Genomic DNA, 69,402 nt, shown 5'->3' with positions numbered 1-69,402 from the left:
TTGGACTATAGAATTATAAATTTAATAAAGCAAAATAGGTTATAAATATACATTGGAAAATAGAGATTTTTTATAAAAAAATATTTTTTAAAAAAATCGAAACTCGCACACCGTGAGATATAGTTAAGTTAAGATTTCTAAGACAAAGAATTTCAAACTAATACTAAATTATTACTCCATCTATTCCTTAATGATAAACTTTTTAGAAAAAAATGTTTGTTTCAGAAAGATGTATTTTTTGTGTTTTTTATGAAAAAATTGTAAACTTAAGGAAAATTAATTGACTTTATTGAATTACTATTGGTTTAAAGTTATTAAAAATTGAAAATTACAGAAAACGATACATTTATTATGATAATTTAATGTGTTTTCTTAATATATGTGAAAATACTAAAAAGTCTATCTTTTATGAACGGATGGAATATATCTTAAACACTGTAAAAACTTAACAAACTAATTTCATCTAATATTTTAAATTCAATCGATATTTTAAACCGGATTACTTCTTGGATTCACATTTTATTGGATCAATTGAAAATGATCCATAAACAAAAATAATAATAAAATTTAATATATACATATAAATAAAACAGAAATTCTACTAAAAATAATATAAAGTATAAATACATAATAATTTATAAAATACAATTAAATGTGAAATTTATGCTTTCACATTCAGTTTTTAATTAAGTAACTATTATAAAAAAAATTAGTAATCATGATGCCAAGATAAGATAATAAATAATTAAAATTATTATTTTAAAGTTAATGTTGAAATTACATCCAACTAATTTTAGTTCTTTATATCACAAATTTTTTTGGTGGCATAGTATCAGATCCTGGGTTGATAACGGTTTTTTGATATTCTAACAAAATTTTAATTATTAGTTTTTTTTTTAATTATATCTAAACATGTTTATATACGAGTCACTTCATCGGTGAAACTGCATGTTTAAAATAGATATGAAAATATTTATTTCAGTAATTTAAATAATTCAGTTAAAATAATGAAAACGTTAAGTGCTGGTTGAAAGATAAATAGAGATTACAATATAAATTAAAACAATAATCAAAATATTTAAAATAAAGTTACATAAATATAATATTTCTATTTATGAGTTCATAGAAATATAAATTATGCATATTGAAAGATAAAAATATATAAAACAGGTATATTTTATATGTCTACTTAATATATTTTTGCCAAATAAAAATTCTTGCGTTTTTAAAGTGCAGATCAAAATATAGTTTATTCTATTAAAACTGAAGTGTAAAATAATAATTGTCTAATTTTAAGTGATTTCTTACATATTTTCATTCATTTTTAAACTAATTCTAACCACTTCATTTAGTATCTCTCTAATTAATTTGTTTTCATTCAGAATTACAAAACATAACTATTACATCTTATACATTCTTTTTTTACTTTTCGAAACTACTTCATTAATTGCATTTACCTTAATAATTTGACATAATTTATTTTACATAATTTCATAGGTTTGAATGAAGTTAATCCATTTCATGACAAGAATTGAAACATAATTTGTTAGACAAGGATATTCAGAGTACATATCGGTTTTCGGGTATTGATTTTTTGGATTTAAAATTAAACTTCGTTCGTATATAATAAAATTTTCTGACAGGGTTCGAATCGGATTCTTAAAGGTCCATGTAGATTCATAGAAAACTAATATTAGACAAATAACTCATATGTCTAAAAAGTCACTAAACAATTTATAAAAAAAATAAAAATCAACACCTGTGCGCCTGCGCGGATCAAGTTCTTAAGATTTTTTTTAAGCACTTTTAATATTAAGAGCTTTCTAACCAATCTAAAATATATGAACAAACTTACATAGGTAAAGATAACTTCATCTTTCCTAATATTTTTGAACTATATGTATGTATCTTATTAATAAAACGTGGAATAAAAGACAAAGCAAAAAGTGAGAATATACCCAATACAGCGAATCTTGGTTCGAACCCCGCTGACCATACAGATATAGACTATTGCTTTCGGCTCATTTGAATGCCCAGGAAAAAGTCTATCCGTGGACTGTACTTCCATACAGGGGTTAGGTATTTGTTTTTAATAGACTCGGATTTAACTCTTTTTTTTGTAAAAAAAAAAGAGAATATATAAGTCCCTAACCAAAAAAAATTCTTCAAGCACTGTCAACGGCAGCCAATATTTATAGGCTTCGCTGAAAATTTGAGGTCATTCTCAGGAAAAACGTTCTTCATGCGATGTTATCATAAGATGAAAGACTTTTGACTCTTTGAAATACGTTTTCTGAAATTAAAGATGTTTGACTGGTCTCATGTGAATAATTTAGAATTTTACTTAACTCGTTAAAAATGAATTTTACTTAACTTATTAGGTTAATGTAACAGATTAAGAAAACATGTAATTTTGCATATTTTCAAAATAAAAGCATCATTACCGATACACCTAACCATATTTTAACCAATAGAAAAATAAAAAACGAATTATATTAATAAATTTTGCATTGAAAACATAAAACGACACCTAAAATAAAACACAATTTTAACTATAAAATGACAACTAATATGAAACGAAGGGAATATGTGATTATTTGTGAGTTATTTGTAAATATTTTTAAACTATTTATTAAATAATATTCTACTATAGATAAGATATGCGTCTTGTGCAGGGTGTAACTCCTCTAAAAAATAAAACGTTACAAGATGACACATAAAATTTCTTACGTTACATAATTCATAATATTAAAAATTTAAATGTACATAAAGTTTTGTTTTTCACGGTAATAGAAAAAAACATAAGAATTATTCTAAACAATATTTTTTATATTATAAACAAGAAGATTGAGCAAAATGATGAATCTTTCGATATATTATTCTTCACAACAATAAAAATATTATTTTAGGCTCTACAGACAATGAATAGTTTTCTTGTTATTTGTTTTGTATCGGAAAGTATTTATATTCTACTATTTGATATTTGACTTGATAACGATGAGTACTTAAAGATTAAATCCGGTACATGATGAGTAACGAGTATTTGTGGTCGACCCTATTAATGAACATGCTAAACGAAAGTACGCTGATGAGCAGCTAGGTGCGTCAAATCGTTGCATGCCTAATATTCCCTTCTCGAGTTCTCGTTAATTGTCTTTCTCAAAACCATCCATTATGGCCCTCATGCCAAAACCCTCACATCTTCTTTGAAAGCGTCTCAACTTTTAAAATCATCTATGAATGTGAGACACAAGCATAGAGGTACACAATCAAGATATGGAAGTGCCTTGCCCAAAACGTTTCCAAGAGCTTCCACATAATACAAGACTTTCCTGCTTCACTGAATCAGAACATCACTATAACTAGTTTCCAAGAAAACTAAGTTATCTCTTGCCAGAAGTTTCTGCGAAGTGACAATTTCAGCATAAGTGCATAACTATATGTGAGGCAGTGGCATTTGAGTTTGTTGTTTTACATGTGGTGAAAGGTCCATTCACATTTCACAGTTATAGATATAACGAATAGAAACATACATATCATGTTTCTCGAAAACACAACTGACTCAAATTGAATATTGATTGAGCATCTATCAAGATCGCGGTTTTTCAAAAGAATATTATAGTATTAACATTATATCAGAATTTTAAGTAAAAATAAATTTGATGTGTGTCAAAACATGATTATCAAACTTAATATATCTCGTGATCATTCTAATATATTAGTTTAACATGATAACATCATTTGGATACTTGCGCAAAATTGGCCTTCAAAGTAAAACATCAAATGTTGATACCTAAAGAGTAGAAACTCAGGGCTCATTGGCCATTAGTTTATATGGATAAAAACGCTAAGTTTCTAAACTGAATTTTCAACTATCATAGTTAAGAATATATTTTTTCATCTTAGTCATGACTTTATGATAATCAATGTTTCCACGCATGAATTTATAAAATCAAAAGTTTCACCTTTTGTCTTTCTTTTTATTTTTCCACATTTGTTTTTGAAAAAAAAAAAATTGAACTAAAAGGTCTTGCTCAGGGGATTTGTATTCCTTTTGTTTCTTTACAAAACAAAATGGTCATCTCCTCTTGTCTCTTTCTCCTATCTAAGAGAGTAATAATTTACATCCCACACAGCTTTATCATCTTCACCACAGATCATATGAACCATCCACATTCTATTGACTGATTTGCATACCCCACTGCACGTCCAATCAAATGACGCCACACACACTTCTCCAGCATCCGCCTTCATTTCACAATCTTTTGGAAAGAGATAAAGAAACAAACAAAAGAAAAAGAGAAACTACATGAGAAAAACATTATTTACTAACTTCTGAAGCATACAAAAATATATATAGCTGATTACCTGGAGTACTACAACAGAAATTACCATCATCGATATGCTCAACCTCAAGCCCGATGAACCATGACCCCAGCGTCACATCTTCATTTGCATACTTGTGCAAAATTGGCCTGCAAAGTAAAACATCAAATCAAATGTAATATATATGTGCTTGGATAGTAACCATTTCCCTTGGTAAAACATATTTTCTCATTTCTTGATAATTCAAGAACACATACTTAGTCACTTACTGATTGTTAGATATGTATGTAGCAAGATCCTTTGAGATGGCATAGATTTGTCCTGTAGCATGTCGAAAATATCTGTTACCTTCCTCTCCAAATTTCCAAAACTCGGGTTCACGATACTTGGCTGTCCTGCATGTTTTAAAAAGAGAAAAAAAATCTGCTTTAACATCCAAAAAGATGATATATAAAATTATAAGAGAAAAACGAGATTATTACTTTTTAGTAAGAACAGGTCCGGACTTCATACATCCAATGTAAACCCTCGGCTTATGACGGTGAAGAGCTAATGTGGAACCAAGCATACCTAAAACCTCAAAGAAAGATTTAATTCAAAGAGAGGAGAAATATAAAAAAACATGGTAGAAACATAGTTTGTTACCAAGGTTGACATGAACATCATCATCAATCTTAACGTAAAACTCAGCATCCCACGTTGCAACCGCACTGGAAAAGAAGGTTTTGGTTTTGGCAGACAAATTATAATATCCTTCAACATGATCCTGCAACGAGCAAAGAAACCAAAACAATATCAAGAAACACTGTACGTAAACCAATCCTAGAAAAAAATAAAGATGTCTAATGAATCTCACCAGCCTAAAAAAATCTTTGTACTGAGCATCTTCTGAATCAATTTCCTTATCCAATATACTATGTGGTGTCGCACTGCCAACAAGTTTTGTACATACACTCAAGTAAGAGTTTCACTCTAATAATAAAAAAAAGCATTAGACTACATTGCCTTCTCTTACTATTCCATGAATTAACCTGTGTCCGATCATGAACTTGACGACAATTCCCTTCTCTTTTTCCAGTTTTTCAAGCTTTTCCCCTGTGATAGATATATACATTAAAAAGGTAACTAAGTTTAGAGACAATGAAGCATGAAAAGAACAAGAGATTTGAAAGAGGGACATCACAAAATGTAACCCTGAGGTATCCAAGTCTCTCTAAGCGAATCACGACGTTGTCTACTGCTAAATGCAGTATTGACACCAATCACCATAAAAACTTTCGACATTTGGTTCCCTCCTGTTGAAGTATTTGTTGTTGAGACACCCACAATCTTTTGATAGCTGTGTCTAACAGAGAGCTGCTTCTGAAGCATAGCAACTGACTTACCCAGTGCTCTGTGGGCACAAGATATACGGTCATCAAACTATTTTTAACATGCAAGTGCAAGATTTACACACACGTACAAAAAAACATTTTATTATAATAATAATAATTATTATTATTATTATTATTATTATTATTATTATTAATATTATTAATATTAATATTACAACACTCACTCTATTGCTTTATGGATTTTCAGAACCTCTTCAGTTACATCTTTTTCATGTGATTTTTCCTGCATTTTGGCGAAATTCAAAGATTATAAATACGAGCTTTTAAAAAACAATAATAACATTCGAAACTATTCATATTATGAATACAGATTCAGACAATCAGATCAAAGTTTCAAAGGAATACTTTCTCACGACCGTAATCGTCTGACACACGAAATCTGAAAATACAAACAAAATGAAAACTGAATAACAATTGAATATCTAAATGCAAGAAGACGTGATTTTATAATGGTAAAGATTAATGGAGAAGAAAACTAAAAAAATCTCAATAAAAGCCAAGAAACCTGGACGTGAAGGTTACTCCGAGGAAAAAGCAGGAAATGCAGAGAAGTGAAACCCATGTCAATGATAGTCTCTTCGAGGCTTTGTGCTTCATTGGTGTGAATAAACAAGAGAATGGGATACGAACGAGAGAAGACCTGAACAAAACTTCAAGTCGTGTATTATTAACGGAAAGGTCAGTAAATTTTAAGTAACAATCCTTTTTATTACATGCATGTTTGACTATTTGTTCTTACAAAGTATCTAAGATGTCAGGTGATTTACTTCCAGTTTTAAAATATCAACAAGATGTTAAGAGAAGGAAATTTTGACCACGAGTAGAGACGGCTTCAACTGGTGACCATTTAGGGCCTGACTGGTTCAAACGCAGCGGTTGCGGTTGCGCTTGCAGGAGTTTGTGGATGCGGGCGGTTGCGGTTTCTAACGGTTTTAAGAGATTTGTACGACTGGTACTGCGGTTAAAAATTGGTGCGTTTGCGGGTGACTTATACTGGTTAACTACCTAATGCGGTAACATTCAAATAATAAATTAACAATATTTACATTTAATATAATTATAAAAATATCAAAAATCATAAAATTATAATAAATATAAATTCATATTTAGAAAGTTATAATTTTAATTTTTGAAAATTTATTGAAATTGTTTTTATTATAAAATTTGATAATATTAATTAAAATATAATAGATATATTTTAATATTTTCTTAATTTCAATTTTAAAATTTTTATTAAATATTTTTACTTTTGTATATATATTATTTTTTTTAAAAAAGAAAAAAATTTTACCCTCCCGCAACCACCCGCAACCGCAAACGCTAGCTGGAGCCAGCTTTTGAATTTATGAGACTCGGAGCGGTTTGAAGCGGTTTGAAGCGGTTTGAAGCGGTTTAGAGCGATTTGAGTGATTGTTGCAAACCACCGACAACCGCTACCAACCGCAAAAGCTGCGTTTGCGGGTGGTAGCGGAAAAACCAGTCGCCCCCTTAATTGAGCAGAAAAATGAACTATTTAATTGAACAGAAAAATGAATAAAATAATGAACAAAAATTCAGTCGAAGAAATGAAAAAAATATGAATATAAGAATTTATATTCAATTCATTCCCCATCCAAATTGGAGAAGGAATTTTTTTCATAATTTTTTTCATCCTAAAGGAAATAAGAATAATAGAGTGGGACCCTATATCTAATCAAAAAATTCAACATGATTGGTATAAAAATTGAGGAATAAGAATTTCACCATTATTTTGTTCATAAAATGTGGTCACCAATTGAAGCCAAAGTGAAATAAGTCGATAACTACAAATGGTTTGTTGAATAGGAAATTTGACCCTATAACAAAAAAACTATAATTTATCAAATAACCATATTAATCTATATACTATAATGCACTATCTATAATGTGTATTTATTATCATTTTGCCTCCTATTATATACATATTCACCTAATTTGATGTTTTTCTATTTACTACAAAAAGATTTTTTTCCTATAACTTAATCAACTTTACAGTTATGTAATTTCATAGTTTACATGGAAAATATATAGATTTTTTATACATAATATATGTTTTGAAAACTTAAATCAGACATATATTACATAAAGAGTTTAAAATCTATATTATATTATACATTTATATGATAGAATTTAGTTTCATTTTCAAATGAGATTCTAATTCCTTATCTTCTATTCCATTTAGAAAATATAATATAAATTTAACTTTACAAATCTCTTTTTTGATTTATTGTACTCTGTAGAGAATAGAATTCTATTTGTTTCATATTACATGATGTTTTTGTTTCAATGCACATATGTAAAAAAACAATTATCAAAGTATTACTAAAATATAATTTAAAACTAGTTTATCTAATTACAAATAGATATAATAAAAAGATAATTGGCTACCTATGTAGTTTTTGATAAATTTAAAATTATTTAGATTTGTGCATATATCTTATATTATGAAACAATTTTTTTTCCCAAAACATCATCTATATTGAAATTACATAACAAAATAGAGCTCAGTAACTTATCTTTCATACGTCCACTTGAAGTGAAAATAAAATATCATTTATCTGCATATTTGTCACATCTTATGATTATGGTTATTTCTGTAATTTTGTTTATTCCAATGACTTATACACAAATTCACCCAGTTAAAAAAGTTCTTTCAAAAAATAAAATATTTTTGTGTTTAAATTTTAACTTTTTTGTCAACTTCTTGTGTTTAAATGTAGTATCAAATTTGTTGACAAAAAATGAAATATCAAATTTTATTTATTTTTGTTGATAAACACGATATTATATCAAACTTTCAGAATTATTTGTTAAAATGAATATATCATAGTTATATGAGTAGCTTTGAAGTTGTTTACATCCGGTAGTGAAAGTCAAATATGTAAACCATGTGATGGTGGTTTAGTGGTAGTCGGCCTTTGGATTGCTAAGTAATTTGGATTTGAATGGACTCAATTACATTCTATTGTATAGTCATTCGAAGGCACTTCAATACATTCTATTATGTAATCATGCGGATATGGGTCCATTACTTATAACTTATATTTCTATTTGTGGACTGCATCTCTCCAAGAGAATTAGTCTGAATCCTTCTACAAGTTCGGTATCAAGTTTGAGATACCGCTAGTTAATAAAAAAAATCAATGTGTAAAAATAATGCGGAATTATGACTAGCTTTATTAATATGACTAAACTACTCGTAACATTTTTGATACTAATAACTTAACAAATTAATATTGTTATAGCTAGGGTTTGGGAACAAATCCAAATCCGATCTAAAAAGTAATATCGAATCCATCCGAATGGATTCAAAACTTTGATATCTAGAGAATCGAAACCAAATCTGATCCGAACCGGAAAATTTCGAGTATCCGAATCAAATTTATATATTTAAATATATTAATTATTTTAGATTTAATATCCATATAATATCCAAAATATATAAGATATTTTAAAGTTGTCCAAAACATTTGAAATCTATACAAATAGTCAAAAGTAAACGTATAAAATAGCTAAACAATATTCGAAACATCCAAAATACTTGAAATATATATATCGATTTCCTATCCAAATATTTAAACCAAACTAATGTTTATGTTAAGTTTAAGTATTTTGACATACATTATTCAAATATGTATATATGAATTTGATTTTTAGATTTTGATAAATTTAAAGCATATATAAATTTTGAATTTTTAAAAATAATTTAAATGGTTTATCCGAACCCACAAAAATACGAACCGAATCCAAACCCAAAATTTGTAAATACTGAAATAGAAATGAAATCTTTAATTCAAAAATCGAAAACTCGATTAGATTCGAACTGTATCCGAAGGGGTACCCTAATGCCCATCCTACAAGGATTTGTTTGGTTTAGCTACAGAAACCGAAAGAAATCACTGCGTACTACCGGTTTTTAATCATTAAGGTCCTGACTCGTTCAAATGCAGCGGTTGCGGTTGCGGGTAGTTGCGGTTTCTAGCGATTTTAAAAGATTTTTACGACTGGTTTTGCGGTTATAAATTGGTGCGTTTGCGGTTTACTTATGATTGGTTAACTACCAAATGCATCAGCGGTTAAATAATAAATTAACAATATTTATATTTTATATAATTATAAAAATATCAAAAATCATAATATTATAATAAATATAAAAATTATATTTAGAAAGTTATAGTTTTAAAATTTTTAAAATTATAGAAATTTTTTTTTATTTTAAAATTTTAACATATTAGTTAAAATATAATAGATATATTTATAATTCCAATTAAAAAAATTATTGAATATTTTTATTTTTGTATTTATATTGTTTAAAGAAAAGAAAAAAAATTATCCTCACACAACCGCGTGCAATTGCAAATGCTAGTTGAAATCAGCTTTTGAATAGATGAAATTTAGAACGGTTTGAAACGATTTAAAACATGATTGTTGGAAAACGTCAATAACTACTACCAATTGCAAAATTTACGTGTTTACAAGTAGTAGCTGAGAAACTAGTCGTACCTGACCCTGGTTTAGAACGGCAGGCGCCGCCTATTCAGCCGGTAGCCCTTCCAAAAAACCATTTTCATTATTAAATTTTCTTAATTTCCCTCAAATTCTCTTCTTCCGGCCCCCATCATCCATAAGCTTAAGCTCCCGTCCATCCGAATTCGATTCCTCAGGGCTTTGCTTTGATCTGTTTAGGGTTTCTCTCAAATTTGTATGGAAACTTCAGTTTATAATAATAACCCTAAAAGAAGCTTCCTTTGCCTCCTCCGCCACATAAGTTTCTCTCTTGATTGATTCCATCCAAAGGAACAACCTTTCCTCCCTCTAGCTTTCGATCATGGACCGTGCTGCTCAATCGGATCTCTCCTTGGGATTCACCAGCCCCCACGCCTTGCCGCGAATCCCTATCGCCGATGACTCCATCACCCTTCAAATCGACTCCAGCTTCCGCCCTCCTTCCTCTAACCCGATGCCCCCTGTTCCCCTCCAGCTCCTCGAGCAGAGATTCGATGGTAGCCGAGCCCTCGTCGATAAAGACCAAGACTTTGATGATGATGATGATCAGAGGGAAGAGTTCATCCTCTTGGGACAACCGTTGAAGCTAAAACGCTCTAGAGGCAGCAGCTCAATGCGATCGCCAAGCCCTTGTAAGCGATTCGCAGCCGATCCAGAAACTAGACGAGCCGCCGTCAAAGCGTGGGGCGACCAGTCACTCTCGGAAGCAGACCCCGAGATTCACGACTTCATGGAGAAGGAGAAGCAGAGACAGTTCCGAGGAATCGAGCTCATTGCCTCCGAGAATTTCGTTTGTAGAGCAGTGATGGAAGCTTTGGGAAGTCATCTGACTAACAAGTACTCCGAAGGCATCCCTGGAGCTAGATACTACACAGGGAACCAGTACATCGATCAGATCGAGATCCTTTGCCAAGAACGTGCCCTGCAAGCTTTCGGTCTACATCCCGAGCATTGGGGTGTTAACGTGCAGCCGTACTCTTGCACGTCCGCCAACTTCGCTGTCTTCTCTGGTCTTTTGTTGCCAGGGGAGCGGATCATGGGGCTGGATTCGCCTTCGGGTGGTCATATGAGTCATGGGTACTACACGCCTGGTGGGAAGAAAGTCTCTGGTGCGTCTATATTCTTTGAGAGCTTTCCCTATAAGGTGGATCCTCGTACAGGGTACATTGATTACGACAAGCTTGAGGAGAAGGCGCTTGACTATCGTCCTAAGATACTTATCTGTGGAGGGAGTTCGTATCCTAGAGACTGGGACTTTCCTAGGTTTAGGTATGTTGCTGACAAATGTGGAGCTGTTCTCATGTTTGACATGGCACAGATTAGCGGTCTTGTTGCTGCCAAGGTATATGTTCATTCTCACTCCTTGGCATCCATCAGTCATTGAACTTGAGGCTTAAGTATCATTATCAATGTTCTTAAAATCCGTCTACGCTGAAACTATATTTTAAATTAGTTTAAATCTATTAAACTAAGCAGTAATGTTAGTACAAATCCATTAATTTGTCTAGTTTTTTTTTTTTGTTTTGTTTATCTAATTTTTATAATTCATCAAAATAATTTTATAGTTAAATTCAAAAACTAAAATATCTTACATAAATGTAAATATATATATATATGAATAAATCAATAATTCGTTATCCACTATGTTACAAATAATCCGTCTAGTGGCTTGTCTAGTTACCACTTGGCGATTTCTTTGGACATTGATCATTTTCATGAATGTTTTTGTTTCTGTAAATGTTGTAGGAAAGTCCAAATCCATTTGATTATTGCGATATAGTTACCTCAACGACACACAAGTCTCTCCGGGGACCTAGGGGCGGTATCATATTCTACAGGAGAGGCTTGAAGGGCAAGAAGCAAAGCATAAATCTTAATCACTGTGAGACCAATATCCAATATGATTTTGAGGAGAAAATAAACTTTTCTGTCTTCCCATCGCTGCAAGGAGGTCCTCACAATAACCATATAGCTGCTCTAGCCATTGCCCTCAAGCAGGCTGCTTCACCTGAGTACAAGGCTTACATGCGACAGGTCAAGAAAAATGCCAAGGCTTTAGCATCTGCTTTGATAAGCAAAAATTGCAAGTTGGTCACAAATGGCACTGATAATCATTTGATGCTCTGGGATCTAACTCCTTTGGGCTTGACAGGTATCTGATTAGTTCCTCTTATTATTAACACTGGAATAAGCTGCTCTATGTGACTTAAGTATGTCTAGTTATGTGTCCAAAGGCGACTCAAATCCTTAAGCTTGTGATTTTCAGGCAAAGTGTATGAGAAAGTATGCGAGATGTGCCATATCACGGTCAACAAAGTCGCCATTTTCAGTGAAAACGGTGTTATTTCCCCTGGAGGAGTGAGAATAGGTAAAGCAAATCAACTGATTGAGGAAACTTCAATACTATGGATTGTGTCTTTTCTTCCTGTCTGATTCTGGACATGGGCTTCATGTAATCTGTGTTTCAGGTAGTCCGGCTATGACTTCGAGAGGTTGTCTAGAATCAGATTTTGAGACAATGGCTGAGTTTCTGTATAGAGCTGCTCTGATAGCAAGTGCTGCACAGAGGGAGCAGGGGAAGTCACTCAAAAGCATCTATCACTGTAAGGACATTGCAGATCTTAGGAACCAAGTCGAGGCTTTTGCTTCTCAGTTTGCAATGCCTGCGTTTGACATGTGAGTCAGCCTGCAAAGAATGTGATAGCACAAACCTCCCTCATTTTTGTTGCCATGGTAATCTAAATCCACGCACCCATTTCTCTATTTTACAATGTCATCTATTTACATCTAAACTTAGATCAACATTTGTGGGGGAAATAAACAAACTTCCCTGTCTTGCTATGGTTGTAATTCTTCAAGGCTTGTGTACATAGTCATTGGAGGTGTGTTTAGTATATCCTTTTATGATCTTTTCATATGGTAATAAATAATAATAATAATAGAAAATGGAAGAAAACAAACAAATTCTGGAAAATTAGCTGTAATTTCAGGATGTTTATGTGTTGGGGAACAGAAATAATGTCTGTAAGCAGAGGAAAACTTGCTTCTGACCTCAATCATTGCTTTTTACCAAGGGAAAATCATTACATTCTGAGGTCGAAAGAAAAAAGAAACTGTGACAAAAGGAATAATACAGAGTTTTGTTATGAATATGTTTTGCTGTTATCATTGCATTTGGTAAATTGTAATGTTTATTTGGTAAATCAGCTGAGAAAGTTGGTGTCCTACTTGGGAGGCAAAGCATGGAATTCTGGTGAGAGTCTCTAAAAGCATTTAGATTCTGCATGTTTTTGGTTTTGGATAGTGACTTATGTCCTCATCTATAATATTATATTAATAATATATATATATATATATTTCTGTCTTCCATATTGTCTACTTATTAGATTAATGGTTTTTGCAACCAAATTATTTTTCAAAATAAAAAAATTTTGAAGGCCAAAGACGCATCTCTTCTTAATTGTTGCCAATAATCTTGATGATGTTCTTACAGCTAGTAAGCCTACAGATGAAAATTTGCATTTTATATTTAGTAAATAAGTTTTCTAGACTGAAAACAGAAAGCTTTCTTGACTAAAACGGATTTACAAACATCATGTGAATTCTATTGTTGTATGCACTTAGTGAAGTTAGGTTTTGGGATGATTATTATTATGGCTTATAGAGATGGTTGAACAATTTTGTAGCCATATATTAAATGAATTGTTTTTGGGCTCGTTTTTGATATTTCAATAAAATAGGTTTGACATTATTGGTGTTTGCAATAATATTTCTAGTGGGTTCAACTGTTTTTTGTTAATCCTGGACACCCAAGGAATACCAAGTGAATTGACGCTTTTGGTACTTGATTGATACACATATACCAAGTGATTCTCAAGGGTTGAGATTTACTCATAGATACAAATAATGAATATTTTGTCAAAGATGTTCTTTTGTGTAGAAAAAGGAGAAAGCAAAGATGAGTGAATTGTGTGTAAAGCAAATATTAAAATAAGTATTAGAAACTTAAAGAAGTAAAGATGGAGTGTCTTAAAACAGTGGGTGGGGAAGGATTTAGGGTGTGAAATTGGTAATAGTCATAATTAATTGACACAAAAGCCACCAAAGGTGTGCCCAAAGCATATAAACTTAGATGAGAGTGCCAAAGAATCAAAAGACAAATCTGCTTTAGAAAGGATCCATTTTCATCATTATTATTGATTAACACCACAAAATCACCATTCAAATTAATCTCTCTCTACTTCCTCCTCTATGTGAATCAAATCAAATCAAATTCTAGTTTTGATCATTGGCTTTGTTCACCTTTCTTCTCCAACTATCTCAAAGAGACAACAAGCACTCCCTTTTGACTACCTCTTTTTCAACCCATTGTTTTTAATTAAGTTGTGATAGGACAATGATATATGGTCCTCTTAGTGAAGGTGCATGATAAAAAATAACTCACTGAACTATCACTTTTGAGACATGACTGTTGTAATCCAGCCATATAATTAAATCTAACCACAATATGGTATTTACTAATTAACGATTCTAAATTGTGTGTTTAATATATGGTAGTGTAAGATCTTATATGTATTTGTAAACCATGTTAATAATATTTTTACATTTTGTGTACGTTAAAATTTCATATACTTTATGAATATCGAGTCATTTGAAATGATTCTAATGGAGTTTCATGAGTGAAATATACAATAAGTCTAAAGTATACCATATGAATTCCATAAATCTATGAGAAGTCTAATAATATTACAGCTTAAAATGTCTTGACGTTGTATGATAAAAACATCAGATAACCCTCACCATTCGGTTATCTTCTTATGAACCCGTATATAGACTTGAAGGCTTTTGATATCCATTCAAAACACATATTTGAGCTCCGTATTTGAGTATATGTTTCTGAAAAAGAGCTAACATTTGTTTTTTTTTTTTTTTTAATGTGTTCAAATATGATTGAACAACAAACATCTTCAACGGGCTGGAACCAAAACTGAAAAGGAGACATTTACTTTAGATATGATTCAGAGAATAAACTCCATTTCTAGAATTATAGAAATAAACATCAAAATACTAAAGTAGAGCAGATTGACGAATTAACATTTTCTTTTCATAACAAAAAAAAAGAAGTTACAACTTACAACAACTCCTACCGAATGATTCGTCTAAGCCTAGAGTCTACCCAAATTTTTTCATTTTTTTTTTCATCTTTATGAAACTGAAAAAATTGTCAGCTTTTGATATTCTCATCTATGGCTGCAGAAATCCAAAAGCTTTTTTCTTCCTTCAACAATTTCATCAAAGAAATCATCGATTTGCGACACTATACTCTCTGTCCCATTCCTCAAATTACCAAAATACCCTTTCAGATTCTCCACTCTCTCTCTCAACTCCCTCTCTCCCTCCTCCTCCTCCTCGCTTCCCCCTCCTCCTCCTCCTCTCCGCTCAAGCTCCGCCTTAAGCTCTTCCAACGCCGCCTTGCTCCTCCTATACTCATGCATCAGTATCCCCTTCCTCATCCCCGTTCTCCCCACCTCAGCCGCAACCCTCTGCTGCAACCTCCCCATCGCTCCAGCGAAGCCGCTGACCTGATTCTGCGTCTGCGTTTGCGTTTGCGACAACGTTGCGTCGCTGGGAACACAGTAGACGAGACCGTTCATCAACACCATGAGTAGAAGCGAGCTCATGTTCCTCGTCGCGTACAGTACGCCGCGGAAACCACTGAACCCGTTCTGTAACTTCGTCGACGACTCCATCACCGTCGCCGCCGCCTGCTCCGACCAAAACGGAAACCTTTGAACTCGATTCTCCATCAACGCTCTGTTCTCTGCCTCTATCCCAATCGCCTCTCTCCTACACCCTGTGATCGCTCTTATCACCTGAACCACCATTCAAACCACAACAAAAACAGAGTACTTTAAAAACAGAGTAACTGAAAAAAACAGAGTAGTTGAAGATTTTGAATTTTGATCGTAAAGATTCAGTTTTTACGAGTACCCACCTGACGAGAAAGCTGAGGGGAGAGACGGCGGTGGTGATAGTGGCCGTCGAGGGTGGAGGCGATTGAAATTCCGGCGGAGGAGAAGTTTTCGATGGAGGAAACGGCGGACTTGATGACGAGGCAAGCTTCCCAAAGCTTGGAGCTTTCGTCCATATACTCATCGAGCCATTTGTCGCCGACAGGGAGGTTAAGTTTCTGAACGAGGAGAGTGAGATGCGAGTGGGAGGTGCGGAGGAGACAGAGAGCTCTCTGTAAAAAGTGTACGGACATGAAGTTGTTTGAGAGGTAAACCCTCTCGAGATCATCCATTGATCTGTTTAGAAACGAGTAGTATCCGTTCACTGAGCTTGCAGAGGACGGATCCATGTTAAAAAGATCTGATTTTTTTTAAGTTGTTTCTTCTTTGGTCGGTCGATGATCTAATTGAAAAGATGTTATAAGACTTAAGAGAGAGAGAGGTGAGGAAATTGGAGGAGAGGGAAAAGGGAAAGGGGAGAATCAAAAGGTTATATAGAGAGTGGAAGGTGAATGTATGTATGTATGTATGTATGTATACGTGTCGTATGTATATATATATATATATGTATGAGTGTAAATGTAAATGTGTAGATGGAAGAAGAGTGAAAGGTAGAAGAAGGAAGGAAGCTGAAGTTTTTGATTCTAAAGGATGAAAGTGATTGTTGGGTACAATGATGAATGTTTCCTACTGAGGAGGAAAGATGATTGGTAATTTTGTCTGATTTTTTTTTCTCTTAAAAAATGGGGAATATACATGAAGAAGAAAAATTGAAAATGAAAGGAAAAAGGGTATGGAGAAGAAATGTTTTTGAAGAAAACAAGAAAGTAAGACATACTGGACAACATTTGTTTTCATGAGATCTATCTAATTTTGTGGGTCTATTGTTTCCTACACTTGAGAAATATATTGAAAATTGTAATATGTTTGTTCCTCTGCGTAGAAGCTGCTCCATCAGTTCTCTTTTCTCTGGTCTTTGGAGAAATTGATTCTTTCTCTGAATAAAATTTATAATGGTTGGATATAAACATACAAGAAAATAATGGAGAAAGATTAGAAACAAAAAAAATCTTGAGCCCAAATACCTAGTATTTGGATGTATATATGATTATAGGACTTCAGAGTTTTCATTTTTAGTTTCCATCTTCAACATTTAGTATTTAGGTTTAGTTACAAAACTCTTGATGTCAGGCAACTTTAAAAGTGTGGCATTTTTGTATCTAACGTTTTTGATTTATATATCGGGTTGTGATATTTAACCAATTCTTGGATGATTTTAAGTAATATTATGGCATACTATATTACAAATTATATCGACTACAAGGCTGCTTGTTTGGCATCTGTCGAGTTTATGCACTGGAAGTACTTATATATTAAACTAACTGACTCAAAAAAAAAAAGGATAAGGGAGCCATAAGAAGATTCTTTCTGTCTATTTTGGTGGTAAAATTCTTGAGGTCTTTTCAAAAGGTATTTTACATTTGACATTGAAATTTCATGGTGAAGTCTCTATACTGAGATTCCAACGATGAACATTCAAACATTTTTGGTCTAAATGTTAAGATATGAACATTAAAACATACTAATCACTAACGTATATTTGGTCCCTTTCTTTGCTAAAGATTAATAAAAGGAAGGAGCCATTGAATGTTTAGGGGTCTGAGTGGGGTTTCAATAATTTTATATATTTTACAATGGGTTTGGTGTTCACCTTTGATGGTGCTTCTTCCCTCTTTTCCTCCCTCGAGCTACTGATTTTGTGGGTTTTTCTCCAAGAATATAGAAATAAGGAAAACGATTTATACTTAATATTATATTTTTTATTCACCCAATTCATTTTATTTTTCGTTGATAACTCCTTTTTATACAGTTTGCAACATTTGCCAAAAAAGAATAAATAGGAATGATGAGATTCTTTGTATGTATCCTTTTAGTTTCATGCACATACTCAAAATTCTTTTTAGGACATAGGTCTCTGTGATGTTTGCAAGCCATCATCAGTCTAGAAAAACTTATCTCAACCATTTATTTTTTTCCCTTAACAAATAGCTTCTTCGGCATAAGACTATGTTCTAGCACAACAATTAGATATATTAACCGAGTAAACCTTGCTTGGTATATTAAAATAGTCAATACCTTAGATTGTATTGTAAAAATTAATAAAAAAAGATGCCGCACTAGTGACTTAGTTGATCGAGATTGATTATGTAGTAGTACGACGATAGATTCGTTGGGAACTATTTTAATGAAATCGTAATTGATTTATAGAATAAATCATAAATTTTGAAAGTGGCATTTCGGACCCATTTAACGGCGGATATATCAAAAGGAATGTTTATCTAATAAATTAGTTGGTGTGCAAATTGTATATATAATAAATGCAAAAGGGAGAATACATAAATTTAATACATCTTGTAAGCTAAGAGTATACGGGGATTGAACTATAACTTAGAAACTTCACTGTAGATTTTAGAACGTAGGACTTTTTGATTTAGCTGTAAATGATGTAGCTTTAAAATTGATTGATACATCAATATATTTTCTACAGCAAAAAGATGAAACTTTAAAAAATAAAGTTTTTACAGTCATTTTTTTTATTTTTTACTGTAACTTTAAAAAACAAAATAAATCATTATTGGTGATTTAAATGTTGTAAATTAGTATTAAAGTTAAAGTCAGTTTCTACGACTCAATCAGCACATTTTTAAATGTGAAAAAGTAAACTAAGATTATGTATTTCTTTATTTATTTTACTTACGAACTGTTTAAAATCTAACTTTCAGGAAATATGGCTTAAAAATTGGCTCTTTACCTAAGTAGTAGCCTAATAACAGTTGTTGCTAGAGAACCAATGATCAAGTCTTAAAGATGGCGCTTTACAAACCAGTGTGACAAATTTCCAAGAGAAAAAACCTCATCGAGAGGAGCTTCACTGGATGAACCCCATCCGCATGAAGACTAAAACATGCTCAGTAATTAGTTTATATAAAATATAATGATATGATTAAAAATGTATGATTAGTGTATATAATACAAAGGATGGTGCGAGAGAAATGAGTGGTGGCAGTGGAGGAAGGGGACCATGAAATCTATGGGAAGCGTCGGACAACTCAAAACCTCGGTTTTATAAAGAGACTTTCCCTTCTTTCAGTTTTATTAATCTTTCCCTTTACATAGTTTTCTTAATTGTCTACCCTTTTCATACTCTTACAGAAGGATTTGATAAAAAGTTTATTTAAATGTCACCAAAATTTGCATAGAAATTTACAAATTAACGTATGAAATATAAAATAAAGCTAAATGGAAGGAGAAGTATATTATCTATGTTAATTACTTTTGGCTATGAATGTTTTAATTTATACGTAAGATTCATCACAATGAGAAACTTATGTGGAAACTATCCGAAAAGGCTGATGATGTAACACTTGTAAAACATTCCGGTAGAAAATCATTGAATTTGTAACGCTTCTAACCGTCCATGGCTGGTAAGCTGTTACATCCGCTTATTCGGCATGTTGATCTCAATTTTTGCAATCGATCGCCAATGTGTCAGTTTCGGTATTTTAGTTAATTTTGGCTATGAATGATTTAATTTATATGTAAGATATATTGCAATAAGAAACTGAAGTGGAAACTATCCGAGACTGATTACACTTATAAAATATTTTTATTAAAACTTACGTTTGTAACGTCTTCAACCACCTAAAGTTAGAGGATTATTACATATGTTTGCTCGATTTGTGAATTCTCTTTTTAGAGTTATAGTTGGTGCGTTACAGCGTTAGTTTTGGTAAGTTTGGTAAATTTATCTACTGATCATACAAATATCAACATGATTTTTTAATGTTTTGGTTTTGTTCATACGATATCGTGAATTATTTCTTTTAAATCATTGATATTTGAATAGATGTGATTATGTTTATGTATTGTGCTAGAAATATTTAAAATTAATTAAGATGAAAGCATATTGGAAATCCGAGTTGTAGACATAAAAACATAATTTTGAAATTTTGAAAACACTTTTCGTTTTTTTTTAGCATTTCCCTAATCGTTATTATAGTATAAATTGAATGTAGCCGACTACGACTAGTGATATTTTTTACCTGTCTACCCAGGAGGAGAACTTATGATTGTTAATTAATTAAGGTGGCAAGCAACTGATAAGTACTGATTAATCTTTGAATCAGTGATTTCTAATCGGACGGTGGAAAGCGAGATGTGGAATAATTTGATTCTTTTAAGAGGGTCAACCAGCCCCCACTTGAGATCTTGAGATATGCTATTTTCTAAAAAATCCTTGTTTCCACAAAATAAGTTCGTGATAAGACAATATCGTTTTCGGTAGAAGAACAAGTTACGGAAGTGATGATTTATAGTTTACAAATCATCATAAGCAATATGTTTCTGTTAATTGTAAACATAAAACAACAAAGGTATAGATATGCTGTCACACAACACTAGTAATCTTTGTTCATCATAAGCAAAATATGTTTCACCAGTTTGGTTAGCAAAACCGTTTTAGTTTCAGTAATTAAATATTGTTGGTAAAGAACTGTCAAACAAATATTTGTTAAAAAGATATCAATGTAAAATTACTTGTGAAACAACCAATGCTTTACGTAATCATAAGGAAAATTGGAAAAATGTTGAATTAAAAGTATGAAAGCCAATCATAACTGTTTTGATGTAGCCAAATATATACATACACCTAAATATTGATCAAATGATAAATGCCAGTTTTGTATACTTCTGGAGACAGATATGTATCTAGGTATGTGGTTATGATATATTCGTACACATAACAAACTGGTTTTCTTTTATGTGGTCCTACTTCATATAAAAACGATTAGAAGTGATGATTTGAGAGTGCTTTATCCATGTACATGAAAATTGTTCAAGTGTTTATGTATAATAATTATATATACAAAGAACAGTACCCTAAACTTGTTTTGAAAGTAATAGATCAAGACCGTAACTTTTACTCTAAGACAAGAAAGATTTCGAACAGAGGCACTGAGTAAGAATGGTGACCAACAAAATGCATGAACTGGGCTAGACTTCCAAGTATTTTTGTATCGAGTAGATATTATTAATCTTTTTTTTTTTTTTGGCTCAACATCAACTTTCATTAACCGATAAGAGATTACAATGGATTTTGACCTATAAAGATTTCAACCACAAAGACAACTAAGCGATCTAGTATCACCTAGGAACACATATATGGATCCTACGCTACCCAATCAAACTTGGTTGTACTCTTTGACCACAAACGAGAACGAATCCATTCCAATACTCGAAATGAACCGTCCCTTACACCAAACTAATTCTACCTCTACAGGCAAGAATACAAAGTTCATCCTAAACTGTCCAAGTACTCCATAAAATCCTAGCAGAGAGCTCATTTTGAAGTTCAGAGCTGTGGTACCACAAGGTCGGAGTGGAGCGCAAGACCAACCGCATCAACACCAGACTGGTGAAATTTCTCCAATAGGGCTTCTGGAATTCGAAAAGCTCAGGATTTGCATCTTGCAAACGATCCACAGTTCAATGCAAATCGTTACAGAAGAGGGGACTTCGACCTGAGGAATCCAGCGTCCACTCAAGACATCAAATTAAACTCCCGCTTTAGGGCTCCATAAAATTTGAGTGAGGTACATGGCCCATGAGCAACAACACCGGGGTGCATTGTCCCGAGTGAAGGCTCATCCAAAGGAGGTCACTGCCTCTGAACTTAGGCACAAAAGGGAACTGTGGATCCTAAAACTCGGGTTTTGGCGGCAGCCATATCATCACTTCATCCGAGTCCACATTAGACAGGAGTGAAGAGCTCAACCACCGGTTAGCACGAGGGCCAGACCAGCGCTGGGATATTGAAGCTCCACCATATGGTTTATCAAAGCTCCACACCTCCAGCTGACAACTTCTGAGATGTGAGAGCCTGCCATATGTCATCGCCGAGAACCGGCCAACAAACTCAAGTCTTTCACCAACACCTTAAGGTGAATACCGGCTTGTAATCGCACTGGAAAAGAGAACTTTCTCCTCTCGGTTTGCCACACTGTGGTTTTACAACGAGGGGTGAAGTGTTGACACCGTGACTGGAGGAACCAGAGAGAGAGAGACCATTCTTCTGAACAGAACTGAGCCATAGACGACTCAGATTCCAGCTTCAGTCGGATGAACTACACGCGCCGTCTTCAGGGGATCTCCATCAGCACACGCCAATCAAGCTCTCCTGCACGCGTCTCCGGAGGCATGACCACCAGAATCCTTCCCGAACAAGGTCTAGAGAGGCGTTCACACCATATCGGAGCATAACGCCTCTGACCGAAGTTCCACTCCTTTGAATACCTCACCGCTACAGAAAACGGAAGGTCCAAGATGGAAGAAGTTCCTGAACCAAACTACGCGCCACCGCCGCGAAAGCACGGCCATAGATCTGAAGGGGAAAATAGATCCGACGAGCCGTCAACCCTAAACGCCGACTCTCTCAACACCCCCTGCTCCTTCCACCTCGCCGCTGCTCCATGTCCGTCAGTAACTGAAGGCCTTCAATCCTCGCGAGCAGATCTCCGGCGTTAGGTTCCCGGCGAAAACAGAGCAGAGAGCATATCGGATGGGGATTAGGAAGTGTAGAAGAGAGCAAAAGGAAAAAAAGAAAAGGGGAAAGAGGGCTAAGCCTCCGGCACCGGCAAGATCAACGCCGAGCCGGAGCTGATGATGGTGGAGGCTAGGGTTTCTTCAAGAGGAGTAGAGAGGTTTTTTATCTAATGGTAGATATTATTAATCTAAATAGATCAATCATATTGTGGAGAGACAGAGAAGGGTAATTATCAGAAGAGCGAGAAGGAAGTGGCAGAACAAGTCATATCAAGAAAAGACAGCTGTAATTTCATAAAGACATCAAGTGGTAGATTGAAGTGTGATGCTTAAGGTTGGTAATAATTTTTTAATATAAAAATTTACTACTTTTCCAAAAGCATCTCTGCTTCTATTTTTGTTGTAGTAGTTGTTGTACTCACTTAGACTCAATCAATATTATATTACATCATCAGACGTGGACAAAATCGAGAGAGGCCAGATTTGTCAAAGGAAGTGTAACATTGTTAGAAAAGGATCTTCATTGTTCATAGAGAATCCAATTGATGACACAAATCGATAAGTACATTTTAGCAAGAAAAGATATATAGTGAAATAGCTATTAGCGGCAAATGTGCTGGTACCATTAACTATAGCTACTCAACTACTCGAGCTCATTCAATACCAGAAAACCACCCATTGGCTACGATGGCGCTAGAGAAGGAGTTCCAGCTAAGCAGCAGTTCTTCCATACCAACTTAGCTTTTCGGTGTTGCTATTGCCATAACAACCGGTAGACCATAGGTTGGCCCAACCCAGTCCCTCTCGTTCATATGATTAGCAATTGGTATCTCAGTTACTAACCAAACGAAGAAAGATAAATAAACTTCTCTATCAGTCAATAATTGCGTTATCTCTTATGGTTTAGGTTTATAGAGAGAAGCAGGCTTTTAAAAAAAAAAAACTTAGGAGGTATTGGTTCATTAGTTAATAGGTAAGGGTTTAAGAGGTACACAATATTGGACTTTGGTGCGATTTTATGTTTGAATTAGTAGTCAAAGTTTCCATTTAGGAGAGTTTACTAGCTCTTAAACATAAAAGTAAATTGAGAAAATATCATCATTAGTTCTACGTTTTTGAGTGGACCTATCTTTTTTTTTTTGGGCAACGAGTGTACCTATCTCTATATATAAATCAAGGTCGGCCCCTTATCATTCTACTACGACTACTCTCTCTCACCAGCTATTTGTCATCATTGTCATTATTCTACCTTGCACTTTTTCCTTACCCACACCAGAGCATTAGAAAGATGAAAAATATAACAGACTGCAAGTAAGTGGTGAAAAACTAGACTTGCGCCTATGTAGATGATGGGAGAGTGTGAGGTGTGAATTTGAATAATTTCATGTGGTACTGAGTACATTGTACTAAGTGTTCCTAAAATCATAGCGAAGACTAAGACTTAACTATAAGATTCATCATCCATGCAAAATGTGGCCCTTTCAAAGTTTCCTTTTGAACACACAAGAGTGCCCTTCTTTGTTCCTTCCAGTTTTTGTCCTTTTATTTAATTAAACCTTAAGCGTTTTTTGTTACGTTGTATGATTTAACAAGACACTGGTTTTATGTTTGTTCTCACGTGCATCATTGAAACAATGTTATTAATTGTCGTGAAAGATTGATACTCTTTGGTATTTCAGAAAGATAAATATTCAAGCTTTTGGATCTTTTGGACCGTGATGTCTTACTGTAATTCTGGCATCAATATCCTTATTATAATGATGCAGCCATTTTATCAAACTATTTTGTGGATTAGATTTTACTTGACTATCTACTGATCTATTGCATATATATGTTCATGAGTGAAGTTCTATATAAATATGTCACAATGCTATTAAATACTCTCTTCGTTCATTAATGTTACATATCCTAGAGAAAAAAATTTGTTTCAAAAAGATCCATTTTTTACATTTTCAATGCATATTTTATTAACTAATTACAAACTTCAAAAAACTTAATTGCACTAGTTGAATTTTTATTGGCTTAAAATTATGGAAAAAGATAAACACAAAAAAAATATGTAAATTTAATGTATTTATTTAAAACGTGTGAAAAATCTAAAATATGTAACTTTAAGGAACGGATAGAATAATTTGATTTTTCTAATATGGAATAGAATAATCTATAATTCATTGTGTTTGAGAGGAGTTAATGACTATTCTTAGCTATTATCTTGACACCAAATAAGACTTTGACTCAATAATTTTTGTCCTAGTCAACGAAACAATGTTTTTTTTTTCTGTTATATGAACAGATCAGACGATGTTCTCATATTAGTTGAAAACAGAAGAATATTCAAAGCTTTTGGATCTTTTATCGATCCCTCCTCAACTTTGCTACAGAGATTTGTGTTCCTTGTGAGTGTAGGAAGTATGGCTCCACTTAGTCCCGAACAAGCAGTGCCAGACACGTTTAATCGGATGTCCCAAGCAAAACAAAAATGCCAGAAAGCGAAAAATCTCATGACTAGCCAGTGCTTTATTACCAGTAGACTCACAGCTCGCTAAGAAGAAGACACACTATCCATTGCTTATGATTAATTATTCACTACATCAAATGGATAACGCCACAAGGAAATGAAGTTACAAATGCTTTAGAAGAAGAACAATGTCGTAAAAACAACAAAAGAGCTTTTTCTAAGTTGAAATCAAATAAAAAATTCCAGTAGACTAATCAGTTAAAGCGAGATTGGCGGGAAGAGGAGGTTTGATAGCAAACCAAACACCAACGCGGTTCATAATTTTTGTTTCTAACGCAGATAAATAAAGAAACCGTATCATATGCAAATTTAAAAACCAAAGAAGAGAGAACATTCAAGAGTGTAGCATTTCTTCAACAGCTTGTTATTTCAATTTCATTCACCACAAAAGAATTTTTTATTTCACTGATTAATAATCAACAAAACTAATGTTAATTTTTGTTGACTATGAAAGAAGAAGTTTAGTTGACTTTCTAGAAGAAGGCAAGAAGCAGACCGGATTACCTAAGAGCATCTCCAACTCATTGCTATTTTTATCTCTATAATAGCATTTAGAGGTGAAATTACTCCAACCCACCTCTATTTCTTTCTCTATAATAGAGATCTCTATTTTTTCCTCTATTTATAGAGGAAGAAATAGCATTCCTCTATTTTTTACTCTATATTTAGAGATTGCTATTTTAAAGGAATACATTGGAGCACATCCCATCTCTATTATAGAGTTCCTCTATTTTAGAGATGAAAATAGCAAAATACATTGGAGATGGTCTAAAAATCCGATCAACTTACACATCATCTCATCAATCCAACGGCCACCATTAAATGTCACACAGTCCCCAGAACAAATTAAATTAAATTAAAAAAAAAACCGTGCGTCGAATGATTCAACTACCCAAAAATAAAAAATAAAAATAAAAAAACACAATCTGCAATCCAAAAAAGACAATTCCGAAAACATGCGTGTGGTTCGGATAGATCTCAAGATTCTTCTATCTTAACTCCTCGATCTCTCTCTCTCGTCTTCGGTAAGAGATTCTCATCTCCCAGCTTTGTTCCTTACTCTCTGAAGTTTAGATTCCAACGATGATCCTTGATCGATTGAATTCATTTTGTCTCCTTGATCCTCTCTGATTCTTCCTCACTAAGTATGTAATTAGATTTGTGTTCTTGATTGTAAAGTTTGTTACTTTTAATGGTGAAAAGTCATGTTTTTGCTCGGCAGAGACTGTTGATCTGAAGCTAAGCTCTGATGGGTTCTGTAATGAGCTTAAGCTGTTCCAAGAGGAAAGCAACGAGCCAAGACGAGGAACCCTCAAACTCATCTCGCAAAAGACGAAAGTTATCCTCTTCAAACGATGAAGAAGACTACAACTGCAGATTGATTCCTAACCTCCCTGATGAGTTATCTATACAGATTCTCGCTAGGCTCCCAAGAATCTCCTACTCGAGCGTTCGGCTAGTCTCACGGAGGTGGAGATCAGCTGTATCCACCTCCGAGGTCTATGCTCTAAGGAAAGAGCTTGGTATAACCGAGGAGTGGCTCTACGTGCTTACCAAAGGCCAAGATGATAAGCTTCTATGGTACTCTTTGGATCCTGTCTCCACTAGATGGCAGAGACTGCCTCCAATGCCTGTTATCGTCTACGAAGAGGAGTCTAGAAGAAGCTCATGGAACCTCAAAGTCGGTGAGATTGTGAGGAGCCTGCTCGGTAGAAGAGACGCTTCTGAGCAGATGCCCTTCTGCGGATGTGCTATTGGTTCTGTCGACGGGTGTCTCTACGTTCTAGGAGGTCTCTCCAAGTCTAAAACCGTGAGCTGTGTGTGGAGATTCGATCCTATTATCAACTCGTGGAGCGAAGTGAGCTCTATGCTGGCCAACCGTGCTTACTCCAAAACAGGAGTGTTGGACGAGAAGCTCTACGTTGTTGGAGGCGTTGACCGTGGACGTGGAGGCTTATCTCCTCTTCAGACAGCTGAGGTTTACGACCCAACCACCGACGTTTGGTCTGAAGTCCCCAGCATGCCTTTCACTAAGGCCCAAGTGCTGCCCAACGCGTTCTTGGCTGACTTGCTGAAGCCCATCGCCACGGGGATGACTTGCTACAACGGTAGGTTATGCGTGCCTCAGAGTCTTTACTCGTGGCCTTTCTTTGTGGACGTTGGAGGTGAGGTTTATGATCCGGAGACTGAGCTTTGGGGGGAGATGCCATCTGGGATGGGTGAAGGTTGGCCCGCGAGGCAGGCGGGGACGAAGCTGAGCGTTGTGGTGGATGGGGAGCTGTATGCTTTTGATCCTTCTAGCTCGATGGAGAACGGGAAGATTAAGGTTTATGATCAGAAGGAAGATGCTTGGAAAGTTGTTATAGGGGAAGTGCCTGTTTATGACATGACGGATTCGGAGTCTCCTTATTTGCTTGCTGGGTTTCATGGGAAGCTTCATTTTATTACTAGAGATCATAACCGTAACGTTACGGTGTTGAGAGCTGATGTGCCTGACGTATCAGGCTCTAGCTCTAGCTCTAGCTCTAGCTCCAAGTGTGTTTTGGGTTCAGGTTCTTTGAAGGAGAAGGGTGATGCAGTTAACAAGTCAGATACTGTTATTTGGAAGGTTATTGCAAGTAAGGACTTGGGTGCTGCTGAGCTTGTTAGCTGCCAAGTTATAGATATTTGAAAAGCAACATTGACACTGAGAAAATCTTGTGTGTACAGCCAAAGTTTGAAGGTTTATGATATGTTATTCCCAAAGATATTTTTTTTAAAGTATAATTCTTCAATTATGATATACAAATTCTGTATACTTCTAGCTTTGGCTGTGGCATGTAAGCTTGAGCAATAAAAAGTTGTGAAACAATATATAGATATGGTCACTGTATTCTTGATTTCATATGTGCAAGTGTATACACTAAAGCAGTTCCTGTAAGTAAAATAATTGTTTCAGCTATTGATCATTTTGCTTAACCGGAAGTGTCGGTTCGGTTCTGGTTCTTTCAATAATTGTGGACCTAAGAACCTAACACTATGGATGTTGGAGGTAGAAGAAGAAAACAGGTAAAAAGAAAGACTGATAATATCGTTAATGCGTTGGAATCAAGAACGTATCATATTCATATGCTCATAAAGCTATAAAACCATCTCCTGATTCTCATTTGACACTTCACCTTCTCTTTATATCTTCCTTTTTTTCTTATAATGAAAGTTGGTTCTTGATTTCAACGAATCTCTTTTGTGATTAATTTTCGTATTACTTTAATATGATGTGAATGAGAAAGTCCTCTTTTTTTCCTTTCCTGAATGCATATATTATCTAAAACATCACTAGGCTGTTATTTATTTCATTCAAGAGATGTATTGGTGTTTTGTGGAATGCACGAACGAATTTTCCTTCATAACTTATATTTGGTTGGCGAATAGGATGACATTTGAAAATTGAACCGAATCTAACCGGAATCAAATTATGTTGCATCGGTTTTATATCCTCACATTATTTGAACAAACCGATTATACCAAATTTTATCACTTGGAGGTTGGTTTACATTTGGCTTCACTACTTGAAAAACATAGTTATACTTGGGTAACATTTTCCGGACCAAATGTTTAAAAGCATTTCATCAAAATTCATTAAGAATACCACTTAATTTCATATCTAAACCACTAGAATTTCCTTGTCTATAGTGAAGTGCTAAACGTAAATGATTACAATTTTCAGAAGAATCACAACTCAGCTTATGTAGAAGAGATATCTTGAAATGTAAACTTCACATAAAGAAAAGAATAACAATAAACTATTGTCATATTTATGAGTTAGCATTATGTTATTAAATACTCCCATCTTTAAATTAGTTAAGTAGTTAGGCTTATATAGTTGGTGGCTGCCATTTTCTAACCATTCCTAAATGCCAGGACTACCCCCTTGTTACAAATCACATATAAAATTTGGCATATATGCCCAAAGTATTAAAGGAACAAAATGCTATAAAATAATTGAGAGATGACATGGAGGGAACCCACAAATAAGCCCAATATCTTTCTTTTTTTAAAAAATGTCAAGAAGAGTATCAATACCCACTTAACATAAATCAAATAATTGAGAAATCCACTAGTACATTTTTGATATAGTACAACATGGCCAGAGTTTAGAGTTAATAATATATGCATTATACATATAAGAAAACTATATTCTTAAATATCGTCAATATATATATATCACCATGACGCAATCTGAGGTTAATTAGACAAAAATTCTTGATAATTAAAAGAAAAAGTCAGCTTAATTGTGTGAGATTAAAGAGGGGTAGAAAAGTCAAAACGAAGAAGAATCTCACTTGACAAAGAAACCCCCAAATTAAAATCTGTGCTGCTCAAAGACACAGCCTTGCCTCTCTCTTTTCTTCTTCATCTTCTTTCTCTTTCATTTCTTCTTAATCATATAAACCTTTCAATTATAATTGGATCTGTTCTTCTTCTTCAGAAACCGTCAAGAAGAGGATAAAGTCTGTTTCTTTCAGCAACTGGGTTCTGAAGTTTTCAACAAAACTTGATTTGGGTTTTCGTTATTTAGGTCGAATTGGTGAAAAAGCACGTCTTGTGTTCGATGATATTCCCCAGAGAGAGAAAAGGTGAAGACTTTTGAATCTTTTTTGTGTGTTGTGTTGTGGTGGTGGGGGGAAATAGAGAGAGATGGCAGGTGAAGATTGGATAGAACTCAAGTTTAGACTCGCTGATGGCACTGACATAGGTCCCAGCAAGTACAATCAATCTATGACTGTTTCTTCCCTCAAAGAGAAGATCATCTCTCAATGGCCTAAAGGTAACATATGTGCTTCTCTTCCTTTCCATCATTATGTTTTGATTGTTTTAAAAAATAAACTTCATATTCTTTGATTCTTGTTTCTGCCTTTCCATCATTGAAATTTGATTTGCTAAGAAGTTTGATTCTTGTTTCTGTAATGATTTAATGTATACCGAACGCTTTTATTCGCCTAAGTTTAGGTACTGAGCTTTGTAAAGTTCTAGAATTTAACAAGAATGGGTATATTAAGGTTGTGTTGGAACTGCAGTTTTCAAGTGTGTCTCTCTGTTTTGACCAGACTCAGAAAACATTCCAAAGACTGTAAATGATGTGAAGCTCATCAACGCCGGGAAGATACTGGACAACAACAGGACACTTGCTGAATCAAGGCTTCCCGTTGGTGAACTTCCAGGAATGGTCATCACTATGCATGTTGTTCTTCGCCCTCCTACTTTAGACAAAAAGAGCGGTAACTGTTTCAATACCTTCCTATACTTTTTTCTTTATTGTAATAGGTTTCCTATATATTCTCTACTCGCTTGTGGATATGGTATTCAGATTCCAAACTTCCATTGTTTTCCAAAAGGTTTTTTGAGATGATGGGGTTATATCATCTCATTATATGTATTTTTATATCTGTTACACAGAAAAACTGCAGAATGATCCTCCCATGAAGAATCGTTGCGCATGCACCATTTTGTAGCTGCAAGTAAATTGGATCATATAGAGATTTTTATCCTTCATGATAATATATAGCACTGGGTGATTGCTGCTCCATGGAACAGCTGAGAAGTTCCCTTATTGGCATAGACATGAAAAACAAAAAAAAAACAAAGGATCTTCATTACAGAACTTGTTTACATTTGTGTGGTTGATAATTTATTTTTCATCTTTTCTTCATTGTTTATCAAAAATGGCTCAAGAAAATGTACTACGATTCTTGAAGGATGATTGTTTTTAAAAATTATATACAATACGTGCAGAACAAACAGTTTGAAAGATAAAACATAACATGAGTTTTCTAGTATAATTGAAAATTACAGTTTGATTCTCTGAGTTGAACAAGTTGGGTTTCTGTACATTACAGAGAAGACACACTTTGAGAACCCCATATCTTTGAATTAAAGAACATTTTATATTAAGCTATCTATAACTTGAGAGACCATTGTTAGAACTTGGATTTATTATTCAACATCATTGGGGACATATATATACATAGTATCATCATCTGTGCATTAATGTTCACCAAGAGTTGCTGAAGATGAACGGTTTAATACCATTCCTTTCTTGGATGCTCTTACGTTCTTCAGAGTCATCATCAGCTTTTGTCTCTCTCCTTCAACCTCTGCAAACTTGAGGCTTAGCTGAGAGTAGCGGTCATGCATCTCCCTGAGCTCTGTCTCGATAGATGCATACCGGCCTTTGGTCTCCAGCATTTCCTCGATTAGATCGTTTATGTCTCTGAAACTCTGGAAGATTGCTTCGTCATCTGTGTGTTGCTTCAAGAAAGAGCTGCAATTTCAGGCAAAAAAAAGGGTGTAAGTTCAGTGTTTAGTATAGTTCTTTCTCGTTCCTCCAAGATCATTATGTACCTCTGAAAATGGATGGTTGAGTGTTTTTGCTTTCCACGTAATGCTTCAGCAAGTTCTATTTCCAGTGCAAGAACCCTCTCCAATGCGTTCCCGCAGCTGTAATTCTCGTGAGATAGAGGGAAGATGCTTTGAAGTTCTTCTTTTGCCTGTTGAAAAGATGATCATAAGACTTGTGATACACACATGCTTTAATATATTACAGTCTGTAAAAAGGTAAGCTTCCGCACCTGACGCAACTGCATCAGCTCTTGTTCCAAACCCGGGAATCTGGTTTCTGAATCATTATCATCTTGAGATTCAAGTAAATTCTCATTCTTCATCCTTTCTAGCTGTATAGGAGACAAAAAAAGGATTCAAAACCAGCTAGTATACATTTCTGATTCAGAATTGCCATCAAATCTAATACTAAGCCACTGCTATTTAAAATCTCCAATTATGTTGACTCCACTCTTTAGACATTTTAAACAACAATGCAATATTACCTCATTGTTTAAGTGATCCAAGCTAGACCTTAAAGTCTCTGCCCTAAAGCTATCATTGATCAAAGCTAGGCTTTCTTCACTCTTGTCCAGTGCCATTGCTTCTCCCGAAGGTGATTGGTCTCCGTTTTCATTTACACCCCTCGATTGAATAGCACCCTGATGAACAATAAACATAGTTGAAAGGTATATAAATACTATAAGCACCCTGATGAACAATAGACATACGTTAACATGAAAGCTAGGAGCAAAACTAGTTTTAACATGAGCTCTATGATACCATAAAATAACTTCCCGATAAATGCTAATCTAAACGTTTACCTGAATTTTCGGCCTGGGGCTTGCAATTATATCTTTGTCAGCCAACTCCGTTACACCCTGAGTGCTGTAACGCTGTACTGATTCTCTCATTGATTCTAGCTCTTTAGACATTTTCAGTCTCTCCTCTTGCAGAAAATCTTCAAGCCTCTGTTTTTCTTCCTTGCAGCACTCGAGGCTAAGCAACGAACAATCCAACTCAGCCTTCATCATGTCATAAGCTGTTGTCTTCTCACGTCTATCGTTCATAACAGATTGCATGTCAGCCTCCAGTTCCAATATTTTATCTTCCAGCTCTTTGGTTCTCTTTAAATAGCTGGATTCCGCCTTCTTCCTAGTTTCATTCTCATCAATGGAATCTTGTAATTTCATCAGAATTCCTTCACTATGCTTCTTGGACATGGTCAGCTGATGTTGAAGCTCCTGCAGCTTGGTTTCATACTGTTCTTTGATGAAAATGATTCTCAATGACTCCTGCTGTGGAGTTAGCGGGGCTTGGTAGTCCGTCTTTTCACGGGCACGAGTGCATTCAGCTTCTGCATTGTCCTTAAGCTCTTTCAAATGGATGGACAAGCTTTTGAACTCTTCTGTTTTCAGAATCTGCTCAGAGAGCTTCTGAGTGAGATCACCGCACCTGTTTTGCAGTTTCTCAAGCTCACTGGCACCTTTTCCACACAGCTCAGCTAGTTTATCTTTCAGTACCTCGACTGTTATTTCCGCCTCAGACTTTAACACCATCAGTTTTTCTATTTCTTCTTCATGCTCAACCAACAAAGATTTCAATTGCTCAACCTCATTAGCACATAGGTTTCTCTCAGAGTAACTTCTTTCTGCATTCCCATGCCTATTTGTGTATTCTTCAAGCTCGACTGACATTTCTTCATTTCTATCAGTAAGAGCTCTGCTTGTAGCCGTGGAAGACTCTAGCTCAGACTTCAAGACTTCGAGATTAACCAGTAATTGATTGTTTTCTTCCATGTACCGCTTCTCGTTGACTAGACAATGGTTGAGGGCAGATTCCATATCAGCGTGCTTCTTTTGAAACTCAAGATGGCTCTTAGAGCAGCATCTAAGTTGTTCTGCAAGGTCATCGATGTAGGTCTCAGACTGGATTTTTGTAACAACATGCTGAACATCTCCAGCTATTAGACACTGAAACAGTTCTTCAATAAAAGAAGACTCTTGACGAGCATTTCTCTCATACTCCAAACTCTGAGAGGACTTTTCAGATTCCAGTTCAGCTACCATCTTCTCCAAAAGTTTCACTTGAGATTTCTGCAAATCAAAGTTATCCAACAGCAGGTGCTTTTCATCTAACTCAGACGCAAGTTCTTCGATTCTGCTCTCTAATTTGTTTCTCAAACTTCTCTCAGTTTTCAATTCTGATTTTACAGAGTCGAGATCTGTCAATAGCTTTATATTATTATCCATATACTGAGCTTCTACATAACGAGAGCCATTGAGTGCAGTCAGTACCTCAAAATATTCCTTGTGCTGCTCCTCAGCATAACTCTCCCACTCAGATCTTACGAAAAGAATCTGGATATCTGCTGCTATTGAAAATTCCACCATTTCAAGTAACTGAGATTCCAGATCGGAAATATATGATGAATCACGATTCAAGCTTCTCAGAGATGTTTCATATCCTGACAAAAGATGAGTGTGATTTGCCTTCTCCAACTCCAAATCCGAAACCATTTGCTTCAGATGGACTAACTCAGAGCTTTGCTCATCAAATCTCAGCAATTTGGAACTTTTAGCAGTGAACTCAGAAGTAAGATCTTGCATTTTACTTTCTAGCTCCTGCCTGGAGCTTTTTTCAATTCTCAACTCTTGATCAAATGTTGTCCTTAAATTCTCAAGCTCACGCACAAGACCCAACGTTTCCTGAGATTTATCCAGGAGAGAAACCAGAAGACCTTTTTTCTCTTCAGCTAGTTCTTCAACAAGCAGCTTGGTTCTTCCATGTTCAACAGTTACAGAGCTTAGTTCTGAGATCTCTTGGCCAAGCGCCTCATTCTTAGCCACGAGTAGGCGCACATTATTCTCATGCTTCTGCTTGAGCTCAGTAATGTCAGCCTCTGCAGCCCTCAAATGAAACTCTGTCTTGGATTTTTCCTCCACCAGATCTTTATTTTCTTTCATAAGTACAAGACTTTTGTCACATATCTTACACAAGAATCTATCAAGCTGCTCTGCTAAATCAGGGGACTCCAAATCAAGATCCACTCCTCCTTCCCACAGAGGCAAGGAAATGAGCTTTTCATTGTAGCAACCTAATGTGTTCATCAGCTTGTCCTTCAGACTGCCGACGTCCTTCTGCAGATTTTCATTTGCAGTAGCCAGATCATCAAACTTATCTCTCAGAGAATCAAACTCAGCCTGCACAGTAGCAAACCGTTTCTGAAGATGAACTTTTTCAAGCGCTTCTTTCTCCAAGAGCTCTGCGAGCTCTTTTTTCTCACAAATGCATGTCTCGTAACTGTTTTTCCAATTCTTGGACTCGAGCACTACAGATTCCAGTTCATCAATCTTTTGCAGAAGGATGAGGTTTTCGTGAGTAACATTCTGCAGATTTGCCTCTAAACTTTGATTCTGAAAAGCTACAGCATTCCATTTGGCAATGCATGTGGTTTTCTCCTCATTCAGAGAGAAGACCTCGTCCAGCGTAATATCCAGCCTCTGCTTCAACATTTCCTTGGCCTCTGTTGAAAGCTCAAGCTGCCATCCAAGCTCATCAATTTTCCCTTTCATTATTCTTATGTCAACACTTGCTTGAAGGAAAGTTTCCTGTAGAATTTTCGAGAACACTTCCAGATATAAGTTCCTTGAGTGCATCTCATAAAGTTCTTCTTCAACCTTTTGATATAGGCTTTCTTGCACCTGAAGAGATCTCTGCAAGTTTTCTAGAAGAATATCACCCTTTAAGGGCCGTTCCTTCATCCCCTTCTTCTCATTTTGAAACTGTGTGAGTTTTACATCACGAGTGTCCTGTTTCTCAGGCTTTGAATCACCAGGGTCTGGAAAAGCTTGCTTGATGAGGTTTTCATTGGTCTCAAACATAGATACAACCTGAGAGGAAAGCAACTCAAGATCCTTCTGCAAATGGTTGACAGCAATAGAATAATTTAACCGCGCCCTTTTAAGCGCTGCCTCTGCAGCCATAGCTCGTTTATCAAGTTCTTCATTCAGAGAAACCAAAGTTTTCTTCTCCTCGGAAAATCGGAGTGCTTGCTCATTCACATCTTGGCGCAACGCTTCCATCTCAGCATTAGCGCCAGTGATACTATAGATGCATGTGGAATGTTCAGTCCTTAGATTCTGTAACTCTACTAGCAACTGCCTTTGAGTCTCCTCGAGCTCCTGGACTAGAGATTCGTAATAGCACTCCATCTGATCCATTTTCTTGGTAAGGCTATCACGTTCGGCTTTAGACTCGTCCAGCCCTCGCACAAGCTCGAGTATTTTATCTCTCATGGCATTTGCAGAATCTGCTGAATTGGGTTCACGAGATGTAAGATCAGGCATACCAAGATACTGAAGGGGATCAAGTTCTGGTTGATAAATCTCAGTGTCCAGCTGAGAACCTGATATGCCTCTCTCATTTTTATTGGCTAAGGTGGTGGTTTTCTCAGATGGTACTGTGCTAATCTGCCTTTTGAAGTCCAGTAGAACTCCGAGCAGAGACTCAAAGTCTGCGAGGAATAAGCGTAAGTCCCTGTCATGGTAGCTATAGCAAACTTTCTTTTGAATCTCTCTGATGTTATCCTCTACAACTGAAAGACCTTGCAGCCATCTTAGCTGTAGGTTGTGGGAAACGTTATCTTGGTCTTTGCTGTTATATCCAACATGTGTTTTGACGCTACGCAAGCGCTCCATCTCTTCTTTTAATTTTGAGCACTCTGATTTCAACACAGACACTTCCCTGACCAACCGATCCCCAGAACTGATCTCTGAAATAAGTATTTGAGAAAACTCTTGAGCTTTGGAACCTATATCATCTGCATGGCACTGTAGCGAGTTCACTTCAGTCTTAATCTCATTAATGGATGATTCCATGTCCTCCACGAAGCCTTTAAGCTTAATGTTCTCTTCTATGGCATTGCCCAAATCGCTATTCTTGTTAAGATACTCTGAACCCCAGCCATTGTGCCACTCGCGAGCGTCTTTCTCTGTCTGAGGGCTCTGAGCAAGTCCACTCAAATCTCCGGAAACCATACTTTTGAGGCTGTCAATTTCGTTTGTGCTGGATATATCATGTTTGTCTGCATTTAGGCTTCCTGATGTGTTTGAAGAGACATCGAATCCCATTGATGAATCAGGGTCATTTGGCCTCACAGCTTCTTCCACAAAAGAATCATCTCGGAACTTCTCTCTGAAACTCCCTCTTATATTTGTCTGCAGAAAAGTATTGACAATACAAGTTGTGTCAACATCCTCACACCCAAAACTAATTGTGTAATAAAATTTTCCTATAAATTGGTGAGAATTATACTACAGACATGTAAATATGTTATTTAGACCTTATCAACATGACTAAGAGAGTCATCAGAAGGGGAAGTTTTGGAACGAGAGGATTCGTCAGGACTGCTATGGTCAGGGGTGGTGGACGGTCCCCTTTCCCTGAGTTCTCTCTGCTGCTCAAACTCTCTAAAGCCTGTTTTTGAAGTTAACAGCTGTACAGTGACCTGAAAACAACAACAGAAAAGTTGAGCAATCAATCTCTAAAGTAAAAAGGGAAGTCAAACTCTTTATAGGGATGAGAGAAAATGCTAAATGATCCATACATGTAAGATAGCTCCTGAATCACAGCCTTGCAAGGGCAATGCCACCGCAAAAGGCTTTAAGGCGTCAGCATATTCAGCAAGGTTGATCATAGCTTCTCCAAGTATACTAGATCTAGAAGTACCCTGATCACATAAGAAGGGAATAAAAAAATTAAAATCCGAAATTACAAGTCAGATGGAAAAAAGAAAGTGTACCATAGCCACAACAATCTTGTAGAGTTTTTCATCAAATTGCTTGGTCCTTGTATCCTGGAGCAGCCTTGTAGTTTCGTAAATGGGATCACCCCACTTGCAAGTCCCATTTCTGACAAGAGCTTTTGTTGTCTTAGCTGTAGCTTTTAGAGAGTCAGCAGGGATGAAAGATATGAACAGCTTGTCCCATCCCGCTTGTGGAACCTTTTCATTATATAAAAAACAAACCAATCCATCAGATTACTATGTGCATTCCCCCATTGACGCACACCATCAACAAGTATCTGATTGTGTCATTCTGACTTACATGAGTAGCGTGAAACTGCAACCGAAAGACCACTTTGACTTTGGCTTTCTCCAGCTTCCATTTCGCAAGTCTCGACATTACTCAACAAAAAAAGAATCAAAAGAGCCTCCTCACCTGAAACAAACAAATAAAAAATGAGCTCAATTTTCTTAATATTCCATGTTTATCTTCCAATTACCATAAGAACAACCATAACAAGAAACAAGAAGAACAATGAGACCATCATCAGGTACAAGCTTAGATCTAAGTCACTCAGCTGCTCAACCAAAAGCTTAATTCACTAAACTATTTGAATCCTCCTCAATTCCAATAAAGGAAAGAGCTTTCGGCAAAAAAAGGAATCTAAAAGTGCCAATTGCTAAGCTAAATCCTCAGATCCAAAGCAAAGCCCCAAACTTTAGTCAACTTGAAACTCAAAAAACTGAGCCAAAAGATCCGATTCAAGCTAAGAACACTGACCAGAACAAGACTCTTATGACCAGATTTAGAAACAACAAGACACTAAGAAAGGGATTGGTTGGTTGTGCATTAATGAGAGGATAGAAGATGAGTCACCTTATGTCCGGATCTGAAGGGGAGTGAGTACTTATGTCGGAAGCAAGCAACAACGCCCACCAATGGAGAATCTCTTCAACCACGATGTCTCTTCTTCTCCAGCTTTTCCCACTGAGAATAATAATAATAATAATAATATTAAAAAAGGTGTGTGAATTTGAAATTGGGATAGGCTTAATAAGTATCAAGTTGGATTAAGCTGCATTACGGATCTAGAGATTTAGGGGGAGAGAGGAGGAGGAGGTTGAGATTAGGTTTTAGGGTTGATTAATTGACAAGTGTTGGTAAAATATCAGATGGAGATGATGATTTGATTACGGTCTCTCTCACAAACACAACAACAGTGTGTGTGTGTGTGTGTGTGTGTGTATTTGGGGTTTTAAGTAAAAGAGAAGGATTAATTAAGAAACAATGACATCCCGCCAAAGCCACTTATTAATCTCCCTTCCCTAATTCCCCCCATTTTATTTAATCACATGGTCCCATTTTGTTCTTTTCCATAAATAAGAAATGCAGATTTATTATGTCCGACTATATTTTCATTCTTTTTTGCGGTGTGTCACCAATTTCAGATTTATTTATTTTCATTTTTTTCATATTTATTTATAGTTAATTTTTAAGTATACACTGGAATTTAATGAACATTTTTAAATGGAAAATAAAATAAGCAAAAAATGGATAAAAATAATGTACTATGCTAACAGAGAACGGATAAAAATTGAAATCATGTTTGAAAACCAGCAAAGATTTGACCAATCTACTTCCCCAAATGTGCTTTTTAAATTAATGACATTTAACGACTACAACGTTAGTATCATAATATAACATTATACATTAAAAAGTTCACTTTTTGTTTTCAAATTAATTTAAAGAACAAAAATCAATTTATAACCTTAAAAAGTAAATCGAGATCCACTAATATAAAACTTAGCAACGGTTAGGTCTCTTAACCTTTTTACAACAAATCTCTTGAATGGTTAAAAATATAAAATATCAACACTCTGCAGTTAATCAGACCGTGGATTATCGATTGATTAGTGAAATAGTTGCGTTATGTCATCCAAATGTAAAAATGAATACATGTGATTAATTAATAATTGTAGTTTTTTTTTGTGCACTAATAATTGTAGTTTTAAAAGGTAAAAAAATAGATGGTAATGGTAGGCCCTTAAACGGCGATAGAGAATGGACCAGGAAGCACGTGGGCTTCAAATTCGTCCGGTCTCTTTTTCTCCCGGTCGCACAGCCAACCAAGCTATTTACGCTTTAGCATGTGATCATGTGCAACATCGTTGCACGTGGCGGTGATCGGAGTGTTACACAATTCGATGAGGCCGGCTTGGATGATACGGGCTCTTTTGGGCCTATACTCAAATAGCTGAGTATGTGATTATATAGATGAATCATGAAAGTTCAGATTAGTGACTAACCTTACTAAAAATGTTTCTGATAAAGTAAAGAAGGAAAAAATAAAGTAAAAACAGAATTAATGAAAGGGTTATTTATGGATAACCAAAAAAACTCAAAATTAGTTCTTTAGAGAAAAGGTTTTAAAAAGTGTCATGTCTAGGTGTTGGAAGGCCGAAAGCTAAAATAAAAAAAAAGTTTCGGTGATTTATAATCCCTCTTTTTCAGTTTAGCTGTCTTTTTAAATTAAAATTTTTGTTTCAAAACAATATCGTTTTATAATTTCAATGCAAAATTTATTGATTTTATATTCTAATTTATTTTTCTGTTGGTTTAAATATGGTTAGGTGGATTGGTAATAATATTTTTATTTAGTAAGCATATAAATTAAATATTTTCTTAATCTGTGTGGCTAAATTTAAAACGATAATTAAAATGAAACAAAGAGAGTAGTAAACATGTATTACAAAAACCCCTACAAAATTATATATTTATGTTTATAAATTCATATGAAGAAAAAATATTTCTTAAGAGAATATAAATTACGTAGTCTACTAAACAAAATATTAAGAAAACTTACACATATTTAAATCTATCTATGATAATTTTGTAACTATTTAATCAAATATATGTTAGTTTAGATAGGCTAAAAGGTGGAGTTAGAAATGTATTACTACAATATTAGAAATAAAAACATATGAGAGAAAAAATCTGATACAAATATATATATTAGTTTTAATAATACATAGAAAGCTTAAATTAACAGCATAAAATATATTAAAATGAGGTGGGGGGGGGGGGGGGGGGGGGGCTAAAATATATCATTTAATATAGCGGCCTAAGGCAATTGCCTTCTTAAGACATTTTAGACACATTAGGCATGGTTTTATAGAGAGAGATAGGAAAAAAAATGAGACTTTGGATAATTTTAATTTTGGTTTTTCTGTTATTGGTGAAATTTCTGATTAATGAAGTAGAAAATCTATTCAAGTGTTATAAAAAAGTAGAAACTTTATAAATTAAAAACATGATAAATTAATAAATAGAATAATCTAATAAATTTCATCCAAATTCGATCACTGTAAAATATGACATAATTCAAAAAAAAATTGAAAAATCTTATGTTAATATATAATCTTGATATAAATATAAATTAACAATTGATATATATATATATATATAATTTATATTCACATAAACCATACACTGTACATTTTGTCTTTTTGAATAGTGAAATCTATTAAAAAATTAATACTTCAAAATAATTGAAGTTTTTTTTTGTCATTTTACACTTAATAATATATATACATTACAGTACATATTTTATACACCAAATAATTAAATAAATAAATATAATCTGTAACTATAAAATTTAATCAATATATATATATATATACACTGTAAAATATTTTTTTTTGTTTTCTATAAAAACATACTTCAAAATATATGATATGAAAAGTGTTTGTAAATTAATAACTTTAATATTTGATATAGTTTATAGAATCACTCTATCAAAACAATAGATTTTTGTTTCAAATAAAAAAATTACAGTAGAAGTTCAGACCAAAAACAGAAGACCTGCTCGGCATGATGAAAGAGGCGTTGGACGACTTAGCGAAAAACCAAAGGACCGTCGACTTACTGAGCAGGAGCGCAGTCATTTGCAAACATATTTGCAAACATATTTGCTCACCAACTGCGAAGATGTTCTTCAATATGAGAGGTAAATAAATTAGCTTACAAATTTTTATTTTAACAAGTTGAAATTTAAATCTTAATTAATTACATTATTGTCATCATATGTACAGGATTTTCATGGTAGAAAAGCGGTTCAAATATAGATACGCCACAGAGGACGAACTAGAAGAAATGAAGCAGAGAGAATTTGCTGGATGGATGTTTACTTATGTGAGTGCTTTAAATAAATTAAAATATTATTTATCACATATTTATACTAATTCACATTTATTGATAGGTGTCTGCTGGTTTGGCCAGAGGTGAAACATTTGACGATTGGATACGCGAGATGGTCGTTGGACTAAACTTTGTTGTGAAGTCATATCCGAGATTTTGTACTCGAGGATATGCATTCACGACTCAGAAGAGAAGACGTTCGAGTACGACTTATGATGCTGGCGTTTGTTCTGCATCAGGAGATGATGTATACTACGGACACATAGATAAGATTTTGGAAATCAAGTATTTTGAAAAAAATTACAGTAGAAGTTCAGACCAAAAACAGAAGACCTGCTCGGCATGATGAAAGAGGCGTTGGACGACTTAGCGGAAAACCAAAGGACCGTCGACTTACTGAGCAGGAGCGCAGTCATTTGCAAACATATTTGCAAACATATTTGCTCACCAACTGCGAAGATGTTCTTCAATATGAGAGGTAAATAAATTAGCTTACAAATTTTTATTTTAATAAGTTGAAATTTAAATCTTAATTAATTACATTATTGTCATCATATGTACAGGATTTTGATGGCAGAAAAGCGGTTCGAATATAGATACGCCACAGAGGACGAACTAGAAGAAATGAAGCAGAGAGAATTTGCTGGATGGATGTTTACTTATGTGAGTGCTTTAAACAAATTAAAATATTATTTATCACATATTTATACTAATTCACATTTATTGATAGGTGTCTGCTGGTTTGGCCAGAGGTGAAGCATTTGACGATTGGATACGCGAGATGGTCGTTGGACTAAACTTTGTTGTGAAGTCATATCCGAGATTTTGTACTCGAGGATATGCATTCACGACTCAGAAGAGAAGACGTTCGAGTACGACTTATGATGCTGGCGTTTGTTCTGCATCAGGAGATGATGTATACTACGGACACATACATGAGATTTTGGAAATCAAGTATTTTGAAAAAAATTACAGTAGAAGTTCAGACCAAAAACAGAAGACCTGCTCGGCATGATGAAAGAGGCGTTGGACGACTTAGCGGAAAACCAAAGGACCGTCGACTTACTGAGCAGGAGCGCAGTCATTTGCAAACATATTTGCAAACATATTTGCTCACCAACTGCAAAGATGTTCTTCAATATGAGAGGTAAATAAATTAGCTTACAAATTTTTATTTTAACAAGTTGAAATTTAAATCTTAATTAATTACATTATTGTCATCATATGTACAGGATTTTCATGGCAGAAAAGCGGTTCGAATATAGATACGCCACAGAGGACGAACTAGAAGAAATGAAGCAGAGAGAATTTGCTGGATGGATGTTTACTTATGTGAGTGCTTTAAACAAATTAAAATATTATTTATCACATATTTATACTAATTCACATTTATTGATAGGTGTCTGCTGGTTTGGTCAGAGGTGAAACATTTGACGATTGGATACGCGAGATGGTCGTTGGACTAAACTTTGTTGTGAAGTCATATCCGAGATTTTGTACTCGAGGATATGCATTCACGACTCAGAAGAGAAGACGTTCGAGTACGACTTATGATGCTGGCGTTTGTTCTGCATCAGGAGATGATGTATACTACGGACACATACATGAGATTTTGGAAATCAAGTATTTGGGCATGGTTGGATTGCGCTGTACTATTTTCTATTGTGATTGGCACGACAACACTCCAGATCGAGGTGTGAGAACAGATGCATTTGGTGTTACATCAGTAAATTCGAGACGAAAGCTGCAATATTATGATCCTTTCATTCTTGCTTCTCAGGCCGATCAGGTAATTAAATGTTAATTATTCAGAAGTATTCATCATCATGTGTATTAATTTATAATTTTACTAATAATTTTTTAAATGTTACAGGTTTGTTATATCAAGTACCCCCGGGTAAGGAACAGAGATGATCCATGGGTTACTGTTACAAGACTCAACCCGAGAGGCCGAGTTCAGGGAAGTTCTGAGCTGGAAGACCCACTACAACCAAGCACATCCGGCAACTTAAGTGCGGCAGAAGATTTAGGTGGAGTTGGCCTTGTAGTCAATTTAACCGACTTCGGAGAGGAAGCCGCCGTTCACGTAGAGGATGAACCAGTGATTGGAGAGTTTCACCAAGATCCAGATTCAGATTCATCTGGTGATGATGACTCGGAAACAGACTAGCGTCGATTTTTTTTTTTTTTTTTAATATAAATACCGAGGAAATTCCGAGGGAAGATAGGTTTTCCTCAGAATTCCCTCGGAATAGACCTTGTCGATTTAGGGATTTGATTATAGAGTCCTTTTCCTCGAAATTTCCTCGGAATATTCCGACGGAATTCCGAGGATGGTAGGGGTTTCCTCGGAAATTCCATTGTTTCCTCGGAATTCCCTCGGAATATTCCGAGGAAATTCTGAGGAACTAGGGATTTTTAACCGAAAACAACGTTTTGCGGATTGAATAACACGTATATAACCTTCATTAAGTGTCTTAACCAGATTATGAAGTCAAACTTTGGTGTTTTACCCAATAACAAACACTTTTACGATTGCATGAACGAAAACCACACAACATAAGAGAAACACTTATACACTTTAATAAACGGTAAAAGGAATACTTACAATTATTTTTGAAATTTTGTTATTTCATGGTTTATGATCATCTATACAAAGAATCCTCAATGGTATGCATTATAATTGTATAAGAAATGAAATACGGCGAAAAAAATCGATGTTTTGAAACCCCAAACCCTGGTTCCTCAGAATTTCCTCGGTAATTACCGAGGGTATTCCGAGGAAACCTGATTCCTCGGAATATTTTCATTTAACCGGGTAAACCAAGCCGCCAAATATTTCGCGAAAATTGAATTAATGATTTTCGAGGAAATTCCGACGGATATATTAAATAATTTCGAGGAAATTCCGACGGATATTTTCCGTCGGACGCCTCATTTTATTAGGTTGAGCCCGATCTTCTTCCCCATTTCTCTCCGCCGCACTCTCTCTTTCCCCTGCGATTTCGTCGACTCCTCTCTTCTCCCTTGCGATTTCCGGCGCTTTCTCTCTTCTCCCTCGCGATTTCCACCCTAATCCTCATGTATGAATCCTATCCCATTCTCTTAGGTTAGATTTGTATGGTTTTTAAGTAGATTTGATGATTTTGGAATGAGATTTATAGATTTTTGTTAGGGTGAATGGTAGGATTGTGTAAAATCGGGTTTGATTATGTATTTCACTTGATTTGGATTTTTTTTTAGTTTTTATTAATTTTGTGGTTATAAAAATCTAATTTGTAATTATATATAATATGAAAACGTTTTTTGTATATAAAATCTATTTTTTGCATTTATATATTTATTAAACATTTTTAATATCTATAAAACTTTTTTGGTGATTAAAAATCATATATATAATATTTAAAATCATTTTTTTGTGGTTATAAAACGTTTTATGTATTTTTATATATAAAATATAAATTTCTATATTTATTAAACATTTTTAATATTATTAAAACTATTTTTTGTAATTATTAAACTATTTTTTATTTATTAAAACTATTTTTTGTAATTATTAAACTATTTTCTATATTTATTAAGCATTTTAAATATTATTAAAACTATTTTTTGTAATTATTAAACTATTTTTGGGATTTATTAAAATTATTTTTTTGTAATTATTAAACTATTTTTTATTTATTAAAACTTTTTTTTTGTAATTATTAAACTATTTATATTTTTGTGATTAAAAACTATTTTTAAACTATTTCTTAAACTATTTTTTATTTAAACTGTTTTTTTTATTAAAATTATTAGAACTAATTTTTAAATATGTTTTTTTAATTTACAGGTCTAATGATGATCAGACCCGGCCTCGACAGCGTCGTAGCCGGGGTGGTACGGGGAGCCAGTCTCGGGGTTCGTCCAGCCATATTCAGGATTCCGTTTCGCCCCACAGCTCCTACCATACTTCTCCCTCTCCATTACCCGCTCATGCTGCTCCCGCTCCCGCTGCTGCACCCGCTCCTGCTCCTCTGGGTCCTCTGGGAGTGATGAGTGTTGCGGATTTGGTTCGACAGCCCGGTCGTGACCATCTTCCCTATCTCACTTCGTATCCACATAGACGGGGTCAAACATGGTAATTAAACTTTTATTTTTTTCATTAAAATTTGATTCATTATTAATAATTTGATCTTTTTATTAGGTTCAACCGATCCGGGAACGGGATCAGCGCATGGATCAACCGTATGATGTACTCGGCCCTCGACAAGGGACATCCGACTTTCACTGACTTCCCTACCGAGAAGCAGCATCTGTGGTTTCGTCAGTTTGCGGTAAGTATTCTAATTTTTTACTTATATTTTTAATCTTTAATATCAATTTTCTACTAATTGTGTTTTTGTGATTAAAAATCATATATATAATATTTAATATCATTTTTTTGTGGTTATAAAACGTTTTATGTATTTTTATATATAAAATATAAATTTCCATATTTATTAAACATTTTTAATATTATTAAAACTATTTTTTGTAATTATTAAACTATTTTTTATTTATTAATTATGTTTTTTCAGCAAGAATTCAACTGGTATTCCGATGATACGCTCTCTATCTATTACCACTTCGTCCATAAAGTTATGGACAACTATGAGAAGCAGATGTACGAGTGGAAGAAGAAGTGGGAAGTAAACAAGGTAGTTTTTTAATTTATTAACAATTTTTTAATTTATTAAACTATTTTTTTATTTATTTAACTATTTTCTTTCTTTTTTAAAATTAAAAGGTCCCAAAGTCGATTAACGACACGGTCTGGAAGGAGTTGTGTGCGCATTGGGATAAGGAACAGACGAAAGAAACTTCTTCCACCAACTCCAACAACCGCATGAGCGACTGTAAAGAGAAGGGCATCTACAAGCATAACTTGGGTGCTTAATCTATTGCCACTCTGGGGGATCGCATGGTAAGTTCAACCGCTTTTTTTTCAATTATTTAAGTTTCAGAAATTTATTTTTTTGTGCATTTCTTCAAATTTCTAATGTTTGTTTAATTTATGTTTTTTTCAAGGCGGAAGAAAATGATGGCGAGCCGGTTGATGATCTCGCCCTAATGAAAATGGCGTATACCAACAAGAAGACCGACCAGATTGATGATGGTCTTGTGAGGGACGTGGTCAACCTGGTCCAAACTCAGGTGGTAGACAAAGTGTCTCAGCTTCAAACCGATGATGACGATTCGACGGCTTCGACCAACTTGTCCCGGGTTCGAATCAACGAAATCGTTGAATCGATAAGTTCTTTTTTTTTAAAGTTCAATTCATTTATTTCTTGATTTTTATTTTATCATCTTTTTATATTATTTAAATTTGGCTATTTAATATTTCAGTCGATTCCAAAGAAGAAGGGACGTTTGGTCGGTTTGGGTCATCGCTCCCGGTCGGCTGCTCCTTCTTCTGCACCACCGCCCTATGTTGATCCAAAAGTACTTACGGCTCAGTTGAAGGACAAGGATGATCGCATATCTGCGTTGGAGACCCAGATGGCAGCTCAACAGGCGGGCTATGAGACACATAAGAGGCTGAACGAGCAAATGATGGAGATGATGAAGAGGATGTACCCGAACGAGGTGTTCCCGAACATTCAAGACCCGTAGTTTTTTTTTTTTTTTCAAAAACTCGGAATGATTTATTTTTATTTGTACAACTTTGAATATTATCTAATATGTTTTCAATTTTAGTTTTAATTTTATATTTTCGAATTTAAATTTCAAAAATTTTAATTTTTTAAAAAAATATTTTTTTAAAAAAAATTAATTTTTTTCGAAATTTCGAGGAAAAGCACCCTTAGAAATTTCCGACGAACATTTCCTCGGAATAAGTCGTCGGAATATACCGAGGGACTATTCCTCGGAATTTTTCGAGGGCCACACGTTCCTCGGAATTTTCCGAGGGCCACGTTCCTCGGAAATTCCCGATGAAAATTCCGAGGAAGGTTTCGTCGGAACTTCCGAGGATTGGACCATCGGAATGTCCATCGAAATATTCCGAGGAAGACCTCCCTCGGTATATTCCGAGGAACTTTTTGACGAACTTGTTGTCCTCGGAGTTTCCTCGGAAATTCATTTCCTCGAAATTCCGTCGGAAATTTCCAAGGGATTTCCGAGGACTTTTTTCGTCGGTATGTCCTCGGAATAGCGTTATTCCGACGATATACCGACGATTTTTTTTCCTCAGTATGCTGCTGTTTTCTTGTAGTGGTACTTTAGTTATTGCAATGAACATGCTGTTAGTTATTGAGTTTTAACCCTATTATAAAGTTATTGAGTTTCAACCCTATTAACTTAGGGTAAGTGCATAACAAAGAAAGTCGCATCTAAAGATTCAAATCTATAAGGATCAAATATGTTCTTTCAGATTAGCACCTGAAGCTTGTTTGCACTATACCGTAAAGTTTGTTTGTCCTGGCAACTTAATTTTACAGCTTCGACAAGGTGTATATGAAGTTTCTATGGATATGGATGGCTCTCCAACGTTTTCGTGTGATTGTTAATGGAGTGGTTTCAATTGACTAGGACGGAAATCGAGATACCCGTTATGCGGACATTTTAGGACGATTGAAACTTCTCTTTCTATGGTTTTTGGTTTTTAATTGGTTTAGTCCGGTTTCATCTTTCGAGTCAATTTTTGTGTAACCAATAAGGCAATAACCATTGTTCGGTTTGGATCGATTATTAGTATTACTACTATAATTTGCTTAAAACAAATTATGCTGAGTCACTAAAATAGTTAAATAATTCATTGGTAACCGATCAAACAGATGATGTAAGTATTTCATTTCAGTTAATAATTCATTGTTAACCGATCAAAAGGATGGTGTAATATTTTCTAGAATTAATGTATATCAGACCCTCTGCTCGGGATAGAGGAATTATAGTAGAGAGTGGAGACACCACTACATATGAAGTGAACAACAACACTAATATTTCCGATTAGCCACTATATTATACACGTATAATAAGTGGGAAACAGAGAAAATACATTCAACAAAAATGGACCCACAAATTCATCTATATATTCATCCCAACGCCTCCGTAACCTCCAAACAAGGCACATCTTTCACTAAAGTCTTTTACATTTATAAATCTTCTTTGTTTCTACTTTCGTCTGTTTTTATTATTAAATTATATTCTTCCAAAAAAATATTTTGTTTCCTGATTTTCTAAACTAATCGAACATGTCGCTAGACGGATCAGGGTTAGGAGGGATGGCTATGGCGGAGGCTTACACCGCAAGGAAGTTTCACAGAGAGAACATGAAGATTTTAACGGCAAGCACAGCCACAACCGTCGGTGGAGGAATAGGAGACAACGGTGGAGGATATAGCCGGTGGTTCTGGGGAAAGCTGAGCACCAAGAAAAACTCGCCCAAAGTTTGTGATATTATAACTATAGAATAATAAGCTAAGATGGTCACATCGAATATTAATCTAAGAAATAAAAATTAAGGTATTTTTTATGCCGGTCTTGTTTTACGTTATTTTCTGCTTTATGTTTGGTAAGACTTTCATATGAATTTATTTATGAATATTGGTTTTACGAAAAATATTTAGAGTGGAGGATTCTGACAAATATTCTGGATGTAGTTTTCTTTTTATAAATATTTAGAGTGTAGAGTTTTTTGTAAAGCTATGAGATTTTCTTTAACTTCTGTAGCTAGTTGCTATGGTTGATTTTATGATGAAAAATAGACAAAAAAAAACATGCACTCATATTCTCGTTGCTATGTGTTCTTTTCATGATGAAATAAAAGAACATTAAAAAAAAAAAGAACATGCACTCATATTATCTGATACAACTTTTTATTTCTCAAATACAACGTTAAAGGAAACTTTGACAAAAAACGTCAGAAGAAAAATATGTGAGTAGATTACAAAGGCTCCAAATGGTAACAACGGATTTAACGGTACGGAACAAAAAGTACAACTGCAGTACGGTTCTAACAGTTATAAAAACGTATAGATATATGGTATATATAAAAAAATTTGTTACTGTTAATTACAGTGCGGTGCGAGGAGGATTAAAACATTCGAAGCCTAACTATCTACTCGAAAAGTATATATTACACTTTTTTTATTAATCTCAGTTTTGTCAAACTTATAAAAAGATCCAAATTAATGTATAAGAAGAGGTAACCCACAGATGGATATTTTTGAATATTTTAAAAAAAAAATATTCAAATAAGGTTAAAGTATGATTTTTTATCCTGATGATCACATAGATTTAGTATCTTGGATTGTTTTAAACCTAGATTGCTTAGTTTTCCAAATTCCGTATTCCACTAGACCGCTCTTATGTGGTTGAAGTATATATTTCAGGTTAGACAACAAATATATCTAACGATTAGTAACGTGGAATTGACTTTACACATGATAAGTTTTAAGACCCAAACACACACACAATATAAGGTAGTTAGCAATGTATTGAAATTTATTCTCAGACCCACCATCTCTCCTTCCCGTAGCAAATCCGGATGTTCACGTAATTACCTGTTTTTAAGTTTAGGTAAGCTTAGTATATACTCAATCTATTGATAACATCTTGATTTGATGTAGTAACCAAATGTGGCAGACAAATAGTATTTTCATTTTGTGGATTTAACAAATATCAGATATTTGTTAAAATAACTGAAAAGCAGACACACTACAAGAAAACACAAGTTTTACGAGGGCAGTTTTCCTCGTGATTTCGTCGTAAAAGCAGTGTTACGAGAAATTAGCGAGGAAACCCGTTTCGTCGTTATACGTTTGTCGTAACACATATATCCTCGCTAATTCGTCGTAACATAGCGAGGAAATAATTTCGTCGTAAAAGCGAAGAGGAATATTTCGTCGTAAAGACCACGTAAAGCTTCCACGTAAGGACGTCGCTAAATTTCCTCGTAAATACCACGAAAGACGTTCCTCGTAAAACCCACGTAAATAACTCGAAAGTAAATACTCGTAAAGTAAACGTAAATACCTTGATAGCTTTCCTCGTAAAGACCACGTGAACTTTCCACGTCATTTCCTTGTAAACAATTCCTCGTAAAAACCTCGTTAAGCTTCCACGTAAATAAGTCGCAAAATTAGCTACGAATTTACTTCGTTTCGTTATTTTACAGAAATATAAAAAATTATAATTAAAAAAATAATTTAAATTATTTAAATTATTAATAAAATTAAAATTCTAAAAAAATCAAAACCAAAATATTTTATATATAAATAAGTTTTGAATTCATAATACAAGAACCGAAATTAAAAATAACTAAGGGTCGTGAATCGCCCGATAGAATTCATCACTCCTCGCCGTTACATCCGCCTCGGCATGTGTGTCGGATGTTGACTCGCCTGGAATAGGATTTCGTTGTCGCATGGTCATCGGGGGAGGAGGAACCGATGGTCCTCTAGAAGAAGGAGACCCAAAGACTCTCTGAGTGTACTGAGTCTCGGGGACAGTCTCTTGTCCCGAAGAACCGGGAGCTGATGAAGACGACGGGTCTAAACGATTACCCGGCTCACCGAACATCTCTATGTAATGGGCAGTAAGTCTACCTTTTCGAACCTGAGAAAAAAATTTAGTTTTTTAAATTTTCGTCAACAGTATATTTTCCAACATTATCCACCTAATCAACACTAAATAACATAAGATCCGTAAACTTATCTAAATTCCCTATACTAACCACCTAATCTACCTAAACTAACCAAATTAGAGAGGAATTAGAGAGGCTTACCATTGCAACGAAACAGGGAGGAAGTGGAGAGGAAGTAGAGAGGAAAGAAAGAGTGAGCGCTTGGGGTGTATATATAAGATTACATTCCGTCGCAAATTCCTCGTAATTTTACGACGAATTACAGAGGCCCGTGTTTTTTTTTACGACGAAACAGCGAGAGATTACAAAGGCCCGTGTTTTATTATACGAGGAAGTTACGAGGAATTACAAAGGCCCGTGTTTTTAGGTACGAGGACGTTACGACGATTTTGCTTACGTGGAATTACCGAGGAAAGCTTCCCTATAAATATACCTGTAACTCTCCTTCTCAACCCACACCCAAACTCCCAAATCACACCCTATCTCACATCATACTCTCAAATCCAATCCTATTCAAATTATAAAAATTTGAGAAAAAAGGAAGAGAAGATGATATTGGAATTTATGTTGGTGAGACTTAAGTAATATAATTGCTGGAAGTCTTGCCACATGTAAATCCAGTATATTTATTCTTTTTCTTTTTTTCTAGTTTTTACAGTACGAGGTGTTTACGACGATTTTGGTTACGTGGTATTTACGACGAATTTGTCCTACGTGGTATTTACGACGAATCTCTCTTACGTGGAATAAACGAGGAATTTGTCCTACGTGGTATTTACGACGAATTTGTCCTACGTGGTATTTACGACGAATCTCTCCTACGTGGAATAAACGAGGAATTCGTCGTAAGTTCGACGTCAACATACGAGGAATTAACGAGTATTCCGTTTAAATTCCTAAAATCCGAAACCCCAAACCCCAAACCCCATATTCCTTATCTTCTACTTCATATATTCCAAACCCTATCTTTATTTTCATTCCAAACCACAATTCCTTATCTTCTAATTCATATATTCCAAACCACAATTCCCACTTTTACTTATTCATAAAACAAACTCCCACATTTTCTTATTCACAAAACAAACTCCCACATTACCTTATTCATAAAAAAAACTCTCACATTACCTTATTCATAAAACAAACTACACAAAATCGAGTATATTTCTTCTTTTTCTTTTTTTTTCTAGTTTTTACAGTACGAGGTGTTTACGACGATTTTGGTTACGTGGTTTTTACGACGATTCCGTCCTACGTGGAATTAAAGTGGGCCGCGTTCATCATTTATTTTACGTGGTATTTACGACGAATCTCTCCTACGTGGTATTTACGACGAATTTGTCCTACGTGGTATTTACGACGAATCTCCTACGTGGAATAAACGAGGAATTCGTCGTAAGTTCGACGTCAACATACGAGGAATTAACGAGTATTCCGTTTAAATCCCTAAAATCCGAAACCCCAAACCCCAAACCCCATATTCCTTATCTTCTACTTCATATATTCCAAACCCTATCTTTATTTTCATTCCAAACCACAATTCCTTATCTTCTAATTCATATATTCCAAACCACAATTCCCACTTTTACTTATTCATAAAACAAACTCCCACATTTTCTTATTCACAAAACAAACTCCCACATTACCTTATTCATAAAACAAACTCTCACATTACCTTATTCATAAAACAAACTACACAAAATCGAAAATACATCAATCGGATTCATCGACATTCTCGTCATCACTAGAAATGTCTTCATTTTCATTAAACTCGTCTTCAACAGCTTCGTCTGTGGCATCATCGGTAAGATCTTCGTACTCGTGATTATGCGGATCAATGAGAAGGATGTCATCTATTTCTTGTTCAGGTTCCTCGACTTCATTTATCTGTTCTTCTTGCAATGGTGGTTCTTCTCCACTGATGATTCGTCTTCGAGGTGTTACTTTGATCACTGCTAACCAATTTATACCTGAATCTCTCATCCGAGGGTATGGAAGGAAGCTAACTTGGTCTGCTTGTGAAGCTAAGATGAAAGGCTCGAATTTGTTGTACCGTCGTCCACCGTTGACATCAACTACACCGAATTTGTTAGACCGAACACCTCTGTTGACGACGGGGTCGAACCATTCACATTTCAAGAGGACGCATTTCAGCTTCAGTATCCCTGGAAATTCGACTTCAATAATCTCTGTGTGTCACTTACAAAGTTGGTGGATTCAAAATTAATTAGGTGCAAAAAAAAACGTGTGTCACTTACAAAGTTTGTGGATTCAAAATTTCCTCGCTAAATCCACGTAAATAGTTTCCTCGTAAATAAGACGCGAAGTTTACGTCCACTTTACGAGGAACGTACGTGAAACATGATATCATCGTTATTTCCTCGTAAATGACACATCACATTACATCGACTTTATGACGAACGGTTTTTGTCGTTAGTTTACGAGGAAATAACGATGATACCGTTATTCACGTAAAATCCTCGTAAAGTTGACGTAAACTTACGAGGTTTTTTTTTCCTCGTTAATATTCCTCGTTAAGCTTGAGTTTTCTTGTAGTGTACAATAAGCTGGATTTAATATGGTGTGTATATATTCTATAAATTAACAGCTAATTGTTTTATGGAATCGTGTCGGTGTAGTGCTTCTTTCCACCCTATCTAGGGTTTGATTCTCCAGATTTTCAAATTATTGGTGCACGAATTTGAAGTTAGAACATGCTACAAGCATCGATTTTGTGATGGAATTTGCATCTTATATTGGCTGTTTTATAACTTAATACACAACACTTTCATGTATAACCTAATCCAACATCTTTTTGGCGAAACAAAGAAAAAACCTAACCTAGTTCCTTAAAATGAAATGCTTACACTCATCTTCGAACGGTTCAACATGACTTCTGTGCATATCTTGGTTAAAAGCTCATGGATCACTCCAATAGAAAATACAAAAAAAAAATTATGACCCCGGGCCAAAGACCTATATATATGATGTTTAGGCTTCTCCCTGATCTCTAGAGACTCGGAACTAGCCGGTAAATACATCCTTAGGAGATATTAACATTACTACATTATAACAATAATATGAAGTTCAGATGACGTCAAAATTCAGTTTAAACGCCATGAGGTATATAATAGTATGTGGATGATCAAAATTTGATACTTCTAATTTTTGAAGATTTTTTCGATGCGAGCTCTTGGTTCACGAGTTAACGTGTCAATGGATGTGATCAAAAAGGCATCAAAATTATGACTATAAACACTATAACTTCACATATAGAGTTTTTTGCTTTACAAAAAAGAATTTGAGAACTTCAAATTTAGAGTTTTAAGAAGTGAAACCTCAAAACTCTAAATTTAAAGTTTCATCTTTTTATTTCCATCTTGGTTCTTATAATTAACTATATATCACATTTATGATTCTTAAGTATTTTCTCATTCATCGTTTTAATTTTTAAAACTTTTGTATATTTTAAATATTTCAAATTTATTTTTATAAATTTAAATTTTACACATAATTTTAAAAAAAAAATTAAAATAAGATTTATAATATTTTAAAAGTAGAATTAGACAACAAGAATATTACAAAAGAAACTTAACTAAAAAAAAAAATTAAAAAGATACATGAAGACATGAATATTACACAAATTTAAATATTACACCAACACTAATAGTATAGTAATTTTTCTCCAGAAATTCTAAAATATTGTCCAACCAAATTTTTTGTAACAGAAAATGGAGCATTAAGAAAATAATTTTATGTAATAATGTGGTATTTTGCTTGTAGTTTAATATTTAATTATGCATTTATATTTATAATTTTATATTTTAGTGTAAGATTTTATTAATTAATATTACTATACTATTTTTATATATGTTCTAGTTATTTATAATTTTTTTATAAATTTATATTAATTATGACAAGTATAAGGAGCATAGTATAAATTACAAATAATTTTAAAGTTTTGCTTTTGGAAAAAAATACCTTGAAACTTTAAATATAGAGTTTTGCAAATTCTATAAATAGAGAGTATTTTTCGGAGATTCTCTTAAAATACTAAAATTTCTATAGCTAATAATAATGACCTCGTTTAAAAACTTGGTGCATACGTAACCGTGACGAACCATTTCAGTAGTTCAATGGTTGAAGCATTTGTTATGGAATTTATTCTGTAACTTCAATCATCATAGACAATATTGTTGACGTTTTTTTTCTTTTTGAATGAAGTTGACGTTTTAATAAACACCATACCCTTAAAATAAATTATTGATCTTGGCATTTGTTTTGCTTTTGGTACGCCAGTGGCAGTGAGCCACTCAACTTGCCTTTCTCATGTGCACTTGGTACCCGAGAATATCAGCAAATTTTATGAGCTAAGCCCAACTTTACTCGGGCTTTATGAGCTAAGCCCAACTTCACTCGAGCTTTTGCGTTGCACTTGAACATCTCCATATTTGGTTGGGGTATCTATGAAAAACGTCTATTCGTTTCCCCTTTTTTCTTTGCCAGCACTTATCAAAACTGTGAAATGGGGATTAACCTAATTCGGGATTTGGAAGATAAAGTTCGTCAAGTCAGAAACCCTAATGTTAAAGTTCTAGAAGAAACCCTTTTCTGCATGCTTCTCTGTATAAACACAGATTTTACTGGACAAGTGGTGCCAAACTAATTAAAGAATGAATTTATGATTAGGCTAAAAAAGAATTTTTAAAAATAAAAGTGTTAATCTTTTGGAGTTGGGTAGGTCATTAAAGGTCCAATTATTTCTCACTAAGCCAAGGGAGTGGTACTTAAAAAGATGCCACTGCACTAACTATGGAGACCCTTCCTAATAAAGCGAATAAATAATTAAAATTATCAAAAGCATTAATCTTGCACACTTTGTGTTGTGTTCCATAAAACGCGACCTAATTTATAAGAAAAGTTATTCAATTTTGGAATTAAAAATAACAATAAAATTTGGGCTAAAGGACTTTCTGACATATCTAATTTATTATTAAAAATAGGGAAAATTGCTAAAAGAGAACAAGAAATCAACATAGTTGTCCCTATGGTATAAATCCAATTTCAAATTGTTCCTATAGTATAATGTTTTCCATAATACCAAAAGTAACCTTAAATTAATTTATTAAACATAAGTAATTGTATTTAAAAAAAAATACAATAATGTTGTTTTAATAAAGTTGTCGGGAAAAAAAAATTCAGAACAAAAAGTGTAGAAGCATTTGATTTCCTTAACCCTAAAAACTTCTTGGTCTCTCCGCCTCTCTTTTCAACGGCGAAGAACATGGCGATTGTGTCTGCTTCGTTGTGTTCCCTCCGGTGAAATCAACAACGGAAACCTTTCCGTCTCTCCGCCTCTCCGCTTCTCTCCACCTCTCCTCTTATCTCCCCCTCTCCGCGTCTCTCCTCCTCTCGTCGCCTCGTCGATTCTCTCCACCTCTCTCCGTCTCTCCGCTTCTCGCGACCTATCATCTTCTCTCCGCCTCTCTCCGCATCTCTCATCCTCTCGCCGCCTCGTCGCTTCTCTCCACCTCTCTCCGCCTCTCCGCTTCTCGCGACCTCTCCGGTTCTCTCCGCCTCTCTCCGCGTCGCTTCTCCTCTCGCCGCCTCGTCGATTCTCTCCGCCTCTCTCCGCGTCGCTTCTCCTCTCGCCGCCTCGTCGATTCTCTCCGGCTCTATCCGCGTATCTCCTCCTCTTGCCGCCGCGTCGCTTCGTGACGATTCTCTCTGCTTCTCTCTTTCTCTGAAATCGCGTTAAGCTAAGGTATTACGTCCGATCTTTCTTTATTTCATGTTCCTCGATTCGGTTATTGTTTGATGTGTGTATGCGTTTTTGAATTGCGAGATGGAGATTGACTTGTCTTATTTGATTAATCGATCAAATGTGCTTCTAAATTTGATTAGACAATGGTGTTTTACTTTTCATTATTATCTTGTGCTTGGCTCAGTTTCACTCTTACGCTTGTTTCGGATGTTTGTTGATATTGTTATTATGTCTTTTGTAGATATGGAGCTTGAGCTACCCAAACGATTGTATGCAGAGGGTTCAGAACCTCGGGTTAAGAAGATCAACAACAGTTGCCGCATGGAACTTATCAGAGATCTGAAGAAAGCTATGTGTGCCGAGTACGATGATGTGAAGAGAGATCCTGTTTTCACACATATCATGGCTATTGCCGAAAATGATCTCAAGTTCTCTGGGAAACTAGTGGATAGCTTCATATGTAGAGCTGATTACCTCAAAGCTGCATGAGAAGTGGTTTGTTTTTGCGAGGACGCCTCTCCGGTTTTCGCTTCAGGAGTACCATGCTGTGACAGGCCTCAAGATTACACGGGAAACTAACAGTGACGTAGTGAAATGGAAAAACGACGGGGGTTTTTGGAGTAACCTACTGCACACAGGTGGTAAGATCACCTTGCAGTCGATCAGAAAGGTTCATCTACAAGAAGTTCACACTTGGACGCGGCTTGATAGGATGAGGTTGATCTACTTGTGTGTAATAGTGGGTGTGGTGATGGGGAGAGATGAGAAGGTGTCCATCCCTCATATGTACATCAAGTTGGTGATGGATTTTGACAAGGTTCGGAAGTTCCATTGGGATCTTCACTCGTATGATTTCCTGCTGAGTTCGATTGAGAAGGCTAAGAAGAAGTTGGGGAAGAAGGAGAGCTACATTTTCGAGGGTTTCTCCTATGCTCTCCAGATTTGGATTATGGAGGCAATTCCTGATTTTGGAGAAATATTAGGCAGAAGAGTCTCAGACAGCTTCAAAGGTCCAAGGTGTGGCAATTGGAAAGGAGTTGCAAAAGTTTCTTATGAAGACATCATTGAGCTCGAGGACTCCTTAACTAAGAAGGTAACATTCTCTCTATTTTTTTATTTTATATGGTTGTTGTATATATTTTGTTTGGATTTTCATGTTTTAACTGTTTGCAGGATAACTTCTTCTCGGTCATATCAGTGACTGGTAATGGTGATGTGTTTCTAGATGCTCAGTACACAAGGGAGGGTGAGATGGAACATGAACGAGTGGACCTTGTTTTGGAGAGGATCAGGAACAAGTATGATTGGAGCAGCACAGACTGGCCAGTTTTAGATCCTGAAGAGTATAAAATGGAGGAACCCGACAGCCATGATAGAGGGTCAGAAGCTGATAAGAGCGTGGATCATACGGATGTTGTAGCAGACGAGGAGACCTCTTCGGTTAAGGTTGCAGGAAAAGGCAAGAGAAAGTTTTTTGATAAAGGAGCAGAGACAAGAAAGAAGAAGGTGCTGTGTAAGCGATCAGCAGAAAAGTTTCTGACTTTTGGTCCTGAAACTAAGAGTTTCATTGAGGGTCTTATCCGCACATCTGTCACTTCATTGGGAGATGTGCTCAGTATGCAAATGGCGAATATGGAGAGGGTGTTTACAGAGAGGATGGGGAAGATGGAGATTGAGGTTTCACAGCTCAAGGACGCAATCAGTTTGACTGGTGAAGGAAGCTATCCTAGTAAGAAAGAAACTGAAGAAGCTCCACTAAACAGCAAAGCCAAGCAAGCTCCACCTAAGAGCAAATGCGCTCAAGCTCCACCTAAGAGCAAAGGCGCTCAAGCTCCACCTAAGTGCAAAGGCGATCAACCTACTCCAACAAAAAAGGTACTACCTAAGAGAAAGTGTAGAACTTGATGAACCTGGAACTAGGATGCTTGAGTTAGGGTGCTGGAGCTAGGCTTATGGAACTTCATATTGACTGTGTAATATTATGTAATATGGAATGTGAAACTTTGTGTAATAGGTTTCTAAAGTGTAATATGTTTGAATGTTTGTGTATTAAACTCTATGAATGTAATGCTTTGTTTGTGTTATGAATAAATGGCTTCTTCTTATATGCAATGTTTTAAATTTTAATGAATAGGACGGGAAAAAGATTGCTACAGAAACTAATGATTTTGATTTTGGATTGAGTACACAAGACTTGCGGGACCTGTCCCAAGCTACATTTGTTGACGGTTTTGATCTGTCTCAAGTGAAAGTTGAGACGTCAAGTAAATCGAAACCGTTTAACATGGCTCCACTGCAGTGGAATGATGAGGAAATGGATCGAACCAAAGAAGACTCGCCAGATGCCGCGTTGGTGTTTTTCCGTGAAGAGGATTGGGAAAAAGTTAGAACTTGGTCAACTTCCTCCACGTAAGTACTCTATTCTCATTTATCTGTCATGTATTAATACATTTAAAATAAACGTTTCAATGTTTTACAATTTTATCATTGTATTTGGTTTCAGACATATACGGATTGGACCTGCCACTTTAGATTTTGAGATTGCTAATCGTCTTATGGATAAATCTGAGTGGTTAAATAGCTTGGTAAACCTTAGAGACTATTTGCTTCCATTTGTGTCTTTTAAATAGATTGTGTGTGCTAAGATTTTCAAAATATGCAGGAGATTGACGCTGCAATGTACGTATTCCGGGAGAGAACATCTTTGAAACGATGGAGACCTCATCGTGTCGCCTTCATGACTGTCATCTTCAGCAATATGATTAATAAAGAGTATGGTCATTTAGAAGCTCAGGGTAGAAAGAGCTACATGCTTCATAATTTGCTACTGCAGTTCGGTAAAGGAGTCCTTCCACCACATGGCAGGACACATGAGATATGAAATATAGATGTGGATCGCCTGTATGTCCCTGTTCATGTCAGTGGGAATCATTGGATCGCCTTGTGCATCAGTTTCGTGACGAGGAGCATTGAAGTGTTCGACTGCTCGGGTAGGAAAAGGTACAAGGAGGTGGATGGGTTCGCAAACCTTATTCCGCGTATTGTCAAGGCAGTTCAGCCTATGAGACACCAAAAGGATTTTGCAGTCGGTGCATATACTGTTTCCTATGTCCCCGTTGGGAATCTGAATAAAAGTGCATGTGACTGTGGCGTCTATGCAGTGAAGTTCATTGAGTGTCATGCGCTTGGATTGGAGTTGTCGTTGTTGCATGATGGTAACATTATCGAAGCTCGCCACAGGATTCTATGGAATCTTTGGGAAGCAGCTAATCATCCGGAATTGATTGATAGGATGTCAAAGTATCAATCCCCGGAGTGTCTCTCTTCGACTGTAGAGGAGATTTTGTGAGACTGCTTGGTTTCAAGTTCTAATGTAATGAACAAGATTGCTTAATCTGATGTATAACTTCTAGATTTTATTATCATTTTTAGGAACAAGACTGCTTAGTTTATTGTATAACTTCTAGTGTTTAATTATGAGTTTTAGGATTGACTCTTGTAATCAAATGTACATCTTGTGGTTTTGTTATTAAGAGTTTTTAGCTGAAGAATGCTAGAATTTAACACTGTTTTCAGTCAAACCTAACCTAAACCCCTAAACATACCCTAAACGAAACAAAAACCCGGAACAAGACCACAGTCAAACCTAACCTAAACCCTAAACATACCCTAAACGAAACAAAAACCCGGAACAAGACCACAAGAACATTTAGAATAACTGTTTTACTAGATCATCCCGTAGGAGTAAATAAATCGAATCAAATGTAATACACTTAACTTGGCTTCTTGCAAACCAGACTTTTGATCCAACTCAACAATCAAACCCGACCAGAACTAGATCCACAATAAACCTAAAACCCGACATATATAACACCAACTCAACAACCAAACCCGACTTTTCCCATTTTTTTCAGATCTTCTTTTTCGTCAATCTCCTTTTTCTCTCTGAATCAGTTTCTCACACACATGAATACTTCAAGGCGACATTCATACGGGGTGCCATCTAGGTGCTGGTGCGGGAAAGGGGTTGTGATATTCTACTCGAGAAATGATGACAATTCTTACCGACGGTTCTATAGATGTGAAATAGGGGCACAAGTTCATAGTCTTGATTTGTTTTTCGATTCAATTACCGATTTGTTATGTTCCTTTTTTGTCTGATTCGATTTTCGATTGTGTAGGATAAACAGCATGTTTTTTCATTCCATTTTACTTCTCCTAATTTGATTTTCGTTTCTATGTAGCGAAAGAAGGAAAATCATTTATTTAAGTGGGTTGATGACGCTTTGCTTGATGAGATTCCGAAGGGTAGAGGCTGAGCAAGGGAGAATTGTAGAAGAGATTGAAGATCTGAAAAGTAGTATCACACAGAGAATAGAAGAAGAAGTTAGGAAGCAGAAAAATTCACTCGAATTAGGTTGCTTAGGAAGAATTCTATGGCTTTTTGGAAGATTAAGAAGCCAAGAATGAGTGAAATCAGTGTACTGCTTCTAAGTATCTTCTTGTTAGTGTGTTTTTTTCGTTTTTACCAGTAATTTGGTTCTTAGTATTGGCTTCAATAAGTGTTTTGTTGCTACAATATTTGTGTCGACTTTACCAGTCAAGTGGTTCTTATATTTTGTGCTCAGTGATCTATTCTTACAATCCACCTTTTTTGTTAAAAAATCAGACATCAGCTATTGTCAAACAAACTTAAACTCGAACTCAAAAGCATAGCTGAACATAACTAAACAAACAGAGAGATAGAGAAGTGAAGTGAAAATAATACCAATGTATAACAATGAAACTGATAAAATAACCATACGAGAATTATCCAAAGTATCCAAAGTTAAACAAAGTTGATTGTTTTTAGAAGAAAAAACCATACGAGACAAGGCAATACTGCACTTTCAAACACCACAACTTGCATACTTGAACAGACCAACCTGTAACAGAAACATCAATACCTGAAACACAATTAAATCGAGATTGAAAAACATATAAACGAACTGGCTATATAAGCTGACCCTTACCATATGTGACTGACTATATTGGTATTTTACAAGTTGCTATGTTGTGCCCACTAATACCACATCTACTACACTTGCGAGGCTGCCTCTTTTGTGATGTTTGCGATGACCGAAGTTTATCTTCAACAGTTTCATATCTGCATTTTCTATTCCTTCCAACTGATTTTCTTGACTCTGGTGGTAGCACATTGTCCAGGACAACATCTTCTGGCATGGACCAAGCATCCTCAGAAACAGCAATAGGATTGATGCTTTCATGATAAGCTACTCGCCAAGCTTCTGTAGTGTAAAATAAATCAGTTAATGTGTGTGGCTGTCTGCCAACATGAAACCCAGCTTTAATTGCATGCCGACAAGGTATCTTCATCAGGTTGTACTTCCCACATGAACAAGTACGTCTATCCAAATCAACTAAGCAGTCGATTTTATCACCTCTAACCTACGTTGCATGGAATCAGAAGCGGATACGTGGAAGCGGAAGCGTTTGGAAACGTAGAAGCGAATTTTTTAAAATATTTAGGAAGCGGATACGTTTTGGAAGCGTTTATATATATACATATATATATATATATAATTTATGTATAGTTTTTAAAATCATGTAAAATATTAATATTGAATAACTTAATAAAAAGATGAATTTATTATGTTCAAGATCAAATATTTATTATGTTCAAGAGCAAATATATATATTTTTATCTTCATTTTTTTTTTGGATCAAATTTTTATCTTCATGTTTATATTCACAAACTCCATCAATGATATTCATAATTAATTAACTATGTTTTTTATTAAACTAAGTTTTGAGTACGAACCTAATATTCTAAAAATTTAAATGTGTCACCTCTTATGTTCTTTAAACTACATTTGCTAGCTTTTTTAAGAAACTATATTTGCAAGCTCAATTCTTATTATTAAGATCTTTCAAATTAAAGCCTTTTTCAAAAAAAAAAAAGATCTTCCAAACTAAAAATAGACTATTAATGACTCAAAGTTATTTAATAAATAATATTGTGCAGAACATTAAATATATTTTATCTAATGTTTTGTTTATATAATTTTACAATATTAGTTCTAGTTCTAATACTGTGTGAGAAATAAAACCAAATTGAACCTAGATGACTAAAAGAAATTGGTTAAGCCTCAAAAATTAAAACCAAAAGAACAAATACGTGGACACGTTCTTCATTGTGGATGTTGTTGTTTTATAAACCATCGCCCATTGAAAATACAGATCACGTTTCCGATTAACATGTTGCCGCTTCCAAATCAGAAACATACGTTTCCTCCACGTTTCCAATCATCGTTTTTTGGGAATCGCGTTTCCGTTGCGATTCCAAGCGCTTCCCACCGCTTCTGTATCCGCTTCCGGTTCGGAGTCGGGAATCAGAGCCTAAGTGGCGATTCCATGCAACACAGCCTCTAACAAGCAAGCGACCATCGCTGACAGGGTAAACTGCAAATCTTTTGCCTTTCTCGGTTCTCCTTTCAGTCTTTTTCTCCAAATCTTCGGTAAGAGGATGATTATGCTTTGAAATATTTTTCTTACGGTTATAAAACCACCAAGTCAGCATTTCTCTGATACTGTCCAACAAGGGAATGATTGGATACTCTCTCGGCGAACGCAAAGCAGAGTTGATGGATTCGGCAGGGTTTGTTGTCCTTATGTCATATCTATATCCAGAGAATTGACATCTTGCCCACTTTTGGACTTCAGCATCCCTTAGGTATTTTCCAATTGCCGGACTGATATTACACACATTAGCAAATATCTTTTCAAACTCAGCAACTCTATAAACCTTGGACGCCTTTGCAACCAACCCAACAAGTCCTTTCCCATGGTAATATGTTACCACATTATTCAACAAATGATGAATGCAAATACCATGTTTAGCTGTTGGATACACAGTCTCAAGCGCCTTAGCAATGGCCGCATGTCTGTCCGAAATGAAAGCCAAATGATGATCATCAGCAATGACACTATTTAGTTGTCTCATAAACTATTCCCAAGAATTTTCATTCTCTGAGTCGACTACTCCGAATGCAAGAGGATACAAATTAGAATTTCCGTCTACAGCAGTTGCAACCAATAGAACTCCTTTGTATTTGTTCTTCAGAAAAGTGCCATCAACCACAATAACCCTCCTTATGACTCTGTTAAATCCTCGTAGCGATTGCCCAAATGCAATAAACAGGTACCGAAATCTCCCTTTGCTGTCAATCTCATACGATGAATGTGTTCCCGGATTAGCCTCTCTGAGCATGTGCAAGTATTTCGGTATTTTTCCATAACTTCTCTCTGGTATACCTCTAACAGCATTAACCGCATATTCACGAGCATCCCATGCTAAAGATTTCGTGATCTCACAGCCATGATCCATAAGCATAATCTGTATTATATCATTGCATTTCGGCCCTTCCTTAACCCCTTCATACCTATGCATAATCAGACTGCCTATAGTTTTGGCCGAAGCAGTCTTACCCGGTTTGGTTTTGTTTGAAGGTGCGCATGTATGTTCACCGACATACTTTTTGATAATGAAATATTTAGAATCCTGCAAACACTCTGCTCGAACACACCAATTGCATGCATTATCCTCACATCTGACGTACCAAAGTTGTCTATCCATTTTGATAACCTCATAGTGGAAGTTATGCTTCATTGCACATACCTCGAAAGTCGCCTTCAGCAAAGTTTTGTTCTCAAATAATTGTCCCTTCTTAACAACATTGAGCACAAAAAACTTTGACATCTTATGTATGTCATCTTTGACCGAGATCATGGTATCGGCATGATAGGCATCCTCATCAACTTCGACTCTTCTAATCTTTTCCTTCTTTTTCTCGCACTGCCTCTCAACAAACACAGGAGCTGGTTCATTCCCCCTATCAACCGAGTTTCCCTCCTCTTGAGCAGTACTTGAATCAGCTGGCGACTTGTTAAGATCAAAGTCTGGTTCATTCAGATTCTCAACTTTGGCTTTAGATGTTACACACAATCGAGTAGAAACACACTTTTGAACAAAACCAACAAAATTCTGAAGCTGTCGATCATTTGCTATGATCACAGGTGGACAAGTTGATGTATTGATCAACTCATTAGGTAGATAACTCAACTCCAAATCGGGTAAGCTATCTTCTTCCATATCAAAATCTTCCAAAACCATTCTTTTAAAAACCTCTAAGGTAGAACTTGATTCCAATAACAGTAGCCTAGCCCCTCTCTCATCAGCCGAAAAAACCCATCCCGTGGTTGCTCCAAACTCCCAAACACCACATGTTGTATAGATATGCATCATAGAACAAGAGTTTGTGAAAATCACAAGACAAACTATAGAGAAATCATGGGAAAATCATAGATTGGTGAAGAAGAACATTCAAAATCGTTTTTTTTTTTATTTTTCACGAACCAAATCAATGAAAACACGTTGTAGGAAGTTAGAATATTTTTAGAATATTTTAAAACTGCAACTTCCTTAATTTTCGAAAATTCAGTTTTTTTTATCCGTAGAAGGCACCTTCTACACTGTGTAGAACATAACAAAATTCCAGAATGTAATTTCTACACTATGTGGACGTTCGTGTATGTTTTAGATTTTGCATTCCTGATAACTTAGAATACTCAATAAAAGTAGAAACAGTTTTCTGAATAATAGTAGTGATCATTACAAATAGTAGAATACGTATTCCCCATATTTAGAATTATAGTAAAAAGTAGTTTGTACATTCTAAAACAAGTAGATGGATGTGTTCATTCTAGAATTCATTTTCTACTTACCCGTTTTGTGTAGAAACAGAATTCTACTTTTAGCAGAACGTAATTTAAAAATATTATTTATTATGTTTTTCAACCAAAAAAAAATATGTGTTTGTGTAAATGGGTGTTTTATTAATTTTTTATATTTTTAATAATTTTTTTGATTCTTATAACTATTTATTTCAATAATTTTAACATATGGAAAAGGTAAAAGGGAGAAAAAATGGACAAAAAAATATTTATATCATAGGGACAACTATGCTGTTTTCTTGTTCTATTTTGGCAATTTTCCATTAAAAATATAAATTTATTAAATATGACTTTTTTTAGTGTAAATCACATGTCATTATTGAGCAGTTTTGTTTTCTCTCTTCAAATACAAGCAGAAAACGAACATAATAATGGCTAATTGGATTCAGATTCTATATGTTATATTATTCTAAAGACGAATAAATTTAACAAAAAAAAAGTGGAATATTCTCTGGAGAAGTGACGTGTCGGTCGACTATGAAGAATCCAGCTCATCACCAGTGAGGGGACGTCATCTCACGCGCAGTTTAGACACACAAGCGCACGTTAAAAAGGTCAGACTTTTCTTCTGTCACTCGATTTGGTTTTTTCACACGGTGGAGCTTTTGTCGTACATCGTTCGTTTACTTCAACTTGCTTATTATTCTACGCTCGTAGGACTAATCAAACCAAAGAGATAAAATATAAATTAAAAAAAAAAAGAGAAAAAAAAAAATAAAAATATCTTCTACTTCTTCTTCTTTCATTGATGTGTACGCTTCACCTCTAAGTTTTGACCAAAAGCTTCGTTATTTTCTTCTATTGGAATATACTCTCGTCAGAATGCGTTTCAACTAGAGATTCACTCTTCATATCTCGTCTTCGTGATGAATTGTCCATGGAGGTTTGGTTTGCTTACAGTTTCCTTTTTTTTTTTGGTCAAAGTTTGTAACTTTCTGACTTTGTGGCTATCTTTGCTCAAAGGCTCAATCTTGAGGAGTTTATTATTTTTTATAAAGTCTCAACCTTTAATAGCTAAAAATCTAATATTTGATCCAGAACTTGTACTGTTGTTAGTAAATCATCTGTGTGTGCCTTCGAGAGAAGTTTCTTTAAGGTTGAGTTTTTGTAATTTATTGATTTTTTTTTGTTTTTATACAGATGATGAGCTCATCTTCTTCTTCTACTACACAAGTTGTATCATTGAGAGAGATGGGGATGTACGAACCGTTCCAACAGTTGTCTGGTTGGGAGAATGCTTTCAACACTATAGGTACTAGTAATCAAAACAACAACAACAATCCGAGCTCTTCCACAGTTCCTGAGGTGGAAGCAGATGATAACAATAAGGTTCAGATTATATTTCCCTTTTTTTTCCTAGATTCATGTTTTACTTTGTTTGTTAAACTAGTGGTTACTTAAATTACACGCAGGCGAATTATACTTCTATGTATAATAACTCTGTTGAAGCAGAACCGTCTAGTAACAATGATCAGGACGATGACCAAATCAATGATAAGGTACACACAACAAGAGTTTTAGCATTTGAATGATAAAAGAACTAGAGGGTTGTTTGCTCACTCTTTATGCACTGCACAGATGAAACGGCGATTGGCTCAGAACCGAGAGGCTGCTCGCAAAAGCCGTTTGAGAAAGAAGGTAAGAACATGGTCCTTTTTGGTGGAAATTTTTCTTTATGGTAATAAAGATAGATAAAAAAGAGTTATGTATATTTGCCTTTAGGCACATGTCCAGCAGTTAGAAGAAAGCAGGTTAAAGTTATCACAGCTCGAGCAGGAACTTGCAAGAGCTAGGCAGCAGGTTAGCTCAAGCTTCCTTGTTATAAGGTTCTGTGTTTCATATCAAAGACTCAGTGGCTTTGTTTTCTTTCTGTTACAGGGATTATGTGTACGCAATTCATCAGATTCTAGTTATCTTGGACCAGCTGGGACCATGAACACAGGTTGGTGTTTGATAAGTACTCCCTCCGTTTTATATTATCAAAACATGTGTTGTATAGTTTTTAAATCATTAACTAATAAAATCAAATAAAACGATGTATTAATTAGGGATACAGTAGAAATGTTAATGATTTTCTTAAACTATATATAAAATGAAACAGATGGAGTATATGTTAGCATATCACTTTAACCTCTTAATCTTCTTTACTTAAAGGAATTGCTGCATTTGAGATGGAATACACACACTGGCTAGAAGAACAGAACAAGAGAGTGAGTGAGATTCGAACAGCACTCCAAGCGCATATCAGCGACATTGAGCTCAAAATGCTCGTCGACATATGTTTAAACCACTACGCTAATCTCTTCCGCATGAAAGCTGATGCTGCAAAGGCTGATGTCTTCTTCTTGATATCCGGTATGTGGCGAACTTCAACCGAACGCTTCTTCCAGTGGATTGGAGGTTTCCGCCCTTCCGAGCTCTTAAATGTAAAACCCCTTTTACACGTTACAGTTTTTTCACTCGTTAGAACACAAACTCAGTGTGTTCCTGTTGTTTTGTTTTCAGGTTGTGATGCCATACATTGAGCCGCTGACAGATCAGCAACTGTTGGAGGTGAGAAACTTACAACAGTCGTCTCAGCAAGCAGAGGAAGCTCTTTCTCAAGGCTTGGATAAACTTCAGCAAGGTTTGGTCGAGAACATTGCAGTTGACATAAGAGTTGTTGAGTCTGTGAGTCACGGAGCTCAGATGGCTTCAGCTATGGAGAATCTTCAGGCGTTGGAGGGTTTTGTGAACCAGGTAACACACGTACCCATGCTTCTTCATGTCTGCTCAGTGTTTTGATATTGGCTCAACCGGAACATCTCTGTTGGAACAGGCGGATCATCTGAGAAAGCAGACTCTGCAGCAAATGAGTAAGATCTTGACGACAAGGCAGGCTGCTAGAGGGTTGCTCGCTTTAGGAGAGTACTTCCACAGGCTCCGTGCGCTGAGTTCTCTTTGGGCAGCTCGTCCACGGGAACGCACTTAAACAAGTTTTAGGAGTCAAAACAAAGAGAAGGGAAGCACAAGGAAGACGAGGCAAACCTCGAATGATGTTTAGCTAGGGACTTTGTTTATCTATCTGTGAGTGAAAGTGGATGGAGATGTAGAGTGATTTTATTCTCCATTAGAGCATCATCTTACTCATTGATGTTTTTGGTTTTGCTTAAATGAATTCGTTAAGAGAAATGAATAAAGATGTAAATTTGGGTGGAAAACATTTCAAGATGTTAATATTTGTATTTAATGTCAACCCTCAAGTCTGCTACGAATTTTTACCTTTATATGTCACAGTCTTCACTCTTCACAACACATCTCAAAAAAAGCTTTAAAAGTTTGTCATTATTGTTGTAGATGGGAAACCTACAACAATTGTCTCAGTATGCAGAGGATGATATCTCTCTCTCAAGGGATAGATAAATATGTCTTTGTTGGAAGAATAGCAACCGATATAACAGTTGTTGAGTCCAAGACCACTTTAAATACCAAAATGCATATTGTTCCATATCATGATGACAAGAGAAAGGAAATGAAGTGGGAAACATA

The 69,402-nt window shown here is 35.2% G+C and overlaps 9 protein-coding genes across 13 annotated transcripts; 6 read left to right on the top strand and 3 right to left on the bottom strand.

Moving 5' to 3' along the window:
• Positions 1 to 4,101: 4,101 nt before the first annotated feature.
• LOC106453536 (probable beta-1,3-galactosyltransferase 5) lies at positions 4,102 to 5,949 on the bottom strand. Its single transcript, XM_022691800.2, has 9 exons — positions 5,885 to 5,949; positions 5,520 to 5,719; positions 5,358 to 5,421; positions 5,183 to 5,255; positions 4,972 to 5,092; positions 4,809 to 4,896; positions 4,596 to 4,721; positions 4,369 to 4,475; positions 4,102 to 4,262 (listed from the first exon to the last, which is right to left on the bottom strand). The coding sequence occupies exons 1-9, from the start codon at positions 5,947 to 5,949 to the stop codon at positions 4,102 to 4,104; spliced, it is 1,005 nt and encodes a 334-aa protein (XP_022547521.2).
• A 4,281-nt stretch (positions 5,950 to 10,230) lies between these two features.
• On the top strand, positions 10,231 to 13,153 carry LOC106451226 (serine hydroxymethyltransferase 6). Its single transcript, XM_013893121.3, has 4 exons — positions 10,231 to 11,586; positions 11,991 to 12,396; positions 12,511 to 12,612; positions 12,713 to 13,153. Exons 1-4 carry the CDS (start codon positions 10,567 to 10,569, stop codon positions 12,922 to 12,924), a joined length of 1,740 nt encoding a protein of 579 aa, XP_013748575.1. The 5' UTR covers positions 10,231 to 10,566; the 3' UTR covers positions 12,925 to 13,153.
• A 2,173-nt stretch (positions 13,154 to 15,326) lies between these two features.
• Positions 15,327 to 16,871, bottom strand: BNAANNG04190D. The gene is made up of 2 exons (XM_013896880.3): positions 16,240 to 16,871; positions 15,327 to 16,117 (listed from the first exon to the last, which is right to left on the bottom strand). The coding sequence occupies exons 1-2, from the start codon at positions 16,603 to 16,605 to the stop codon at positions 15,485 to 15,487; spliced, it is 999 nt and encodes a 332-aa protein (XP_013752334.1). The 5' UTR covers positions 16,606 to 16,871; the 3' UTR covers positions 15,327 to 15,484.
• A 9,346-nt stretch (positions 16,872 to 26,217) lies between these two features.
• LOC106451227 (F-box/kelch-repeat protein At1g22040) lies at positions 26,218 to 28,252 on the top strand. 2 transcript variants are annotated; one of them, XM_013893122.3, is made up of 2 exons: positions 26,218 to 26,398; positions 26,596 to 28,252. In XM_013893122.3, exon 2 carries the CDS (start codon positions 26,623 to 26,625, stop codon positions 28,042 to 28,044), a length of 1,422 nt encoding a protein of 473 aa, XP_013748576.1. In that variant the 5' UTR covers positions 26,218 to 26,398; positions 26,596 to 26,622; the 3' UTR covers positions 28,045 to 28,252. The 2 variants fall into 2 exon arrangements, with proteins under 2 accessions (XP_013748576.1, XP_013748577.1); XM_013893123.3 differs by having other exon boundaries at positions 26,270 to 26,518.
• Positions 28,253 to 29,685: 1,433 nt separating this feature from the next.
• LOC106451230 (membrane-anchored ubiquitin-fold protein 6) lies at positions 29,686 to 31,131 on the top strand. Of its 2 annotated transcripts, XM_048740998.1 has the most exons (4): positions 29,686 to 29,863; positions 29,932 to 30,180; positions 30,461 to 30,631; positions 30,810 to 31,131. In XM_048740998.1, the coding sequence occupies exons 2-4, from the start codon at positions 30,051 to 30,053 to the stop codon at positions 30,863 to 30,865; spliced, it is 357 nt and encodes a 118-aa protein (XP_048596955.1). In that variant the 5' UTR covers positions 29,686 to 29,863; positions 29,932 to 30,050; the 3' UTR covers positions 30,866 to 31,131. The 2 variants fall into 2 exon arrangements, with proteins under 2 accessions (XP_048596955.1, XP_013748579.1); XM_013893125.3 differs by having other exon boundaries at positions 29,689 to 30,180.
• Positions 31,132 to 31,154: 23 nt separating this feature from the next.
• Positions 31,155 to 38,796, bottom strand: LOC106451229 (myosin-11). Of its 2 annotated transcripts, XM_013893124.3 has the most exons (11): positions 38,601 to 38,796; positions 38,393 to 38,503; positions 37,838 to 37,951; positions 37,534 to 37,734; positions 37,339 to 37,461; positions 37,075 to 37,239; positions 32,555 to 36,949; positions 32,237 to 32,392; positions 31,982 to 32,083; positions 31,755 to 31,900; positions 31,155 to 31,674 (listed from the first exon to the last, which is right to left on the bottom strand). In XM_013893124.3, the coding sequence occupies exons 3-11, from the start codon at positions 37,913 to 37,915 to the stop codon at positions 31,398 to 31,400; spliced, it is 5,643 nt and encodes a 1,880-aa protein (XP_013748578.1). In that variant the 5' UTR covers positions 37,916 to 37,951; positions 38,393 to 38,503; positions 38,601 to 38,796; the 3' UTR covers positions 31,155 to 31,397. The 2 variants fall into 2 exon arrangements, with proteins under 2 accessions (XP_013748578.1, XP_022546753.1); XM_022691032.2 differs by lacking the exons at positions 38,393 to 38,503; positions 38,601 to 38,796 and adding an exon at positions 38,297 to 38,374.
• Positions 38,797 to 48,782: 9,986 nt separating this feature from the next.
• BNAANNG32780D lies at positions 48,783 to 49,295 on the top strand. Its single transcript, XM_013896881.3, has one exon. The coding sequence runs from the start codon at positions 48,928 to 48,930 to the stop codon at positions 49,147 to 49,149; it is 222 nt and encodes a 73-aa protein (XP_013752335.1). The 5' UTR covers positions 48,783 to 48,927; the 3' UTR covers positions 49,150 to 49,295.
• An 8,046-nt stretch (positions 49,296 to 57,341) lies between these two features.
• On the top strand, positions 57,342 to 59,835 carry LOC106453537. Its single transcript, XM_048740995.1, has 4 exons — positions 57,342 to 58,174; positions 58,255 to 58,956; positions 59,216 to 59,490; positions 59,744 to 59,835. Exons 1-4 carry the CDS (start codon positions 57,794 to 57,796, stop codon positions 59,787 to 59,789), a joined length of 1,404 nt encoding a protein of 467 aa, XP_048596952.1. The 5' UTR covers positions 57,342 to 57,793; the 3' UTR covers positions 59,790 to 59,835.
• Positions 59,836 to 66,516: 6,681 nt separating this feature from the next.
• On the top strand, positions 66,517 to 69,140 carry LOC106451231 (transcription factor TGA3). 2 transcript variants are annotated; one of them, XM_013893126.3, is made up of 9 exons: positions 66,517 to 66,757; positions 67,015 to 67,203; positions 67,287 to 67,373; positions 67,453 to 67,512; positions 67,597 to 67,674; positions 67,753 to 67,816; positions 68,029 to 68,300; positions 68,380 to 68,613; positions 68,693 to 69,140. In XM_013893126.3, exons 1-9 carry the CDS (start codon positions 66,752 to 66,754, stop codon positions 68,843 to 68,845), a joined length of 1,143 nt encoding a protein of 380 aa, XP_013748580.1. In that variant the 5' UTR covers positions 66,517 to 66,751; the 3' UTR covers positions 68,846 to 69,140. The 2 variants fall into 2 exon arrangements, with proteins under 2 accessions (XP_013748580.1, XP_048596953.1); XM_048740996.1 differs by having other exon boundaries at positions 67,597 to 67,816.
• Positions 69,141 to 69,402: the final 262 nt, after the last annotated feature.

This window comes from Brassica napus, chromosome A9 (assembly GCF_020379485.1).
Source record: "Brassica napus cultivar Da-Ae chromosome A9, Da-Ae, whole genome shotgun sequence".
Classification (NCBI taxonomy): Eukaryota; Viridiplantae; Streptophyta; class Magnoliopsida; order Brassicales; family Brassicaceae; genus Brassica; species Brassica napus.
This window is presented reverse-complemented; position numbering and strand designations above follow the sequence as displayed.

What these genes read in the sequence shown, in the direction of transcription:
- LOC106453537 (XM_048740995.1), top strand. Translation starts at nt 57,794, where the DNA reads ATGAGGTTGATCTACTTGTGTGTAATAGTGGGTGTGGTGATGGGGAGA. An exon ending in AGGACTCCTTAACTAAGAAG is followed by an intron (nt 58,175 to 58,254) that starts GTAACATTCTCT and finishes AACTGTTTGCAG; the next exon opens with GATAACTTCTTCTCGGTCAT. An exon ending in ACTTGGTCAACTTCCTCCAC is followed by an intron (nt 59,491 to 59,743) that starts GTAAGTACTCTA and finishes CAAAATATGCAG; the next exon opens with GAGATTGACGCTGCAATGTA.
- BNAANNG04190D (XM_013896880.3), bottom strand. Translation starts at nt 16,605, where the DNA reads ATGGATCCGTCCTCTGCAAGCTCAGTGAACGGATACTACTCGTTTCTA. An exon ending in CCCCTCAGCTTTCTCGTCAG is followed by an intron (nt 16,118 to 16,239) that starts GTGGGTACTCGT and finishes ATGGTGGTTCAG; the next exon opens with GTGATAAGAGCGATCACAGG.
- LOC106451226 (XM_013893121.3), top strand. Translation starts at nt 10,567, where the DNA reads ATGGACCGTGCTGCTCAATCGGATCTCTCCTTGGGATTCACCAGCCCC. An exon ending in GCGGTCTTGTTGCTGCCAAG is followed by an intron (nt 11,587 to 11,990) that starts GTATATGTTCAT and finishes TAAATGTTGTAG; the next exon opens with GAAAGTCCAAATCCATTTGA. An exon ending in AACTCCTTTGGGCTTGACAG is followed by an intron (nt 12,397 to 12,510) that starts GTATCTGATTAG and finishes TGTGATTTTCAG; the next exon opens with GCAAAGTGTATGAGAAAGTA.
- LOC106451231 (XM_048740996.1), top strand. An exon ending in GCCCTTCCGAGCTCTTAAAT is followed by an intron (nt 68,301 to 68,379) that starts GTAAAACCCCTT and finishes TTTTGTTTTCAG; the next exon opens with GTTGTGATGCCATACATTGA. An exon ending in TGGAGGGTTTTGTGAACCAG is followed by an intron (nt 68,614 to 68,692) that starts GTAACACACGTA and finishes CTGTTGGAACAG; the next exon opens with GCGGATCATCTGAGAAAGCA.
- LOC106451230 (XM_048740998.1), top strand. Translation starts at nt 30,051, where the DNA reads ATGGCAGGTGAAGATTGGATAGAACTCAAGTTTAGACTCGCTGATGGC. An exon ending in CATCTCTCAATGGCCTAAAG is followed by an intron (nt 30,181 to 30,460) that starts GTAACATATGTG and finishes TGTTTTGACCAG; the next exon opens with ACTCAGAAAACATTCCAAAG. An exon ending in TACTTTAGACAAAAAGAGCG is followed by an intron (nt 30,632 to 30,809) that starts GTAACTGTTTCA and finishes TCTGTTACACAG; the next exon opens with AAAAACTGCAGAATGATCCT.
- LOC106451227 (XM_013893122.3), top strand. Translation starts at nt 26,623, where the DNA reads ATGGGTTCTGTAATGAGCTTAAGCTGTTCCAAGAGGAAAGCAACGAGC.
- BNAANNG32780D (XM_013896881.3), top strand. Translation starts at nt 48,928, where the DNA reads ATGTCGCTAGACGGATCAGGGTTAGGAGGGATGGCTATGGCGGAGGCT.
- LOC106451229 (XM_013893124.3), bottom strand. Translation starts at nt 37,915, where the DNA reads ATGTCGAGACTTGCGAAATGGAAGCTGGAGAAAGCCAAAGTCAAAGTG. An exon ending in AGCTGATGCAGTTGCGTCAG is followed by an intron (nt 31,901 to 31,981) that starts GTGCGGAAGCTT and finishes TCTTTTCAACAG; the next exon opens with GCAAAAGAAGAACTTCAAAG. An exon ending in TCAACCATCCATTTTCAGAG is followed by an intron (nt 31,675 to 31,754) that starts GTACATAATGAT and finishes CTGAAATTGCAG; the next exon opens with CTCTTTCTTGAAGCAACACA.
- LOC106453536 (XM_022691800.2), bottom strand. Translation starts at nt 5,949, where the DNA reads ATGCAGGAAAAATCACATGAAAAAGATGTAACTGAAGAGGTTCTGAAA. An exon ending in ACAAAGATTTTTTTAGGCTG is followed by an intron (nt 5,093 to 5,182) that starts GTGAGATTCATT and finishes TGCTCGTTGCAG; the next exon opens with GATCATGTTGAAGGATATTA. An exon ending in GGACCTGTTCTTACTAAAAA is followed by an intron (nt 4,722 to 4,808) that starts GTAATAATCTCG and finishes TAAAACATGCAG; the next exon opens with GACAGCCAAGTATCGTGAAC.